Source organism: Lissotriton helveticus, chromosome 1_1, assembly GCF_964261635.1.
Source record: "Lissotriton helveticus chromosome 1_1, aLisHel1.1, whole genome shotgun sequence".
Lineage (NCBI taxonomy): Eukaryota > Metazoa > Chordata > Amphibia > Caudata > Salamandridae > Lissotriton > Lissotriton helveticus.
In genome coordinates this window covers 945,879,323-945,951,411 of record NC_136057.1, presented here as the reverse complement: position 1 = coordinate 945,951,411, position 72,089 = coordinate 945,879,323, and positions in this window count along the sequence as shown.

The window sequence follows — 72,089 nt, the reverse complement described above, 5'->3', positions numbered from 1 at the left end:
CGGTGCCTCCCGGTAGGACCGAAGAACCCTACGCTTGCCCTCCCAGCGGAAGATGATGGCAAAGGGGTGTCCCCACTGGTAGGCAATGTTGAGAGCCCGCAACTTCTCCGTCACCGGCCGAAAAACTCTTCGCCGTCGCAGGGTATTGGGGGCCAGGTCCTGAAAAATCTGTATTTTGTGGCCTCTGTAGGTGAGGTTAGGCTTGTCCCTTCTCTGTAAAGTAGTGCACCCGTGTCAGGATGTCCGGAAGGAGGCCCGCTCGACCCGCCGGTCCATACACTCGATGGGCACGATCCAGCGTCGGAGGGGAGGCGTCTTCGTCCCCCCACACTTCGTGCAAGAGTTGTACGACATAGGTCAGGATGTCCGTCCCTTCTCCATCGAGCGGTATGCCACGGATCCAGAGGTTGTTGCGGCGGCTCCTGTCCTCAAGATCCTCCTGCTTAATCTGTAGTTCAACGTTCTGCTTCTCTAGGGCCGCCACCCTCTGCCACAACTGTTCTTGGTCCTCCGTACGTGCGTCAACCAGCTTCTCCAAACCGTCCACTCTGTCGCCCAGCTCAGTGACCTCCTTGCGCATCTCTTTAACGCATGTTTGGACTTCCGTGCGCAAGGATCCTATCTCCGTCTTGAGATCAGACATAAAGGAGGCCATGAAGGCTTGGGCACCGGAGGCGAGTCCGCAGCCACCAGTGAGGAGTCTTCAGTGGGCGCCGCCGCTCCAGTCTTGCCCCACATGTCCATCACCGACGTGCCTTTGATTGTCGCCGCTGGTTCCTGCTTGCCCCCTTTGGATCTCGTCATCGTCAGGCCAGCCGTTAGGAGCTATGCGCTCGTGGCTCCAGGCGGCAGCCGTCCAGTGAGGAGGGCCTCTGTCCACCACAGGCCCAGGTGGGAAGCCCGCCAGAAACACCCCCGGGCAGTGCGAGCAGAAGATGGGGCCCAGTAGATGGTAAGGCGTCGCACCCAGGGCAGTGAAGCAAGAAATAAGGGGACCAGATGTTAGGGCACTCACAGTACTCGCAGTTCCCAAAGGCAAGGCTCCAAGCGATACAGTGGCCCCTGCGCCAAAACAGGAGGAAGTAGCACGTTCTGGCAGTGAGGGCTCAAGGTCAATGGCGCCAAAAGTTTCTCCAGTTGTCCTTCGCCCACCACTGACCGGGAAAGGCAGGCTGCAGGTTGGGGAGGAGCAACAGAATGGTCCAGCACGCCGCCTCTGCAGTGAGAGTATGGCCCCACGAGGATGTCCACTGCGTCGTACTATCGCCCATCCCACAGGCCCCCTGTCTCAGATCCCCAGCCAAAACAGTGCACTGCAGTCCCCTGGCTCGTGGGCTTCGAGGTGTAGACAGTATGGGCCTGTGGGGGCTCCACGCTGGCCGCCGCCGGGCTGCAGGGCCTCAGCACTCCCCGCCGGGTGCAGCCGCCGAGTCAGGCCCCAGTGCGCAGGGGGGAGTGGGGGTGCCGTAATACAGAGCAAGGCCCACCAAGGGGTGCCGGCCTCGCGTGCAGCCGCACCCCCCCGCAGCCCCCAGCAAATGCGCCTCACCTCCGTCCTCCGCGGCAACACCACCACCGGCCGCTTCTTCACTGGCGACCTGGAGTTCAAAATGGCGACCGCAATGTCGCTCCGGGCCTCTCCGCCACGAAAGTGCCGCAGTCAGGATCTCAGGGCCACCACAGGCACGAGCCACTCCGCCCTTCACCGGGATCGACCGATCCCGGTCTCAGTGCTCGCCGCCAGTGCAGCTCCCCAGCAGGTCGGCACCAGGTCTCTCCGTCCCGCCAGGCCTCACCGCCGCAGCCAGGGGAGCCCGCCTTCAACTCCGGCGCCCGCTCCGGTCGCAGGATCCTGAGGCTCTCGTCGTCCGGAAGTGCTGTCCGCCACGCCAGGCACCGGTACTGCAGTGCGGGAGCGGGACCCACGTCACCGCGCCGAGCCACACAGTGGCACCCCAAAGGGGAGAGAGAGGCTCCGCCGCCGGCTCCGCAGGTAAGATGGCGGGATCGATCGCCCTCTAGGACTCCGCCGCAGAACCACCGCCGCGCCAACAGCTCCCGGGGGCCCGGACACCAGGCATTCAGTGCGTCTCTCGACCAAGAGTCCTCCTCAGACCCGGGAGCGGCCAGGAGCCCAAAAGGTCTGCTTACATTCGCTAGTGGAAGCAGCGGGGCACCGGAGCTCTGCAGATCCGCAGCCTACTCCATTGCCGCAAAAGCCACGCCCCCAGCTAGCAATTTTTTTAGGAAGCCTTTGTCCACCCTCTCCAGCCAAGTGGGGCTGGTGATACCCCATAGTCCAGCCCACATGTGGCACATGGGCAGCACTTACCCTTATATATTGTTATTAGTTCTTTGATTGGTTTGTTTCCCAATCTAGAAGCGAAACCAAAAAACACCTTTGTGCTTCTTGCTAAGGTGACTGCTGTACCAGCTTTCAAAGTTCCCCAGGTAAATCTGTCATCAAAAGGTATGCCTGTATAGGGATACGAACAAACCTTGGTAATTTTTATATTTATCCTCAACGCCTTTTGTTTCCTATCCCTGCATCCAATGACCATTCTATGGGTTTTTGCTTGATTAACCACCACGTCCAGTCTTCTCATAAAAACAGGCAGGTTGCAGTTCTGGCCAATAAAACTGTAACATATGGGTATATCAGAGGGGGGGTGTGGTGAACTGCCGATGGTGGCAGATGCGTGAGAGCTGAGCTCTCTACCGGCCCGGCAATACTTCTTCACAAACAACTGCTGCGGTCTGGCCTGCTACATCGGACGTGGCAGACCAAAAGTGAGGGACCAGGGAACTGTGATCATGATGGAACCGGGGGCGCTCAGACCCCGCCACTAGTGAACAGTGGTCGAGCGCAGCAAGGAGGCCGCAAGCCCTCATCTCGAATCCCAGCATGAGGCGGAAACTGTTCGGGTATTTCTCCCAGTGGAGTGGTATGTCTGCAGAGCCCGGATTGGAGGTACCGGGTCCGCAGTGGAAGGACATAGTGGAGACCTGCCTTGAGACAGAAAACGATTATCATGCCCAGATTGAGAGCAGGGCCAACGGACAAGAGCAGCGGTGTCTGGAGTGCTCACCGCAGACTCTAGACCTGCGGAGCCTGCTGGAGCTGACTGGGAGAGACTGCGGAGCAGAGCAGTCATGCCCCTGATAGAGGACCAAAGCACTGTGATAAGGGAGCTTTTTAGGGTGTGGAGCAGACAACTGCTGGCTGGCTCTTGGGGATGACGGTGCAGTAGCCATTCCTGGAGTTGTGACACAACACTGGAGCAATCAGTGCTGATAAGGCCCCTGAGCTGAGGCAAACCCGAGCCTTAGCTCCGCTGGCCCACTTCGGGGGGGGGGCCCGTGGTGATTGAGGGGCCCTCATGGCGGTCAAACATGGTCCCTGCTACCATTGAGGAGCCCAGTGGAACGCTGTGGGGGTTTGACGACCAGGGATGGGCTTTCACCAGGGGAGTTGGCTCACCTCTCCACAGCGGAGCGAAGTGAGCGGGACCTGCGGAGGCTGCCTACATACTGGGAAGACAGTGGAGGAGCTGGCGCGGACTGCCGGCCACACCGAGGGGCATTGAGGAGCAGCAGTGAGAACAGAGGTACCTTGAGGTGGAGCCCTCTGGCAAAACACTGCACCATTCAAAGACGGCGGCGAGGCTGATGGCCGTTGAGTGACTGGCCCTGGGTAAGACTTGAAATTACCGCTTGGATGGGCAAGGTTCTTGAGGGTCCGGAAGCTCCCCATCTGTTACTCAGATCGTGCAGAGAGCGGCCGCAGTGGCAGGTGAGCCACCGCCCTACTGGGACAGGGCCCCTAGGAGCGACCCCATAATGCTCAAGAAATACCCTGGGAGTTGATGAACTGTCCACTGCTGGTGACTGCAATGGGAAAGCCACAAGGGAAACACGCTGGAACTACACCTGACCATTAGGAGATCCTAACTGATTAGGCACTAAGTAGCCCCGAGCCCCAGACGAGGCCGCCCCCTATCCAGCTACAACTTTCCAAGATTCTGGAAGCTATCGCAGATACAAAGACCACTCTCCACCAGGACATAAGCACGGTGTCAGTGGACCTTGGCCTCCTACATGCTGAACACCAGAAGCTCAATGAGAGGGTGAAGGTGGTGGATTCCGGATTTGAGGAGCTCGCACCTAGCCACAGAACCCTTTCACTGCAGATGGCACAATCGACGGATAGAGTCCGGACCCTGGAATGGCGGGCGGAGGATGATGTGGGTCATAACCGCCACAACAATCAGCGCATTCTTGGCCTTCCATAGGGGATTGAGAAAAAAGACATGGTAGCATTCCTGATCCCGTGGCTTAGAGAGGTGGTGGCCCAGTGGGTGCTGACACAGTTCTTCATGTTGGAAAGAGCGCACTGTGGGCCTGCCTGCCCTGTGGTGCCGGGCCGTCCCCCAAGACCAATGGCTCCGCATTGTGGTGGAGGGCGGGATACACTTCTGCGTCAGTCCTCGGGAGGCTTGAGACTGGTTTGAGGCATACCACACTGAGCAAGCAGGCCAGGTACTGAAACCACAATGGCCAACGAGGGATGGCGGATCAGGGAAAAGGTTCCACAGATGGTCAGATTGTATTGAGGCAAAGAGGCCCACCTCGTCACAGACGGAGTTAGAACAAGCGGCAGCGCTGTAGGCTGTGGTTGAGATAGCCCGGAAGGGAGATTTTCCACTGCACCTTGGTTCGAGGTCTACAAAGGGGTCGGGAGGCTCTAAGATGGACTCTTCGGACAAAGGTAGCCTAGAAATCCCAGTGGTGACCCCACACTAAGCGGATGATATCATGTAACATGGGAGGCCGGACTGCGCATCGCTGAAACTTTACAGCTGGGCCGGTCCTGGAGGTCGTGCACCACTGTTCATATTGACTGGTTTGCTGCAGCATACTATAGTGCTGCGATCGCCCTAGAGGTCTTCACTGCATTAGGTTTGGCCTTCACTGTTTGACTTTTGTAAGGGTGGAGTTTGGGCAGTTGGCCGTTGTCAGAATGCCCTGGCACAGGGGAGTTGTTTTGTGTTTGGGTTTGTTACAGTCCATCAGATATGTTTCTCGCGTGGGTGGGGTGCTTTGCTAATGGATCTTAGTGTCTCGGGGTGGGCCTGCTGGGGGGATGTTGGGACGCACTGAACAGCAATGGCACAACAGGAGGTGAAGTAATTACCTGGAATACCAGATGTATGGGCTCCATGGCTAAGAGCTACAACATTTATAATTATTTGAAGTGCCTGGGAGTGCAGATCCCCTTGTTGCAGGAGACTCATTTGACACGGGAAGAAGTGGGCCGTTTGAGGAGACGATGGATGGGGCAGGTATATGCCACGGGATATTCTGCATTTGCCAGGGGGGTGTTGGTGTGGGTGCGCCTGGGGGCTCCCTTCGAGGTGACCCGTACCCTGGCAGATGATGCCGGTTGATATGTGGTGGTGGCGGGACAACTAATGGGTCGGTATGTGACCATTTGCTGCTGTTACGCCCCAATCATACCCCAACTGACATACCTGACATCCTTTACAGCAATCAAAGCAGACATAGCAGTGGGACAGCTGGTGCTGGGGGGTGATTTTAATTGTGTAGCGGATGTGCATCTGAACCGCTCTTATACCCCTCTGGCGGGTGCACAGTCCCATAGGACAGCAGCGGGCTGCAGGAGTGGATGGCACATTGGGACCTACACGACATATGGCGCTTGCAGCACAGTGGAGACAGGGAGTACTCTTACTACTCACACTTACATCAGCTCCACACTCGGATTGACGCATTTTGGTGCACACAATTAATTGGCTCCGTCTCTCACTCTACCAATTACCTAGACCATATCCTTTCAGACCACAGCTCCCTGCTGTTGACTCTCCACCCCCTGAAGTGTAGGTCCCCCATACCTGCTTTGCGAATTAGGCCTGTGGCCTTGCAGGATGCGCCGTTTGCTGAATCACGGCATATGGTGGTGGACACTTACTTTACTGAGAATGCGGACACCACATCTATGGCTCTTGATGATTAGGTGGCTTTTAAAGTGGTGGTGTATGGGCACTATAAGGGGCAGACTTTAGGGATACAGAGGAAACTCCATCAAGAGCTTGCCGAGATTGAGGGAGAATTGCGAACCCTAGACAATGCGCAGGTGCTGTATCCTGGCTCCCAGGACCAGGGAGTAACTGTTAGCCAAGAGCAAGCAACATGATGAAGCTCTAGACAGGCTCCAAGCACATGATTATAGAGCATATATGGGCAGAGTGCAGGGCGAGATGGCAAACAGTGGTGTTTATTAGTGTGTGGTTTATTAGACCCGAGTCCAGGGGATCACTGATTACCCGGATCAGAGTGGCAGAGGATAGAGTGGAGCATGATCCGGATAAGATTAATGGGGCCTTCAGGTGTACTATGAAATGCTCAACTTGGTGCCGCCAGGTCCGTCACGGGAGGATATTGCCACCTTCTTGGCTTCTTTGGCCCTGGCAGAGGTAGAGGAGGACTCCGTGGACAATCTGGGGGCCCGGTCACCCTTCAGATGGTCAGTGGAGCCATACACCTGCTGGCAGGTGGCAAAAAACCAGGCCCAGATGGCCTACCTGCTGAGTTTTATACAAAATATAGGACGGTACTAGCCCTTCACCTGGTAACCATGTATAATGAAGCTCTTCGGCTGCGTTGATTGCCGCCCACCACACGGTATGCTACTGTGATACCACATCCCAAAACTGAGCGCCTGGAGGCCAGAGTGTGGGATTATAGACCCTTGTCTATGCTTAACACTGACTTTAAGCTACATAGTAAGATACAAGCACTCAGATTGCTCCCCCACATGACACCCAGCTCAGAAAAGGTTTGTCCCCTCCCGCAATACGTCGGATGTATTCGGTTCTGTATCATTCTGAGGTGAACAACCTGCCCCAGGCTATGCTCCTTTCAGTTGATCTGGAGAAGGCGTTTGATACGGTCAACTTGGACTTTCTCTTGGAGGTAATGAGGAAGATGGGGTTGGGCAAGGGCTGGTTGAAGTGGATTTTTTTGCCATTTGCACAAATATGTGACCAAGTGTGTCTATAACTTTGCCACCGCGCCGAAAGGCGCCAAGGTCCCTCAAGTGAGCTGTCCATCATAGTGAGGAAAGGGCACAAAGACGTTGCATACCCTAGTGGGTGTGAGGTGCCTCTTGTTTATAAAGGGGCTGAGACCGATCAGAGCAGCAGATGAGAAGAAAGCAGCCTCCTGGTCACAGGAAGTACACGGGGACAGCGCTCGAGAAACTCGTGGATGCAAAGACCTCCTTCAAGGATTAATTTACATCTAATTGTAGGTGGTAGATACGGGGAGGAAGCACACCTGCCTAGCCTAAACCGTGCTCACTAGTTGTTTGGGCTGATTATAATGCGTGACTGAATTTGAGCTTCAACGCGGGCACCTGCTTTATATCTGTAAGTGCTTCCTGTTGAGGTTTAATTTTTGTGACAGGAGCATCGTGCCAGAATGAATCCTGCCTGCATATTTATCCACGAAGATGCCACTGTGTTGTGCCATACCTCTACTCAACTGGAGTACTTTCTACTGGCTAATCATTAAGTGCTACCTCGTTGGGTAAATGTATAGTGCTTTTGCTACACTACAGCTGCCTAAAGGGCCAGAAGATCTGTCTCCAGTGACCACGTGTGTCTGTAATTTTGCCACCGCGCCGAAAGGCGCCGAGGTCCCTCGAGTGAGCTGTCCATCTTAGTGAGGAAAGGGCGGGAAGACGTTGCATACCCTAGTGTGTGTGGCGGGGCCAAACGGGCAGGGCTTTTATGCGAGTTCACATGCTTCTTGTTTATAAAGGGTCAGAGACCGATCAGAGTAGCAGATTAGAAGAAAGCAGCCTCCTGGTCACAGGAAGTACACAGGATTGCGCTCAAGAAACTCGTGGATGCAAAGACCTCCATCAAGGATTACATCTAATTGTAGAGGGTAGATATGGCGAGGAAGCACACCTGCCTGGCCTAGACCGTGTTCACTAGTTGTTTGGGCTGATTATAATGCGTGACTGAATTTGAGCTTCAACTCGGGCATGCATGACTTAGTTGTAACTATTCTCTGACCCTGCCTCGGGCACCTGGCTGTTTAGGGTCAGGACAGGGTCAGAGAATAGTTGCAAGTGAGCAACTTCAACTCTGGCAGCTTGCCGGCACAATTTGTAACTATTCTCTCACCCTGCCTCGGGCACCCGGCTGTTTAGGGTCAGGACAGGGTCAGAGAATAGTTGCAACAAGTAAGCAACTTAAGTGCTTCCTGTGGAGGTTTAATTTTGGTAACAGGAGCATCCTGCCAGAATGTAAATCCGCCCATGAGCGGATTTGCGGATTTTCCGGCAATTTCGTGAGATTCGCGCATCGCGAAATTGCCGAAAATCCGCAAATTCTGCTAGCTGAATGGATTTTGCGCCCATATTTACAGAGTACCCGATCACTTTCAGCTTACCTCCTACGCTGACGACACACAAATTGTGTTGTCGCTGATTGAGGGAGTGGACAAGGAAGCAGGCGATCGCTTCCATGACTGCATGGGTTCCATATCAGCTTGGATGTCAGCCAATTGTCTAAAGCTTAACTCGGCTAAGACGGAGGTTTTGAAATTTGGGAATAATCCACAGGTATGGACACCAGAGTGGTGGCCGGAGGATCGGGGCCTGTGTTCAGTACCTTCAAGGAAAGCCAAGAATCTTGGTATCATGGTTGATAATAAACTCACCATGGGGGACCAAATGAGCATGGTGACTTCAGCATGCTTCATGGTCCTCAGAATAATCAAGAAAATCAGGTTCTGCCTGTCTGAGAGTAGCCTCAGGACTGTGGTTACGGCACTCATAATGTCGTGTCTGGACTATTGCAACAGCTTACATCTCAATGTTCAAAAGCAACATCTGAACAGGCTGCAGGTGGTCCAGAATTCGGCCGCTAGATTGCTGACGGGAACACCTAGGTCTGCCTCAGTCAGGGGAGTACTTAAGAAATTGCATTGGCTTCCAATACCTCTAAGATCACGCTTCAAAGCACTTTGTATTGCCTTTAAAGCTGTGAATGGGACAGGTCCTGAGTTCCTTAACTCTAAACTTTCATGGTATATTCCTAACAGAACATTAAAGTGAACCTGGTCCAAACTAATGCTAACCCCCCTTTTAAAAAAACTAACTGGGGTGGTAGAAGTTTTGTTCACTGTGCCTCTAAGGCATGGAATGAACTCTCGTTCCAACTTAGAAAAGCCCAAGATCTGTTTTCTTTCCGGAAGGGCTTGAAGACATGGTTTTTTTCTCACCACTAGGCCTTACGCTCCTCAGGTAACCAGTGCTCAGTGCCAGGACACCCCGGGGTAACAGTGCGCTCTATAAGCATAAATAACATAACATAACATCACTCCCGGTACTCGTAAGGGATGGCCCTTGTCACTGCTGCTGTTCGCATTGGCGATGGAACCGCTAGCGTCACTTTTCCGTGCAGGAGGTGAGGGATTATGAACACTGCTGAATTGGAGGACCTATAAAATTTCCCTGTATGCAGATGATTTGTTGATTTATCTTAACGATGCTGCCAGGGGGTCGTACACTGCTTTTGTGCTGCTGGAGGGGTATGACAGTCACTCCAGGTTATGGGTAAATCATCGCAAGACGCATTTGTTTCCAGTGGCTCGACCCTCTCCTTGACCCGGGGTTGTTCCTGCTGAGTATAATTGGAAACTGGCCTCTTTTCGGTATTTGGGAATCCAGATTTTGCATGCCCTGGAGGATATGAGGGAGGGTAACATGGGGAAAGAAATGCGCGCTCTGTGCTCCAGTGTGGCCTTTTGGAGCTCATTGCAATTGCCCTTGATGGTCAGGATATCCCTGACAAAGATGGTAATGTTGCCCCGATTGTTGTACTTTTTTTACCAATCTGACAGTCCTGATGCCCGCGGGCTGGTTTAGGCCACTGGACGGGCTAGTGCGGGATCTTATCTGGGCAGATGAGAGACGCAGAATTGCATTGTGAACACTGTGACATCCTATGGGGGAGGGAGGCTTAGGAGGGCCGGTTTTTGAATTTTACCAGTTGGCTGTGCATTTGCAGTGGCTGGTGCAGTGGTTAGAAGGTGTAAACCGGGAGGGCACCTACTTGGTAGATCCAGGACAGCATCCTAGATTGTTATCCGCTAAATTATTGAACCCTGCCAAAAAGTACCCTATACATCGATTTAGCAAATCATCGCCTCGCGATGCTGGAAGAGGTGCATGGTTCGACTTCCGACTGGTCCGAGATACACTCCGGTGTTGCCATTGATAGGGTTACCTCATGGAGAGCCACAGGTGGTCCTGGGGGCGGACAAATATTCTGTTTGGATGGAGTCAGGGATTTACATGACCGGGGATTGCTTTCAGCATAAATGCCTTTTACCATTTGCGAAGCTAGTGGAGGGCTGTGGACTGCCTCCTGGACAGTTCTTCATGTACTGAACAGTGGTGAGAATGTTTGAATGATTGTGGGGGGCAGGACCAGATGAACCGGCGACACATGGGGTTCTCCACTCTGTGGTCACACTGGGCACGGCCATTCATCAAATTAAGTGGATTTTTGTAACTCTTGTGTAGATATCCCTGTCTCCATTGCTGGACCTGCGAGGGAGATAGGCGAGATGCCTTAATAGAGAACTCACTGATGCAGAATTGGGGTGTGTTTTTGGATCTCCTAAGAATATCTCCCCTAACTCCATTCTCAAATACTTACAGTTTAACTATGTCCATATGACATACATGACCCAAATTGCATACAGGCTGCATTTGGAGGTGAGCCTAGGAAGTGCCCAAGATGTCGACAACTGGATGCAGACTTCCTCCACATGACGTGGGGCTGCACAATTGTGCAGCAGTTCTGGGAGGCATTGTTGATTAAACTCAACGATACACTTGGCTGTGCACTGGCCCACTCAGTGAAGGTCTGCCTTCTGGGACTTTATCCCAGGCCTCTTAAGCGAAAGGTGGGAAGCCGGTTCATTGATCTGTCCCTCCATACTGGAGGTCCAGCGCTTGGGAGCAGCAGAGGGTAGGCACTACATAGCGAAGAAGGTTTTACGTAGGCGTCCTATTGCCGAAGCTTGGAGTGAGGTATTATTTCATTGGAAACACCTAAACTGCCCTAGTAGTGAAGGGGGGGAGTGAGATGGCCTCAGCACAAGAGGACTAGTTAGGGGAGGGCACCGGGAGGAGAGTGGAAGGCAGTCAGGAAAGTGACACAGTGGCTTCTGAACTGAACCCAGATTGATCGCACCCACCCACTATGTTTGTATCGGGAGAGGAATGGTACTGAAGGCAGAGTACGTGAGACTGGTTCAATGTTTTCCTTTTTCTCTTTTTTTCTTGTTTTTTCATGTTATAGCTTAATGGTTTACTATGTAATGGCACGTGAACTTGAATCCCACTGAAAGGGTTTAGTGATTGTTATTTCAGTATTGAAAACTGTCAGCCCTAGGACTGTGAACAGAGTCAGTATTGGCATAACTAACTCCTAGATGGGTGGGCTGAACTTGCCCATTCATTGGAATAGAATACATGAGGTAGCATGCAGTATGGATCACTGTTAAGATTGACTCTCTGATTACCTCTGCATTGTATGGAATGCATCAAGCTATATGCCGACAGCACGAACGGATAGATATTCGATATATTATACTTGTCAAATATTGCATCTTGAAGTTCTCTGCATGAATGTTCTTTTGTATTATTATAAATGCCAATAGAAATATTTTCAAAAAAATATTCTGGGTATATCAGAGCAGGTATGCGGGGGTTGCCTGTCCTTGAAAATCTATCTTAAGATGCAACAAGTGCTTCTCCAGACCATTAACATATATTGAGAATAAGAAGGGGGCCAGAACACAACCTTAACATACTCCCCAATCAAGTCAAAAGGTATCAGTTGTTTCTTCAGCTGGGCTAATCCTCACACTAACATTTACCTCTTCATGGAGTTCCCTCAGGAAGTTTATAATGCTTGGCTCCACCCCTAGATCTAAAATAATTTGCCAGAGTTTAGACCTATAACCAAGGTCAAAGCCTGAGTTCAAGTCCTAGTAGGCATTCCGTGGCCACTGAGTACTTGTTCACTAGGAGATATAGATTTAAACTCTGCTCGACCATCCCAAGACGAGAACAAAAACCAAACTGAAGCTCAGATAGCACTTTGTTGTCCCTCACTCATATTTGTAATCTTTCCATCAAGACACTGCCCATCATTTTAGCAGTGGCATTTATTAGTGAGATAGGGTGATAGCATTGCAGATTCCCCTTCTAGCCTTTTTTCACAATTAGGGAAGATTATGACAATGGACCAGGCCTTGGGGGGCTCAACATTAAGGAGGCCTTAATACCATTTGCTAGAAGGGTAACCCTGAGGGATATGTTTGCCCTAAAGGGATCTGCTGGGATCCCTTCTGGCCCTGGGGCTTTGCTTACAGGACATCTTTTAATGGCCTCAATCACATCATTCAAATTGATCTCTAAACCACACAAGGGTTGGAAAAGAGTCTTAGAGCCCAATTAGAAATCTGGTGGTCCGAGGACTGCCAGACTCATGGATACATGGCAGTGGTGGTACTGCCACTGCCACACCTATGGGCTGACCGTCCCTTTATGACCGACGCGGTCGGATTGCCATGGGACGGCTGATGCCACCAGGGAACTGAAGTTCACTGGAGGTGGAGCAGCGGACCTGAGGCTGCAATATGCTTCGCAGGACCGCCCTGATTCCCGCCAAGCATTTACAAGTTTCTTCTCCACCACGGTTTTCATGGAGAGGAAGCAAATTGGGTACTTCAGCACCCCCTGTGCCTCCTACTCATATGGATGCAGAAAGGAGGCATAATATAACTTTTGAATCCATGCCGTGCAGGAACCTAGTGTGGCTTTCTCCTTGCGGTGTCTTTTTCAAAGGCACCGCCACCTTTGAAAGAGGCACCGCAGCAGGCATGCCACACCACCCTCCTGCCAGGCCACTTTTCAGTTATAATCTGGCAGGCAGGCTGCAGCACTCTTGACAGTGCGGGTGTGGTGGTGGTATGCTGCCCAATCCTGCAGCGCCAAAAGTCATAATCGGACCATTAGTGGCTTCAACTGTTGTGTGTCTCTCAATCAAAGAGAGGCCCTCTCCATGAACTGTGCCTAAATAGTGTTGGGTAAAGTGTCTAACCCAGACATCAAGGGGAATCATTGTAGAAATTGAAGTCTGATGAGGTTTCTCTGAATAGTTACAATTCACTGTTTGCCAGAAAAGGTGTGCTCTACTCGAGGATACTGGCCATAATTAGGCTTTGATAGACTTCTGCTTGCATAACATTTTTCTGGTCCAGAAAAGCATTATTATACATTGCACTGTGGCTGTGCTCCCTCTCTGGATCCCTTGGTACTGCTTTGAGTGTTATCAGTAATTGAATTTGTTGTGGGCCTAAGTACAGTTATGGTCAAACCATCTTTGTTGTTTGTTGGTATGAATTCCCTTTGCAACGGTAAGCATTGTCTTAGCTTTCCCACAGATCCTGTCAAAACTGTTGTTAGCCCCTTCTCTATAGTCTCCTCACAATATGTCAACAGTCAGTATAAGTTGAGACCAACAGGTTTGGTAGGAAAATAATATCCTTCTCAAATTTGGCTCAACTCCTGACAATTGTATGTGATAGAGGTGGTAAAGGGACATCACCTTTACATTTGTGAAGAGGGAATTACTGACCAAAATGGCAATAAGTGTATGATTTCTCACGATAGACTCTAATAACAGATACTCTTTTATCCATTGCCTATGATTTTGTGAATAAAGAATAAAATCAATTGAAGTAAAACAACCATACCTTACAACATTGGGGGTCACATATGGGCTGCTGGTTAAAGAGTTCATTAAGTTCATTGCTGAGTGGGCTATGAGCAATTCAATAAAATTACATATAATAAGCTATGTAAGCAAATGAAATGCAATAGCCAGGAAGAGTGAGGACTAAGGGAGAGCAGAAAGGAGATAAGACATATACAGAAGTTTAAAGAAATGGACAGTAAAGACAGAGATTTAATTGGAAAGATATGTATAAAAAATGCATGATGTAAGAGTGGTAACATCGAATGCAAGAGATAAAACATTGAAATCAATATGTCTCCTGGAGGGTTAGGATCTTCTTCTCTAAATGGTCAATGCGAAGCAATGTTCCTTGCTGAGGTCTCTGTAAAGATAGTAAAAGGTAATCAAATAATGTCTCTTAATAACCAGGGAAATAGGGTTAACAAACACTCTTTCGAGACTATGACTGTAGCATACGCCATGCCACCAACCTTGAAAAGAAATGTTAGAGGAATTTTTCTAGTGTGTAGTAATCTACTGAAAGGCAATCACAATTAATAAATCAATTATATTAACATTAAATGAGCAAGTATAGCATGCATTTGAAAGACTACCCAGAAAATGATTTGTAAACAGAAAGGGAAATTAGTGTGAAACATAGAATTGATTTATTTCCACGCCTTAATACAAAATATATAGGTAGATAGTCAAGAAATAATAATATGGAAAGGCCAGTAGAAGTATGATTACATGACAAATATTTGGCAAGGTATAATGATAAATTTTGTGTAGTGTAAGTGGGGCAATCATAAGTCCATTATAAATAAAGAAAAATGTCATGGATTGTTTGTCAGATTGTCATGTTTTACGAAGTTTTAACCAGTTTCATAACGTAGTTTGGGCCATGAGATTTGGAAATAGTTTTCCCATTGCACTTCAACTTCAAATTTACCTCTATCAAGTGAGAGTCCAGAAAGAAGCTTATAAACATTAGAAGCAATAGAAGATGGTAATATCAACGATTTAATTTTGGATTATATTATAAGATATTAAGGGGAAGAATTTCATATTTATCTGCATTGCGCTTATAACGGAAAGAGCAGTAAAAATAGTAACTTTCAACAAAAATGCTGGGAATGAAGAATGAGGTTGAGAAGGAAATAGTAGAATATCATCAGAATAAACTGATATTTGTACTTGTTTATCACCATAACAAAAACAAAGTATATCAGGGTTTTGTCTTATTTTTTAAAGAAAGCGTTCTAATGCAAGAATACAGACCAAAGGGGAGCAAGGAGAACATTGTGTGACACACCTTTGTAAGGAAAAAGGAAGCAAAATTAAGCCATTAGCAAAAATAAAAGCCTTAGGTAAGGTGAATAGAAAAAAGTGGGCCCAAAACCAAACCAGGAAAGGGTTTGGACAGTGAAAGACCAATCCATAGCAGCTAAACATTGTTTATAACATTTGGATTTACTTCAAACATTTAAAAAATATTCTTGTGTATTCTGAAATGTGCCTACCTTTGATAAAGCCTGAGTGCTCTTTACCGATGAGAAATAGTAGAAGAGGATCAAGGCATAGAACAAGTATTTAAAAAAAACATTTTGTGATACATAACTTAGGATCTTACCCATCTTTAGGGATGAAGCACCTCAATGACTCTTTAAAGGTGCCGCCAGTAGAGTTAGTTAGCAAAGTATGAAAATATTTTAAAAGTTCTAGGAACAACAACTTAGGAAAATGTAATTAGTATTCAATTGGGAAGACGTATGGTCCAGGGGCTTTCCATGTAATTAATTTAATTGCTCTAAGAGGATGTAGATATGTCAAATTCTTTCTGAACAGATGACAAATAATTCTGTATGTCTTCTTGAAAAGGGGTCATCTCTGGAGTATAGAGATGTTTATAATAGGTTGTAAATTCATTTAATATATGAATGAATGAATGAAATGTATCTTGTCCTGCGCATACTTTGCCCGATGGGCGTCAAGGCGCCTACTTCAAATAAAAACAGCTCGCCAAATCAGACAGCATTCTCTCATTGGTAGGCTCTAATAAAGAACCAGGTTTTGAGAGCCTTTTTAAACAGATCAATTGAGGGAAGGGTTTTAATCTCAATTGGAAGGGAGTTCCAGAGCTGAGGAGCGGCTACAGAAAAAGCTCTCATTCCCCATCTGACCAGCCTGGTACGGGGCACTACAAGTTGAAATAGGCCGGCCGATCGAAGGCATCTTGTTGGAACATAGCGGGTAAGCAAAGTACCCAGTGCATCATCGGGGCCAGCCATGAGTGCTCTATATGTCAGACATAGGATCTTAAAGAAATTATATACTGGACAGGAAGCCAGTGAAGGTCTCTCCTAGCAGTCGTGGCCGATGATGCCATAGGAAGGGCCAAAACAAAGCGCGCTGCAGCATTCTGCACAATTTGCAGTCGATGAATAAGGCCCTTGTTGAGCTCCGCATACAAAGAATTGCAGTAATCGATCCTGGAGCCAACAAGAGCTACTGCGATCTGTTTACGCGCCTGAAAGGAGAGATAATTGCGAATTCTATTAAGGATCCTGATAACACCCCAGTACGTGGCCACAGTCCTGTTCACCTGGAGCGTCATGGAAAGTGAGGTGTCGAAGATAACACCCAAATTTCTGGCAGATTGGGAGGGAGTGGGGCAGGTGCCAAGAGATGAAGGCCACCACTCACTCGACCAAACATCTTGGTCTTTCCCAAAGATCACAACCTCTGTCTTATCGCCATTTAGCTTTAGGGAGTTGATGATCAACCAGTCTGCCACATGCTGCATGCATGATCTAAAGCTAACGGCGGATGTACTGACAGAGGAGTGAGCCAGCGATACCATGATTTGGGTGTCGTCTGCGTAAGACACCACCTCCATCCCCTGCGATCTTACTACTCTAGCAAGAGGGGCCAAATAGATTTTAAACAGGGTCGGACTCAAGGCCGACCCCTGTGGCACCCCACATTGCAATGACTTAGCAGGGGAGAGGACATTTCCAAGCATTACTCTCTGTTCTCTACCATGGAGAAAGGAGTTAAGAAGGCTCAGAGCCGGCCCAGTGACCCCTGCCTCCCTAAGCCGAGATGTTAGAATGGCGGGAGACAGGGTATCAAAAGCGGCAGTGAGATCCAATAGGACAAGAACTGTGGTTTGGCCGCTGTCTACTTTGCGGCGAATGTTGTCTACCACAACAGTGAGAGCGGATTCAGTACTATGATGTTTTTGAAACCGTGCTGCGTGTTATCAAGGTACTCACTAGTCTCAAGAAAGGTAGAAAGATGGGTATTGAGGTGAGCTTCTAGTATTTTTGCCGGGGCAGGAAGCAATGAAATGGGCCTAAAATTTTTAAGAAGACCAGGATCCAGAGACGGTTTTTTAAGGAGAGGCTTTACAATAGCCTTCTTCCACACTGGGGGAAAAGAACCCTGGACAATGGCTCTATTCATGACTTCCAGTAAAGGCGGAAGGATGATGTTTCTACATTCTTTAAGTTTTTTAAGCGGTAGGGGATCCATAGGGGAGGAGGATTTGGTCCTGTCAAGTAGGAGGTTCAGTCCTTCCAAAAACAGTAATGGAAACTGCGTGAATAGTTCGGCAGGACCTTCGCCCCAAGTATCCAAACAAGCTATGGCAGGAGGGACATCACTATCCAGAGAGTGACATTGGGCTTCTAGAGCGATATGGATGTCCGAGATTTTACTATGGAAAAAGTCCGAGATATCGTTGCAGAGATCCTGAGAACTAACCACGGGATCAGGGAGTTGAAGAGAGCACAATGAGTCAGCAATTTTAAAAAGTTCCCTCGATGATGTTAGGGAGCCTGTAAGATTGGAGAAATACTCCTGCTTTTCCGTTATAACTCTCTGTTTATAATTCCGCAAAGCGGACTTATGAACTTCCTGTTCCTTTGGATCCCATGATTTCCTCCACCTTCTCTCGCTGCTCCTACACCCCTACCTTAAAAGTCTCAGATGTTCAGAGAACCAGGGTGCAGTAGGCTTCTGCCTAGCTACATAGCAAAGGGAGGCGGGGGCAAGCTTTTCAACAGCATTAGAGATAGAGTTTGTCAGTTCTTGAGCTGCCTTATCCGCCGCTTCCAAGGAGAAAGACTCAGAGGCTCGAACATGGGGAGCAAGGGCCTCATCTGTGATGTTTCTAAAGTTTCTCCTAAGAGCAAATGTAGTGGCGACCTGGTTCACTGAGGACAAGGCAGGGAGAGCAAGTTCCAGAGGCACTGCAAAATGGTCTGTCCAGACCAGCGGCAAAGGGGGGCCAGTAGATAGTCTTAAATCACTAGAAAATACTCCATCCAGGATATGGCCGGCCTTGTGTGTTGGACTGCTCACCAGCTGAACAAGATTACAGGCTGCAAGTGTCTCAATTAATGTCATGGTATCCTTCGAAGTGACTTCGTCAAGATGAAAATTGGTGTCACCCAGGATGGAAAAGTAGGGTTTTCCAAAATAGGGTTCGAGAGTTCTAAGTAAATCCGCAGAGAAGTTGGTCCTATTGCCAGGTGGTCTATAGATAAGTATACCGGTGAAGGAGACAGATGAAGCACATTGAATACAGAAATATAGTGCCTCAAAGTGATCTTGAGGTGTAGATAAGGGTTTGATCGTACAAAAGAGGGAAGATTTCAAAAGAATGGCAATTCCTCCACCTCTACGCAGGAATCTATCCTGCCTATGGAGAGAATATCCATCAGGAATGGCCAAGAGTAAATCATGACCTGAGGAGTCTGAAATCCAGGTCTCCGTAATAAAAACCCAATCCAGCTGTCTCTCTTCCACGAAATCATGGAAGGCAACATTATGCATAATAAGCGAATGCGCATTTAATAGAAAACCAGTTCTAGGCGGCATCGAAGGACTACTTCCAGAGGACAAATGGGATCTAATAGGACCAGGTTTGGAGAAGCGAAAAGAAACTTCACATGCTCTACAAAAATGGGAATGCAAAAGCTCTTCAGGGGAGAGGCGATGAAAACAAGACTGTGTTCGGGGTCTAAAAGCCAGAAGTTCTGACCTACAATATTGCTTAGGTACCTCAGACAATAGAGGGGGAGTGCCAGCCGAGACCAGCCCGTCCTGCAGCCCGTCCTGCAGCCCGTCCTCAGCGCGGACGGGCGCAGACGGGCTGAACTCAGGCGTAACTCTGGCGGAAGTCCGGCGATCTCGCTGCGCGATGACGCTGCGCGTAGGCATGACTGGAATTTATACTGGCCGAGCCTCCTAAATGAGGACTAGACCGCGGAATGGATGACCCCTCACCTAAGATGGCCGCCAACGTGCAAAGGGCGAGGGACCCGCGAAATGCAGTGAAATATTCCAATTACGATGCAAGTTATGAGGACAGCAGTGCAGGTAAGCGTAGCCAACAATCTAAAAGCAGGGGAAAATATAACAACTCAAATTGACCAAGATACAAAAAACGGGGGTTTAAAAACAGCATAAGCTGCACAATGATCGAGCGCTGCACAGAAATGCGCCGAAGCTGGTGTAAGGGCTCACCTTGATTTTACCTGGAATTTATACTGGCCGAGCCTCCTAAATGAGGACTAGACCGCGGAATGGATGACCCCTCACCTAAGATGGCCGCCAACGTGCAAAGGGCGAGGGACCCGCGAAATGCGGTGAAATATTCCAATTACGATGCAAGTTATGAGGACAGCAGTGCAGGTAAGCGTAGCCAACAATCTAAAAGCAGGGGAAAATATAACAACTCAAATTAACCAGGATACAAAAAACGGGGGTTTAAAAACAGCATAAGCTGCACAATGATCGAGCGCTGCACAGAAATGCACCGAAGCTGGTGTATCCATATTTTTAAAAACAGGGGAAGAATCAGCTCATAATATGGAATCAATTTTTACATTTTCTTTTTAATTTGTAATAATTAGCTAGTTGCTCACCTGATTTATTTTGACTGCCATTCTATTTAGCATTTGCTTGAAGTCGATAAGCACTAGATAAGCAGAAGCAGTTTCTAAGGAGAGTTTATTATTTTGAAACTTTTCCTTGATTAAATGAGCTAAATGGGTTTTGTATTTGGAAGTATAATTAAAATTTCCAAAAGGTATAAAGTTCTAAGGAAATTTGGGAGAAAATCTTTTTCTTTTTGAAGTCATAGGAAATAATGAAATCTCTGGCTGTGGCTTTAAAGACTTTCAGGTGAGGAATTAATTAGAAAGAATTCAGTAATGAGTAATTTAAAGTCTGTAATAAAAGACGTATCCAACAAATGGGAAGTGTTAAAGCACCAGCTCTTATTACCATTTGTGGCAGTAAATCTAAATCTAAAGTAACAGGGGCATGATCTGAGATCAATATTGATCACATATCGGCATGTAGAATATGTTGCACAAGAGGCTTAGATATAGAAAAAGATTCAAATCTGGGAGCAAAGAATTGGAGAGAAAAAGATGTACTCTCTTAGTGACTGATTACAAAGCCTCCATGTGTCAACAAGATGGAGATGTGTTACAGCTGTTGTGAATTGTTGTTCCAAGGTGGAAGAAACAAAGGTAATTTTAGAGTTGCGATCTATATATGAATTTAAATCCAGATTACAGTCACCTCAAAAAACAAAGTAATCATCTGGTAGAAACATTAATTTTGCAGGAAGAAAATGGCAAGAAGGTATTATCAATTTTGATGGGAGCGTATATGTTGAATAAAACTGTAGGAGCGTTGTTGATATGTAAGTGCAACTCAAAAGATCTGCCATCTGTGTCAACATATTCTGAAATTAACATGACACCTAATGCTTTGTGACAATATGTAATCACACCATTTTTTTTGGGAACTTGGGGAAGAAAAACCATTGCTCAATCATTGTCTTTTACATGTTTGAACTTCTGAAGCAATAATATGAGTCTCCTGTAGAAAAACAATATACTCTTTTAAGTTGGACATCTGAATGAGAACCTCCCTTTAAAGTTCTAGGAAATAATTTTCAAAGACGTCTATAATGGAGTAACAATGTGAGGAAAAATAATCATATGGAGAAGAAAGTAAAAATTTGAAGAAAAGAATAAACACGCCTAATAGAGAACAATAAATAAACATTGCACTAAGGAAGGAGAGAAAAGACAAACAAAAAGAAGGAAAGGAGAGAGAACAAAAGAAAAACAAACTAAGAAAAGCAGAGAACACAAATATAGAATAACAAAAAAGACATGCCTAAAGGACAAATATAGAATCAGGGATCGTTAAGCTACATGAGAAAGATGACACAATGAGACTCCGGAACACATCAAGGAAGGAGAACAAGCCATCCAGACAGACATAAGTACACATCAGCAAGAGAAGGCACAACACCTAACATGAGGAGAAAAAATATACAACAAAAGATCATTACAGAATCACTAATGAGTTATATCATAATAGATAATGAACAAGTAGGCTATTGTATCAAGTATGTAGTAAAGCAATCAAGTAGTTGTAGAGAGTAAAGTCACATCCATAGATTCCTCTCTGTAATTATCCAAACATTTTTGTTGAAGGGCTGTATCCGCATTGGTTGTAGTCTTGTTGTTATAGGGGATCTAAAAAGGCAGGGATGGAACAAACCAAAACTGGCATTGGGGCTTCAAAGAGCTGGATGTTTATCTAGAAATCTCTTTCTTCTGTCAGCCATAATTTTAACTAATTCTTGGAAAATTAACAATGTGGATCCTAACCAGAAAATACAATGTTTACTTTTAGCTACTTGAAGGACTTTCAGCAAGTTAGTGTAAGCCAGAAAAAAGATGATGACACCTCTAGGTTTTTGAGAAGATGATGCAATGCGAGGACTATGACCAAGTCTATGAGCCTGTTGAATATTTAAGGTGGTTTTTTTTGGCAATCCAAGAACTTTAGAAAGAAAGGTTTGAAAAAGTTGAACGAGTATTTGGACCCTCTAAACCAACCACCAAACTGAAGATTATTCCAATGACGCAATTTTAAAGGTCTTCTTGAAGTGACAAACCTCGTCTTGTAATAAAGTGGTTTGTTGAGTAATAGTCAGCAAATAATCCACTTTTGTTCTATCAGAGTGGCTCTGTTTTCAAAGACAAATCATTTATCATCCAGGTTCTGCATGCGTCTATTTGTTCCCTCAACATAAGGTTTAAGAGTACTTGTTTCCTCAAGAAGAGGTTCCATAGAAAAAGGAGTAGGAGACTGACAAAGGAGGGCCTTTTTTCACTCTTTTATGAGATGCCATATTGGAGTTGCCACTGGTGCAGATTTGATAGTTCCTGCAATGGAAATAGGAATATTTGACAAAGGTGATGTTAGCTGGGAAGATGGAGTAGATTCTCAGTCTTCCAAGGTATCCAGCAAAATAGAGAAGGAGTTAGAATCAGTGAAAGTTAGTGACTTGAATTGTGCCCCCCTTTGAACAGAGTTGGAGTTTAAAAGTTGTTGTTTCCCTATAAAAGAATAACTAAAATTATGTTGTTTTAATGATAATAGATGATTGCTTCTCTAGAGGGGATGCAGACGAATTGTTGAGGAAGACGGTTGTGTAGATTTAGAACGATAGCCTGTATCAAGTATAGTAGTCATTATGCAACAAAATAATGGCCATGTACAGTCAAGCAGAATTAAGAGAATAAATTGAGGTTGCAAAAACAAATGGAAAAGCTGACTGCATTTCTAAGTCATTTCAGGCATTCAAGCAGGGGCACATTATTGTCAGTCAGCACACCTGCAGTATTTTATGAAAAAGTGATCTTTCACCTCTCACCTATATAATAAATGGGGCATATCCTCTGGGGCAGAAAGGCCTCCCAAACTAGAGGAACATCAGGATGGTGCTGAGGAACAGTGGAGTCCGCCAGGAGGCTGGCAATATTTCCCATCCGCCGCGGAGCTTCGTTAACGACCAATCACCTTCCTTGGTGTCAAGCCAAGTCCCCTATGTCTTCATTTCTTACACTGGTTACATCTGTAGAGATCCTGATGGCCCCACTGTTACCACTGTACCATATTAAGGATGAGTCAACTGAAAGCGCCACACAGGTCACAGTGCTTTCTTTCTCTGTGGTCTTGGTTACATTTCCTCAGTTCACAATCAACTATTAGATGCCTGCAAACCCCTCCCCGAATTGGGCAAGGATGAGATGATAACCTGTGTGGGCACATTTCAGAAAATTGCAGTTAGAGCTCGTTCTCCAATAAACTTTGTCTAAATGCATTTCATAGTCTGTAATGTATTGATGAATGACGTGTTTTATATTTGTATAACTATGTAGGTATTTATTTATTGTATGCATTTGCCTCTTCCATGGATATGTATGTGCTTGCCTCTTTTATGTATATGTTTTTATCCGAATAAAAATAATTGAATGTAATTTAATTGAACTATTAGATATGATTGCTCTTGGAGAAATCCAGCATGATTGGAGACAACATCTGCTCCCCTATTGTGAGGAATGCACAATAAGCAGAATGTCCGGTGGTTTGCATTTTTCCATTTGCTTTACGGATGGTGCATTCTTTGCTATGCTTAGGAGTGAGGTAGAGATTGAGACACATTGAAGGGAAGGGATTGTGGAAGAATTACACATCCATCACTGGCAGTAGGACTTGAATCTGCATTCTCTAGGGGATATTGTTAATAGGAGACATCAATGAAGTATTGACGGGTGTGTCAACATTATCCAGCACCATGCTGGGATCAGTGTAGGCAGTAATCTAATTTGCTTGAAACATTATCAGCATAGTTAGTCAGCACTAAGTCATCAAACAAAGTAATTCTTCACTGTTCATCTTAGCTGCCGCTTTTGATATGACTTCTGCACAATATGGTGTTTTATACTATCCATGACAGAGTCCTGGGTCTCAGCAATGGCCCCAAGATAAACCTTCACTATTGAAGAGATTGACATGATTGTCAGGGCTGAGCCCTTTCTGACTGGTCATTTATCGTTAGCTTACATGGTCAATAGACGCAGCATAAACAACAGCAGAATCAGTGGGAAATGGAATGAAGAGGTAAAGTTGGAGATCCACCTCTAATGAAGCCATAACTGCCCGTTAAGCAATCTGTGTGGAATTGTTCACAATAATCCTATGAGACCTAAATCAGGGATATTTCGTAGTTCACCACAAGATTTTCAGGGCAGGTGGGATCTGTCAGACAGTGATCAAGCTATATTGTTAGACCCTCTCCATGGGCAGTGCATATTCCCCTCTGTCTCCATCCTTGCTGAAGGCATGACTGGTGCCGTCTCTGCCAACATTCACCTCATATTACTTAGATGGCATGAAGGAGATCAAGGCTCAATAGCCACAGGAAAAAGGAGTGGAAAGACTTGTTGGTTATGGGTATTCTTTTTTCAGGAAGCCACTACAACAACTGACTAGAGGGCCCTGGATCTTTTAAAAAAAGACATCAACAGCACTTTGAAATATGTTCACAAGCATGACTAGGAGAGAGAGGGTAGCTTTTGATATCTCTGTCTGTTTATCAGACTCATGGAGCATTCTGGTATTCTTCTCCAATCTTCTTGAAGTTGTAGAACCTCTGCCCTTATGTGCTTAAAGCATGTTTCAGTTCCCTGTACCAGAGAAACAGCAAGCTATCTCGGGAGATATATGTACTTGTAGTAGAAGGAATATGCACTGAGTCATCAGATCCTGAACGAAGGCCAAAGAGCAAAAGAAGAAACTCCTTGCATTCACAAACAAACAAACAAGAGCTTACAGATATGATGACACAGTGTATTCATATCTCTTTTACCACAAGTTAATCTGTATACATGTATGCAATAGGAAAACTCAAAGTCATCCTCAGAGCTGTGATGGCTGCTGCTCTCTCAGGGAACATCTTGGTCAATCAGTGTTTATGCATATACTTAAAAGCAGTTTATTTCAAAAGAGATATACATATAGATATATAAAGGTAACACTGACCAGTACCAGTTTTCCTTATAGACATAAAAAGGCCATCAAATTAAATTCAACAGATGTCTTCACAAAGATATATAGACACTACAAGTAAATGCTTCCTCATGATTGTATGATAGAACCCCACAGGCATTTACCCCACATGCCTTTACAAAACAGTCAGTACCCTGTGTGCTATTTTACCTTGCATTACTTTTGTATGCAAATAGTTACAAAGACTTGCTTTAGCGGGCACTGGAGTTGGGAATACTATAAATTACTTTTCCAACTAACTGCAGTTTAAGCAACAGTAGGGAAGGTGTTGGAAAAAAAATCTAAAATTAGCCCATCAACATGTCCCCGACAGCAAGTCACTGTAATGACTTGTGTGATAATGTAACAAATGCTAACATCGCATGGGGGTTACCAACCTCGCTGTAAAGGCTGTTCATTGTAAAGTCCGCATTGTAAATTATGTTTCCCCTTCTTTCTCCATTCTCACCCTCACTTTATTTTGAACTGATGCTGCTGTTCCTTTTGACTCTGTGCACTGGGACTCTGCTAACCAGGCCCCAAAGCCTGTGCTCTGACCCCTAAAACGTGTTAAAATTGGCTAGGCTCCTCATAGACATACTTAGTTTTCCTTTACTTCCCTAGTATATGCTGCAAATTGTACCCAAGGCTTGTGAGTTAAATGTCACTAGCGAATTGCAGCACATATCGAGCCACCACTAAAGTGACAATGCAAAACATGACTGCAATCCTGTTATTAGTGACCTGGCTGTGCAGGTTTAAACAGCAAAGTTAACCTGTCAAAATAACCCTTTTTGTCAGGCTTAGCCCTTATATATTAATAAGTCACCCCTAAGTAGACGTTAAATAGCCAAAGGCTGGGTGTACAATATTTAAAAAGTGGGACACATCTCCTTAGAGTGACAATGTCCTAAAAGCTAATTTCACTGTAGCAGTGTTAGCTGTTCCATAGGAAAGCATTGGGATACATTATTACAATTCATATAGTTATCTCCACCTATGAACTAGATAAAAAGTAAATTCTGTAACTTTTTTAAATGTTTATTACAAATCCAATTCATTCATGAATTCGGATTTGTACTAAATGTTTTACAAAAGATCCATTAAAAAGGTTCTCTTTAACCTGCCCAAAGACACTAGAAGCTCATTTCATAGAGCTTCCAATTATTACCAAGGAGCTGAGTAGCTCCTTGATGAGGTGTGAATTGGCTCCCAGAGCTGAAACAAGAACCTTGGGTGTGGGAAGAAGATGATTTTCCCTTGAGGGGATAGTATGGGTCCTGTGGCAGGCCGCTTGCATATTATCAAAGGATGTCTACCCTGTCAGTGGCAGATGTATCTCACATCTAGTCCTCCCTCTTTTTAGGTCTCGTCTAGGCTGCGCGCATGTGCCGCTCTAGGAGGGGGCCATTAGAAATTGGTCGGTCAGCTCTTTTCAAGCACTTGTGCTTGTGCTGGCATCCACCTTGCGGGAGTGAGCAGCGGCGCGCCAACCATATTTTTTCAATTACCATGGCCGCACGCGCCGCTCCTCGCTCCCGCAAGCACGATTGCTTGAAAACAGCTTACCCTCCCCCACCCCAGCAAACACTGGCTCAGATTAAGAACCGCTTCTCTTGCACTTCCTTTCACACTGTCTTTTGTACATTCCTGCCATCATTTCTTTTATTTCCACCCTCTGATATGCCATTTCACCTCTATATAGTACTCTCTATAGTACTGATGCTGCGCAAGGGTACTCTGCTGTTACAGACAGGTACTATAGTACTGATGCTGCACACAGATACTCCTGTAGTACTGATCCTACCTACGTGTTGCATTGTCAAACAGTTAACAACAATTCATAACCTTGGCGGCATCTTGTGGAACTGCTCCAGGCAGCACTAAAGGACGCGCTATAGACAGGTCACTTGGACTAACCTCTACAGATCAGGAGCACCTGGCAAAGGGTTCCTGAAATCTCAATCGCGCCACAGCTACTTAGGAAGCGCTCCCGTCAAACACTCTTTTAACACTGCATTTTACTGCTTGAAACACCGTTTTTAAAGATTTATTGTGATACTGTGTTTTTTTAAATTGTCCTAGCTCAAAAGCTTGTTGGCGCACTTCCCCGGTCCACCACTGACTAACCTCAGCTTGAGTGGAGGGAAGCCTGGACGCCCCCACCGGAAGTGACTACTACTTCCGGTCAGCAATTTCATACACGGTTTAGCCTCCCAGCTCTTCATTTTCCCCTCGGCATAAAAGACTCCTGCCAGACGCTGCGTGCAGAGGACACGCTACAGACATGTCTCTTGCATTAACCTCTACCGATCAGGAGCACCTGGTAAAGGGTTCCTGAAATCTCAATCGAGCCGCAGCTAGTTAGGAAGTGCTGCCGCCAAACATTCTTTTAACACTGTATTTTACTGCTTGAAACACCGTTTCTAAAGATTTATTGTGATACTGTGTTTTTTAAAACTGTCCTACCTCAAAAGCTTGTTGGCGCACTTCTCCAGTCCACCGCTGACTAACCTCAGCTTGAGTGGAGAGAAGCCTGAACGCCCCCACTGGACGTGACTACTACTTCAGGTCGGCAATTCCATACACATGTTAGCCTGCCAGCTCTTTATTTTCCCCTCTGCATATAAGGCTCATGCCAGGCGCTACGTGCAGCAAACACGAGCAGCGGGTGCACCGCTGGCGTGCCTAAGGCAAGCTCATCTGCGCAAGTCCACGGCCGACCGGGGCCAGGGGCCACAACCCCTGCCCTTTTCCCAGGTAAATTAAAAATTATAGCTCCATCACCCTCCTCAAACTGAGAGGAACAACCCCCAGTATCTGCAATTCGTCCTTGAACTTGGCAGACAACCACTCCACCTGCACACACTGTGGATTACAGCTCCAACCTACTTCACCCACCAAAAAATCCTGCAAAATCTGTACCTTCTGAACTGTAGGTCACTCCCCAAACACTCCACGGAAATATCCATGCTCCTGGTGGAACTTAATCCAGACCGATACCTGGCTCAAAGCTGAGTCGGAAATAGACCTCATCCAATCCCTCCCCTAAGGATATCAAACACAGCATGAGGACCGCAGAGAGGGTAGAGGAGGCGGCCTAGCAGTCATTTTTAAAGACTGTTACAGGTGTCGCAGCTCCCCCAACCTAGTGCCAGACTGTGAAAGTCTCTCCTTTTCCCTTGAGTTCTCCCCCACAAGTACCTTCACGGGTCTACTCATCTACCGTCCACCCAGGCCATGGGGCAATTCCTCAATAGCCTTCTCCCTATTATAGCTGATTTGGCGTATAAACCATCCAACTTTACATTATTAGGGGATCCTAATATCCATTTTGACGACGCCTTAGATCACTCTGTCTTAGATCTAACCACCAACCTCGCAGCACTACAACTTACACAACTAGTACTCAAACCCATCCACACTAAAGGCAACCTGCTTGACCCTGTTGTCAGTAATTGTGCAGATCTTATAGTGGGAACTCCCTCCCCCCTCCCGTGGCCAGACCACTACCTAGTCCCTCTTTCCTGGGCCATCGCCGACCATCACTTTCCCTTCAGCACAATCACTCGCAGGGACCGTCACTGGTCCAAACTTCCCCTCGACTGTTGGTCGGCGGCCCTTGGAGCCTCCAGACCACCCAGCAACCCTTATCCCACCTGAGCCAATGAGGATTACAATAGTTGGATTCACACCTCACTAGACTCTGTACTCCCCGTAAAGCGCTCAAAAACAAAGCGCAGCACCGCCACTGCTCCCTGGTATTCCTCCAGTCTAAGTGACAGGAAACGCTCCTGCAAAAAATTGGAAAGAAAGTGGCTATTGGAATATTCTCCATCCAGCAACACTGCATACAGAGAGGCTATAAAAACGTATAAAAATGAAATTAAAGCAGCACAAGCAATTTCTTTCTAGAAAAAAATCAATGCAGCTGCCTCTAAGCCCAAGGAAATATATTGTATCGGGCAACCCTTCTCAAACTCCCAGAGAAGCCCCTGAGTACCATCGATGCACAAACCCGTTGTAACAACCTTGCAGAGGTTTTTCTCCAAAAATTTAAAACTATTTACACCTCCTTCCCCCCACCCAGATTCACACAATATCCGCTAAACCCTCAAAACCTGCACCCCAGGGGCCATCACGCCAATATATATCCTTAATATAATAATCCTCTGAGGATGGATACATATTTGCGTGGCGGCCCCTGGTAGAGATTTGGCGGCCTCCAGCTCTGTTCCACTTCCAAACACCCTGACCCACCCACCCCTTTACTGGCCTCCACGCTCCGCCCCGCCCGGACCTCCTCTTCCGGGGCCCCCTACCTACGCTCCCTGCCCAGGGCCGCCATGAGCCTAGAGCCACCCCTAGCGGGAGGGTGCCTAGGGGTCAGGCCACTTAACTCCATGGTGGGCTGTCCTGTTCGCTCTGTCCAATTACGCGCATTAGTGTATCGATATGAAGGCTTCGATCGGACATTTCTGCGGAGATGCTTGTTAAGTACAGCGTTACCCGCGTGTCTCAAATGTCAGCTGGATGGCACAAACTACTGCCAATCGGCAATCATTGGATTTGTCTCTAAGGAAGCATGTCGAGGTGCTGGTATAAATTGTTCTTTAACGCATATCAGTCGATTATGTAAACTGCCCAGGTAGGAGTAGGCTGCACCCAGTGCTCCTTTCACTCTGTTACCACTAAACTCGGTTACAATAACACCTGCCATTTACAGCACTTAGAGACGCAGAAGTGTGGTATGAAGCTCTATATAAAACAAGTTCTTATTATACTGTATTATAAGAACTTGTTTTATATAGCGCTTTAAATGGGCCGGTACTGTCTGGTACTGAGTACCACCACTTTTTCATTTTGAGAGAGAGTACCAGTGAAGTGATGGAAGGAAGCAGAATATGTTCAATACCTTTAATTGGTATAAATAAGAAAAATACAGGAAAACAGGCGAGCGCCAGGAAACACAGCTAACAGTCCCAGGGCACAGCTACCAACTGACCCAAGGGACTGCAATACTCAATACCTAGCTTACATTTAATAGCTCATTGAAGTGATGGAAGGAAGCAGAATATGTGCAATACCTTTAATTGGTATAAATATGAAAAATACAGGTAAACAGGCGAGCGCCAGGAAACACAGCTAACAGTTCCAGGGCACAGCTACCAACTGACCCAAGGGGCTGGAATACTCAATACCTAGCTTAGATTCTATAGCTCGTTCAGTCATGAGACTTAAAGGTACAATGTAACATGTAATATTATAAGTAAACAACAAGTTAAACACGATATAAAAAGCAACACTTCTCAAGAGACCGCCAAACTAAACGCAGTTATAGCGCCAAACCCATGATAATCCATGGGAAGTCAGCGCCACAAGCCGAGAACAGCAAAATCACCCCTAGAATTCCTCACAGAACCACATAAACTAAAGTGATGCAGAGAAGCACACAGTATGCTGCTGTAAACAAGCAGAAACAATCACATGAGTTAGGATGAATGACATACATTATTTTTCCATGCATGATATGTGTACCTTTTGATGAAGTTACATTTTTATTTTTGAGCCACCCTATGGCTTTGGCTTATATTCGAGGGTTTTCTTCTTGATGACAGATGTAACACAAGAAAGCACTAGATCACGGCCTGTGCATCCTGGCCTCGTGCTAAATTGGGCTTTTTGTGGTTACATTCTCCTTTCTTTTCCCATACTCTTCATCTATTCCAATCTTCTTCTTCTCTGTGTCCTTACTGCCCTCTTTCCTTTCTTCTTGTCTTCCTTCTTTGCTTCTATTCCTTTCCCCTCTAGTAAATAAACTCTATGGTTTACTGCCTTGTAAATAAATGCCATGGTTGCTACAGTAGTTATTACATTAAATACATAAGAACACATTGCTCTATAACATGCCTTAAAAACATTGCCGATACCCCTCACGAAACACTTAAAAAAGTCCCAAAAGCCGAGACCTATTGGGTATGCCAATGCTACTTTGTTCTTTTAGCTAGCCATGCACTATTCTCAATGGAAGGGGGGCTGCCCTCGGGACCAGTTGTCTAGAGGTTTGCCTTTGAAGAGCACAGATGCCCTGCCTTCCTGGCTAGGACACAGTCTATTCATGTGTAAGAGAGGGAAGAGGAGTTTATGGAGCCCCATCCCCAGAGTCACTTTGGTCCTGGGTACCCCATCCCCCGACCAATGCAACATTGAATGGTTATCCAGGACTCCATCCCCAGGTCCCCAAAAAGAACAACAGATCCCTAGACCCCTTTCGCAGGACCCAGAAATTAGGAGCGAAGAGGCCCAACCACAACGGCCCACGTCCACCTGCACTGTGGGCCATAGAGTGAAAAGTGCCCTCCTGTGTGGGGGAGCCAAGGATTATTGCTGCTCCCACTGGGTGGGGACAGAAGAGGCTGCACCTGGTGCCAATGCCTGAGTTGGAGGGCTTTCAGGGATCAGGCCACATCCTGGAGCCTTGGGACTGCCCCTACAGCCTCTACCATCAAATCTTTATTGAGGGTGTTGGAGGTAGTGTAGTGTAGTTCCTATTATCCCAATAGGCTCTGCGCATTGGAATAATACCTTCAATAGTATAGGCCTAGACCAGACGTTAACTAGGTCTTCTATTGTCGATATTAGACTTAAAGTTTTGGGTTTGCCAGCTAGCTCAGAGTTCACTAGAAACTTTCTCGAATAGGCAAGGAGGAGTTGAACCTCCCTGGATAGACAAGAAGGGATTTAGTTTCTGACAACCATAGAACATGACAACTTTGCTCTCCCCTAATCAAGAGTGTATCTCTAGAGTCGTGTGAAAACAAAAGACGACTTATTTTACTCAGTCAGTACGTGCATTCTTAGTCTCACCAGATTGTAGAGAAAGGGAAGAGACGGGCGTGTTCAATAAAAGATGGTATTTATTGATCAGTCTCTTTTCTCATACAAGAGAAATGGATCGATATTATTGCAATACTTATGGTTAAGTAAAGTGCATACATTAAAAGCAGAAGTATAAAATAATACTGTAAAAACATTGATATGGTTACTAAGCCATATGATGGGTTAAAATGGATAAAATAGATACATACACATATACATTTGACTAATCGTACTCAACTGGTGTTTCTAACTACGCCTACCCCAGATGTACCTGACCTAAGCCTAATACGTGGGCGGGAATAGAAAGTAGCAGTTTAAGTTAAGTTTGTTTTGCCAAGTGACTGACTCAAGAATTCTCTGCAAGGGGTTATTCAGTTCTGTACCTGGAGTCTAGGATGAATGAGGGATGGTATCTCTCGTCTCTGGTCTCGATATTCCAGGCTGCCTGCGAGGGCTACCCGGAAGCGCCGGAGCTGGATTTCTCGGCAGGAGAAAGCAGCGTCTCGTTCTCAGCGCGTCAGGAAGGCGGGGCTGCGCCAGCGGGGTCTGCTCTGCTCTGGGCTTCGGCAAGTCTGGCTGCTCCGATCTCGTCACCACCGCGTGTGTTTGCATAGGGCAATATCGGTAATATTTATACCTTTAAGGTGCCGAGATTGACGTAAGGATGGACATAGATACGTCAATAAGGATGTCATACGACCTGGTCGTTAGCACATTCTTTTGCTGAAGTTCTCGGTGAAATCAAAACAATGGCCGCAGGGTTTTTCCCAGGTTGTCATAGGTTTGATTTGTTTTGAGAACTCCGTATGCCTTATCAGGGGCTGGAGGAATATCGCTTGTCTAATTAGATGGCAAGCGTTATGACCTAATCAGATAACACGTTCCTGTGCCGTAGTGTGGCTTAATCAGATAACGGTTCCTGCATCATGGGGGTTTTCTGCCTCAAGGGATGGCTGCTAGTTAACTTGTTAACCAGAATAGGGTCAGGAATAGGGGGATCGATACAGAACCTATAGGAATACATCACACCCACTCCACGCTAACTATGGACATATTTACGAATCTATGCATAGTAAAACATACTGTAGAGTATTGTGTATACCTTACCACCCCAAAATACATAAATGCATTTTGAATTTATCAAATATACGGAAAAAACAGTCACATGTAATATATGCACTCAAGCCGTACAATAACGCTAAAGTAATCACGCATATCTATACATTATCACTAATTTGTATATGAGAATTTACACATGAAATGGCTCTTAATACAGAAAAAAGTTTCAAGACCATTCCATCACAGAATAAAATAATTATGAACATACCAGCGGGCAGCTAATGTCTATAAACTATCTAAAATCAGAAGTTTTAGTTCTCTAAGAATAGTTCTTACTTTAAGCAGAAGATAAATGTCCCGAAAAATATGTAAAAATATTTTGGGGCTGCTGAAAAAATCGCTGTCCGTGAACTGGAAGGAAAATTGTTTATGGTATTTTGCTATTCTAGTTGAAGGCCAAATTCAGGGAACGCCGTGTGCGAGCTTGCTCAAAAGTCTCTATTTCTGCTCTGGTGAGAACATCATATCATTTAGACTGTCGAAAAAGCTGTCAACAGCTTCCTGGGAGAGTTCCACTAACTCGGAAAAGGATGTAACCATGCATTCCTGCGCATGATTGTCTCCATTGACATTTTGATTAGTATTGCTGACAGAAGGTCGTACCTGATCAATGCTGCTTTCATCTTGAACTTCATTACCCCTCAATCGTAGTGGTGAAGCTTCCACGAATGCCGTCATCAGGATTGGTAGCCGTTGAGGGCAGCACAAAGCATGAGCCTTTATTGGACTCAACAATGTTTCTGCATCCATTGGCGCTTCTGATTGTAGCGTCAGACAGGTGTCTAACACGCATTCTTCTCCGCATAGCAAGCACCTTAATACAGGTAAAACACATCGTTGCCACATTGGTCGAAATGAAAGAAACCAAGTCATGTTCAGATCTCTAAGCCGGGATAGTCCCAGGATTTTTGATATCCGGTCCCGGTATCCAATGGCTAGGATTGTTTCTTCCCTTGTCGCAGGTGTTTTGTCTGTGACATGGTTTGCCATAACGAAATATAAGGACTAAGAATAGTATTCCTGCAATTAGTCCCAAAATGAGGGGAAGTCCGCCAAAAATCGAATGGACGAAATCTGGAAAAATACCCAGTATGGCTTTGAATGGTGTTAATGCCATCGAAAATACTGTCTTAAATACTTTTGAGACTCCACTGGTATCAGAAATATTTAAGATTTCATTCAGGATTTCTGCGAAATGTATGGGGGAATTAGTTGATAACAATGAGTGAATCTCTGCAGTCGTCCTTGCGACTAGGAGATCATACGTTTCTTTTGATGACGTGAGCCTGGTCGGCGTCTGAAGAAGCACTGTTTTCATTCTGCTTAAAGTATCTATTCGAATAGAAGTAATTTTCAAGTTGGGCCATGCCCTTGCCTCCCTGTCTGGAAGGGAGCTGGGGAACAATAAGCGTCCACAGCACTTGACCTTCGCAGTCGTAGTTACGAGATAAGGAGTCCCGGGCATAAGACTACAGCATCTGCGGTCCATAATTAGAACGTAACTCCCATTATAGAGTCTTTGAAAGAATGGTTCTATCTCTGTTGCAGGTGCGCCTAGCTGGTGACATGAAAGGTTATTTGAGTTCCCTTCACAGGCTCCATGCAAACTAATTCCATTACACAGAAGTGTACCGCTCAGTGACATCGCACAATTATTGCCACTAAGAAACACTTTCTGTCCTTTATTACTGACACATGCATGTGAATAGGGCAAGTTCCATGTTGTTTTAATGTACCCTTTTCCCAATTTTTCGTACATGCCAGCCTGTATATATTTTTGGCAGTATTGAAACCTGAAGGTTGATATTGGAATATTAATTATCCCATGTATTATCCATTCACTGACAGGTCGTTCTGACATTGTCACTGGTAATCTCTCGAGTTTCTCAATGCTCAGGATTGTATAATCAGCACCCTTTTGTGCCATACTGATTTGTTTATCAGTGAGGTTAAAGATATTGAATAGTGACGTTGTATTGATTAAACGCCAAGGCACATAGCCTGAACGCAGATTTTGTAACGTTCAGCCAAGCTGTACAATAGAACGCAATTGGGACTGACCGTGTTGTAACAACAGTAAGTCTTGCGATAATATGTCGATTGCTGAAGACACAATGCTGTCCAGAGAAAAAATTCTGGAGGACAGAGTCATTAACCCATTGTCCACTACAGAAAGTGATTTTTCCAAATTAATACGGTCAATTTCCCGTATACTTTCTGCTGTCTCAATTTGAGTCACCTTCCAGGCCTCGTTGTATGCTGCATATACAGAGGCTGCTATGAAACGTTTCTGACGCTGTTTGCGCGGTCCCATAATGAAATCACGCAAGTCAGCACCATCAGTAAGTAAAGTTAGGTGTTGCTTAATTTCTGCCAGTGTGGAAGTTTGTAGCCACTGAAGGCATAATTTGCCCACACTGTAGGTGGTTATTATCCCTGGGTGTTGTCTTTGGGAATATCTAGGGTCTGGCCTGGTCATTTTGAACCCCTGTGTTTTGTTCAGGAATCTGTCTTGACAGTTATTAGTATCTGTGGGCCAGATCAACCATTTTTTCCAATCAGGATGTGTTCTGTTTTGGTTTAATACATAATTTACGTCTATCTCTTCATCTGTAGAGCTATTGCTGTTCATTGTTGGTTTTGGAATAGACGGTTTATTTAAGTCTTTGATTTTGGCTAGGCCAAGACAGGTAGTTTGTTGAACAGTGTCATTTAAAAATATAATTTGTTCTGGGATCATGCAGGCTCTAAACAAAGATTCTATACCCTGTACTTGCCATTCTTTTGTACCCCAAACACTCTTTACTTCAACATTTTTGTCCCAATAATCAAAACCAAAAGTATTCATTTGTTCAAAGAATGAGTCTGAATATATCAATTTCGTGTTTGTTATCATGGTCTTTGTCCCTGTCTTATTTGACAATTTGAAATAAAATGTTTCAGCATTACTTGTGTTAAAACCTGAAAAGTATGAATATTTGTCATAAACGGTTCTTGAGCTTCCTTTTGGAGGGGTTGCACAATGTTCCCATTGATTATAATTTAAAACATTTCTAGGTTGTGCAGATCTATGTAGAAAATGGTTACCATAGTGGTTATAACAGTACATACTATCATAATTTGTCGAACCCTGCAAATAATCATGTTTGGTAAATTTAGCAGACATCACTAAGTCAGACATCATATTATTTATACTTTCAAAGTCCCAATCATCAGCAAATGAGCTTGGTTTTACAAAGTCACTCAACGAGATCTTAATTTGGTGTGGATATTTCAGGATTTCAACCGGACCATAAATTTCGTAGTCAGTGTTGTCCCATGCTACCCCACCCGGTATAGGATTGGCTGTGAAGTTGACTGAAGAAAGTTCTCTTTTCTCGACGTGTGAAGATGTGTGTGGTTTGAGGATCAAGTTGATTTTCTGACTTGCTGTGTCCATTTTAGCATATTTTCCCTCAATGAAGCGTCCCAAAGTTAGTACCATGATGAGCCAAAGTATGAGGATAAATGCACCAAAACCCACCCAAAATTCAATCCATGGAGAAATCAGATATGTTTCTTTCAGTTGTTTCAAAAGTGCTTTAACTTTATCTTTAAAGGTTTTTGTTGATGGCTGTGTTTTTGATTCAGTGAAGCCTTCAGAGGAATCATCGAAGTTTATGAAGTAGCCGGATGCAGTTCTGTCAATTGTTCCAATTGCTTCAGGATTACTGTTTCTTGCATAGTCGTTTGTTACTTCATTATAGATTGGTGTGTCTCTGCTAAATGTTTTTATTTGGGTTTTCAGAGGTCTAAGTTCCATTGCGTTGTTGCATAGTCCTTGTTGTAGTTCTGTAGGCATTTCGAATGTGATTAGCCTTTTAGATTGAACCTCTGTGTTTGTAGCAAATCTTGGTGTTCTACTACTTATCGGGAGTCCACTTGGCCTAATATTTGTTATCGGCCACATGATTGTGGTTTTACCAGGTCGATGGATACAACTCGGTTCTCCTTTTTACCAGCAAGCGGCGGTAGTACAACTGATCTTGTCCCGTTGATGGACAAGACAGGAACTGCTTTTCTGTAAGAAGGCCCAAATTCCTTCTTTACCGCGATCTTTTCTCTGACTAGATCCCCGACTTTTGGAATCCAGACAGGTCTTGCTGGGACAGGTGGTGGTTCTTCAGTGGTTGTTGGCTGCTGTTTCAACTTTATGTTGCTCAGGTCTTTTCTTGTTTCGTTTAAGTCCTGCAAAATAGCCAAACGATCTTTGATATCAAAGCTTTTTTCCTTCACCACTGAAGTCTGACTGTCGTGGTCTAAGACTAACATCCTAGTTCCAAACAATAATTCGTACGGACTGAATCCCTTCAGAGAATTTCTTGGCAGGTTATTTAGACTACGTTGGACACTTATTAGATGTTTGACCCACCCAGCTCCCGAACCTAATATCCTTTCTGTTATAGATAGCTTTATGCCTTGGTTTTTTCTTTACACCATCCCGTATCCCTCAGGAAGGAAGTGAGAAGAGTCCCGCTGTGCTATGCTCATTTGGCCATGTTTCCCCTCAGGCTGGAGGGCTAGAGTGAAAACAATGGTCAAACGTAGCATGCTTCTAGCGTATATGCCATTTAGACTCGCAAATCTTTGTATAACAGTCCAGACGTCAGCCGAGTGCTGGTGATCTACATTATAAGTGGAAACTAGCCTGTATATGTTAATCGGACGCTTTTCTTTTTACTGTTGATCTTTTCTGGAGTGAAACGACACGGTATTACACCGTTTCTCTCACCACTGCGATTTCTGTTACAGTTTGGGCAGTTCTTTACAAACATGGTATGATGCAGGCTCATGCCTGGCCACCAGTACCTTGATTGAAATTCTTCCAGAGAATCTTTTAGTTTGAGGTGTCTGAGACCCTCGCCCATATGTGCGTCTGCTATTAACAAGGTTCTCCTGTCCATGTTTGGAATCACTCTATCCCCCACTCCAGGGATTCGAGCAAAAGGGACGGAGTTTGCATCGATTATGTATGTATAATTGAGTGGATAGTTGATCGGTAGCGCTGAGCAGTCGCCTTTTGATGATGTTTTCACTGCCAGCACTGTTTCACCGTCAATATACTTCACTGTACGCTTTTTTCGAGCTACGGAAGCCGATTTAGTTGCTACCGCTGTGGCTGTTTCAGCCAATGAATTCCCTGCAACGTGAACGCCATCACGCTGATGACTCAGTGAGTGTGTCATGTGAGTCTTTGGTAGTTCTTTTTTTAAAAGAACTATTTGTTCCCAAAGCAATTTTTGCTTTGTTGTTGCACCTGTGTCATCTTTGTAACCGTTTTGAATCCATGTCTGCAAATCGTTGTTATATGATTTGACGCAGTAATATGAATCGGACACTATAAGTGTCGGGAATTCGAGATCCGCATTATCTAGCGCCATTTTCAATGCTATTATATCAGTCTGTTGTTATGAATTAGTTTCTACTGAGTGTGTTTTTGTTAATAGAGGTCTTAGATTACCTCCGCGCCACACTTCTTTTGTAATCTCACATGTGGGGTTGTATGCTTGTTCTCCCCAAATGGAGGGTTGAGCATGTCCGTCTGTATAGTTTACACTAGCGTATTGTCGTAAGGGCAGAATGTCGATAGGCAGAGGGAATGTTCCTTTAAATTCTAGATTTTCCAATTCCTTTAGTTCTGGATCAAAGTAGTAGTATACTTTGTCCGTTGTAATTGAATTCACCCATTGTATCCATTCCGGATTCAATGTTGTTGTTGGTAAATTACACGGTGTTGGTAATGCTTCAAAGATTGATTCTGCTGTTCTGACTGTGATATGTCTACCGTCCGCTTGATCTTTTTCTCTAGCTATTGCGGTTTGAACTGCATGAACAATGTTTTCTTTAATGCTGAATTTCTTTTCAGCTTCTGTGTACAAGTGTGATTTGAATGCAATTGGTACCTTTCATCCCTCATTAGAGGTCAGGTATGTGAATCCGCATCTTCCTGGGATGACTCGAATCACTAGATTGCGTGTGTTATCACGTGTTTCTAATTTTGTTTTAATTAACATGTCTGTTTGTAAGGATCTCAAAATTTCTGTGTGTATTTGAGTCCAATTGGTTCTTTTAAAATCTGGTTTTATTAGATCGTAAAGGGGTTTGACCCTTTCTGCGTAATTTGCAATGTATGTTCTTCCGAAATTTAGGAAGCCTAGAATTGACTGTAGGTTTTTTAGTGTTCTAGGTGCTTGGAGTACGGCACATTTCTCTAGGAAATTGTCAGCCAGGCTTTTGCCTTCACTTGATAATTCGTATCCTAAGAACAGGACTGTTAGATGGGCAATTCTAGATTTTTTAAAGTTGAATTTGTAACCCTCTGCTGCGAACCCAAGTATTATGGTGTTCACTCTCTTCAAGTGAGTATCCAAGTCATCATCTGTTAGGTATATGTCGTCGACATAAGATAATGCCTCGTCATCATATGTTTGTAGTAATTCTGTTACTCTCGCTGAGAATACCCCTGGGCTATTCTTGTACCCCTGGGCTAACCGACAGAATTGTTTTTGAGTGCCATTTATTGAGAACGCAGACAAATATCTGCTCTCTGGTGCTATGTTTTGACAAAAGAATCCATTAGAGATGTCTAATGTTGTTTTGTATTTTTTGCGCACTATGTTATTCATTAGTGCAGCACTATGCGAGTTTTGTACTGCAAATGTTTTGGAACATGAGTTAAGGTGTCGGTAATCCAAAACTAGACGATATGAATTGTCTGGTTTGGAGACCGGAAACAAAGGGTTGTTCATTTGTGAGGTGCAAGTTTCAATCACCCCCTGGTATTCTAGTTGATCTAGGATTTCTTTTACCTGTTTTTTAGCTTCTTGCTTAATTGGGTACTGTCTTTGTGCAGTAGGTTGTGATTTTAACTGGATTTTGTGAGGAGGAGAGTCCTCATCCCATCCTACATGATTTCTATATAAAGCAGGAGCTTGAGCTACTGCCCACTTTCTGGCAAGTGTGTATTTTTTATGAATTGGGATATGATTTGAGAAGGCAGGCATAATTATTTCTTCGCCATGAGGGCACTCCCTGACAAACTCTGGTGGCCAGTCTTTTTCAGCTAGAAGGATGTCATAGCCCTTGGAGAGATTATCCCAAAATAGTCCCCTTATTTTTCTAGTCTTATCCCCTTCTATACGTAAAGTTATTTCATATATTATGTGAGGTTTGCTAATTCTGGTGTCTGCAGTTTCCACTTGTAGATATTTATTCGTGTCCACTGTCTCCAGAAGATTCATAAGGACTTTGCGAGCTATGCTCACTTCTGCTGCGCTGTCTAGCATTGTCTGAGCCCATTCTCCGTTTTTCAGTTGTGTCCTCAGTATTCTCGGCATTGTTAACTACCTTGATACTGGCTACCTTCTTTTTTGGAAATTGTAGTTTCTTTTTTAGATGAGCAGATTCCTTGTCTTTGGACTTGGCGTGCTCTTCTCTTTGTTCTGATCGTCCTCTTCTTTCCGATTTCTGCGAGGAAGTCTGAAAAGATTGAGAGGGACGTGTATCAATGTCTTGATATCTATCAGGCTTCTTTATATTATCCCTATTTCTAAGGTTATATCTTTTCCCAGAGGGGTCACTTTGGGGTGACCTGTGTCTTTGGTTCGGAGATTTTTCTCTCCGCCGAGGAGACCTTCCTCTGGACTGGAATTTCTTTTCTTTAGGATTGGATTGTTTGTTTCCATCCCAGCTCTTTTTTTGTGATGTTGAATTATTATTAAAAAATATTTTTCCAGGACTTTCAATCAGTTGTGGTTTTACTGGTATTCCACCTAAACTATCTCTACCTAGTTCCTCATAGGATTTTTCTATAATTCTGGCAATTTCAGCTGGTTGGTCTGCTATATCTGTCTCCTTTAACCTCTGGCGGATCGCCACGTTTGCTGCTTCTCCCTTTATGTTGGCTAATAATATAGCCGAGACCTGCTTGAAGTCTTTTAGTAATTTCATACCAAGAGTTAAAGCGGGTTCTGGACCGTATTCGTCTTGAATTTGTTTTAGCACATCTGGTATTACCGAAATGGATGGAACACCGTGCGTTTTTGTGTAGATGGAAGCAAAGACTGTACCCCAAGTGTCACAGTCCTCCACGTGTGGTGCGATTCCCATTGGAAGACAGATAGTCAGAATCCTGTGTTTATCCACAGGGGTGGTGTCTGGAAACACCGCCTCTATTTGGGTGATTTTTTGTGCTAACCAGAATGGTATTTGTTCCCTTTTAGCTGGTACTTTACCTAGGCAGGACTGTATGTTCTGTGGTGTAATTTTATTTGTGTTCCCCTGATGAGGGGTCAGCTGTGGAATTTTAATTGCTGGTTGAATTGTTGAAGTCCGCATCACATATTGGACTAATTGTCTATGTAATTTTATTGATTGTTTTAGCTGTGTTAAAAGCTCTGCTGCAGACATCCCATCGATGTCTGGATGTGGTGTGTATCCGGCTAGGAGCGGCCACGTTGCTCCTGGTCTACCTAATGGACCGAGCCTGGTGATGTGATTATTATGTTTTAGGGCGCCATTAAATAAGAGCAGATGCTCTTGAAATTTAAGTGGTACTTCCACCTCCTCGAAAGGAGTGTACTCATTAGGAGGTTCCTCTGTTTTGTAATAGTGGAAGACCTTTGTTACAGCATTTGCTGCTGGAAAGTGTATCCATGAATAGAATACCTCTGTCTGCCGATATTCGTGTGCCTCAATTACGAATATGACTGTGTCAGTCCATTTTCTATAAGTTTTAAAGTTATAGATTTTCTTATGTTGACCGCGATGAGTATTTTATCCGGGTCAGCGTCTTGCAGTGCATTATCAGCTGCTGCGAGTTCAGTTATTATTCTAACTGCCTCTCTTTCTCCTTCAGTGTCTGACATTGTACTGTCCAGAAGGTTATTTAGTTTGTTTTGCAGATCAGGTTCTTATGGAAACAAAGATTAGATGCACAATATTTTGGAACAGTGTATCCTTCAACGTTGAATAAACCAAGGACCATACATAGGAGTTTCCTCCTGCGAGGTCTGGCGGATATTCACCCACTCCAGACGTCTTTGGAGTATTATGGGAAAAAGGGGGTCTGAGTGAAAAAGCACGACTGAGTTACTCTAAATGTCTTACGTTAGTTTTATCGCCTATCCAAACACGTTGGGCGCCATGTAGTGTAGTTCCTATTATCCCAATAGGCTCTGCGCATTGGAATAATACCTTCAATAGTATAGGCCTAGACCAGACGTTAACTATGTCTTCTATTGTCGATATTAGACTTAAAGTTTTGGGTTTGCCAGCTAGCTCAGACTTCACTAGAAACTTTCTCGAATAGGCAAGGAGGAGTTGAACCTCCCTGGATAGACAAGAAGGGATTTAGTTTCTGACAACCATAGAACATGACAACTTTGCTCTCCCCTAATCAAGAGTGTATCTCTAGAGTCGTGTGAAAACAAAAGACGACTTATTTTACTCAGTCAGTACGTGCATTCTTAGTCTCACCAGATTGTAGAGAAAGGGAAGAGACGGGCGTGTTCAATAAAAGATGGTATTTATTGATCAGTCTCTTTTCTCATACAAGAGAAATGGATCGATATTATTGCAATACTTATGGTTAAGTAAAGTGCATACATTAAAAGCAGAAGTATAAAATAATACTGTAAAAACATTGATATGGTTTCTAAGCCATATGATGGGTTAAAATGGATAAAATAGATACATACACATATACATTTGACTAATCGTACTCAACTGGTGTTTCTAACTACGCCTACCCCAGATGTACCTGACCTAAGCCTAATACGTGGGCGGGAATAGAAAGTAGCAGTTTAAGTTAAGTTTGTTTTGCCAAGTGACTGACTCAAGAATTCTCTGCAAGGGGTTATTCAGTTCTGTACCTGGAGTCTAGGATGAATGAGGGATGGTATCTCTCGTCTCTGGTCTCGATATTCCAGGCTGCCTGCGAGGGCTACCCGGAAGCGCCGGAGCTGGGTTTCTCGGCAGGAGAAAGCAGCGTCTCGTTCTCAGCGCGTCAGGAAGGCGGGGCTGCACCAGCGGGGTCTGCTCTGCTCTGGGCTTCGGCAAGTCTGGCTGCTCCGATCTCGTCACCACCGCGTGTGTTTGCATAGGGCAATATCGGTAATATTTATACCTTTAAGGTGCCGAGATTGACGTAAGGATGGACATAGATACGTCAATAAGGATGTCATACGACCTGGTCGTTAGCACATTCCTTTGCTGAAGTTCTCGGTGAAATCAAAACAATGGCCGCAGGGTTTTTCCCAGGTTGTCATAGGTTTGATTTGTTTTGAGAACTCCGTATGCCTTATCAGGGGCTGGAGGAATATCGCTTGTCTAATTAGATGGCAAGCGTTATGACCTAATCAGATAACACGTTCCTGTGCCGTAGTGTGGCTTAATCAGATAACGGTTCCTGCATCATGGGGGTTTTCTGCCTCATGGGATGGCTGCTAGTTAACTTGTTAACCAGAATAGGGTCAGGAATAGGGGGATCGATACAGAACCTATAGGAATACATCACAGTAGGACAGGGTACCCCTTGAAAAAGAAAAAAGAAACATTACATAAACAGAGCACAAAGACACTTACCTGGGCAGCGTTGCTCTCCCAGAAGCAGTGGGAGACCCACTAAATAAAATATTCACTGCTCCTGTGCAATGATCACTGCATAGTGACTCAGGCAAGGCGTATTTCCATACTTCCCTGCCTTTTGGGGCACCGAAAGCAAGGTAGGTGCACCACCACCATGTTTATGGAAAGGGATTGGAGGCCTCAGCAGACCTCCTTTAGCTTAGCTTTTTTAAAGTGACTCTAGTTTCTGGGTATTACCCCTCATCAGTCAGGCTAGCTTGAATCCAGTGGCACAGTGAGCAAGAGACCCACGACTGGGCATACACCTCCCACAGAGGGTGAAAAGTGCTGCAGCAACAAATGATGGATGGGATGCTGAATGAGTCAAACATTCATCCCCAGTCAAGAGATCTGGGTTAAATTCATTGTTGTTTTGCTTACTAAGCCATCCCAGTTTGGACCCAGCCATATGAAAATCAGTCTTGACCCTGCTCCTAATGATAACAATCCCACCGAACTGCCAAGCTGGATCCTCCCTGGACTTGAAACAAGCATGCTGAGTCCGGTTTCAGGGTATTACCCTGCATCCAATATCATGGAGGAATAATAAGACCTGTGCCCATTAATCTGCTCCATCAGTTCCAGTAGTTACTGCTCTTCTTGGATGTCTGAAAGCAGCTACAGATATTTGTTTTGCAATAGAACAGAGTGAAGGGATTGGTAGGGGTCATACACTTATTGTTTTTTTGTCCCTTATTCAGTTTAAATTGTATTGAGGTGTACCAGAACTCAACATATGATAAACAGCCAAGTCACAAGATATGAACAGACAATATTGGCAGCTTAAAACATTTCAATTAGTAGGGTCATTCTTTAAAAACTGCAGTGCTGCTGCAGATTCTAGACAATGATGAAGATGAATGTGATGACCCTAACCACGATTTTGTTAATATAACAAAATTGAGTACCAAGTTAAGACCAGATTTGAACGATATTCTCTTTGATTTGGCTGCTCTCATTTTGTTTGTGGTTGGTTCTTGTCTGAAAGACCATCAAGGAGCATTAAAAGCTGGTAATGCAGTCTGTCCCATTTCTAAAATAATTGAAATATCATACTTGTTTGACATAACTTCAGCAAAAGAGGCATGGTTGATTGCTATGGCAAGGGCTTCCTACGTAGATGTGTCTGTAGGCATAGTGGCTGCAACAGGAAATGGCCCAAATCATACTGCAGAGACTTCAAAAATACCCATAACAATACTACCAGGTTTTTTTTTGGGGGGGGGGGCTCCTGGGGTTTTGGCCCTGAGCTCGGCAGCCATCTTGGGAAAGTACCAAACCCAAACATTTCTGAAAACTATACAACCAGGGGGAGTCCAATGAGGTATGGCTTGTGTGGATCCCCCAATGTTTTCCTACCCAGAATGCCATGCAAACCTCAGATTTAGCGGAAAAAAGCACATTTTCCACATATTTCTGTGTGAAATCACCATGTCAGCACAAATGTCCTATCCCAGAGCATTCCCCTGAGTCTCCCAAGTAAAATGATACCTCACTTGCGTAGGTGGGGCAAGGGGCCTATGACTGGGAAGAGCCCAAAACGTAGGGATGAAGGGTATAGGAAAGTGGTAGGAAATTGCGATTCTCTTGTTAACATGCCTAGAGAATCTAGATTTCATTAAAGACACGGAGGCTCACATTATCCCACCCATCCCATTCCCTGTTTGGTTTTGGGTATCACTTATCCTGATTTTATGTAATATATATTCGCATTGAAACGTTATTCACATTCGAGAGTGTATCATATTTCGGCTTTGGGGTTCTTTTAAGACGAATACTCTTCATGACTCTGCAAACGATCATGTTTTTACCGACCGTTTTACCATTAACGAGAACATGACCCGCAGAGATCGCGGATCTGTAACAATTGATCGATCTATAACTCAGACCTCTGTCAAAAAGCTCAGCCAGAAAATTAACCACATCAACGATAGGTGCTTGTATGGGATCCAAATCCCTCTCCATGCACCAACGAAACCAAGATTTCCAGATATTATTGTATCTGTAGTGAGTTGCGGGAACCCAAGACTCTCTGAGGAGAGTAGAAGCCGATGTCGAAAGTCCTGAGACTTCGTTAGATCTCCTGACACTCTCCAAGCAAGAAGGTTCAAACTCCCTGATAGGGTCAGGAGGTGAGGATCTCCGTTTACGTCTGTAAGGAGGTCCTCCAGAGAAGGTATCAGAAAGGGAAGATCGTAAGTTAGCTCCGAACCGTGGGGAACCACGCTTGTGACGGCCAGAATGGAGTTATCAGGACTAGGGAGGATCGCTCCTCTCTCATTTTCTGCAAAACTTTCTGGATCATTTCAAATGGGGGAAGGCATATGCACTGATCCCTGACCAGGGTTGGAGAAATACGTTCACTGCTAGAGCACCGGGATCGGGCATCCAGCTGAAGTAATGCTCTAGTTGAGAGGTGAGACGGCTCACAAAGAGGTCTATTTCGAATGGACCCAGCAAGAATTTAGTGAGTCGAAGACAGCGACGTTGAGTTTCCAGTCGCTGAAGTCCGAAAGGAATCTGGAATTCCAATCGGCAGAAACGTTCGATTTCCCTGGGTAGTATTCCGCTTTGAGGGCAATTTTGTGTTCTAAGCAGAACATCCAGAGTCTCCTTGCTAGGTTGGAGAGGTCGGCAGATTCCGTACCTCCCAACCGATTGATGTAGGCCACTGCAGAAACATTGTCCATTTTCAGGACAACCGACCGAATGAGACAGGAGCGATCCTCCCTAGTCCTGATAAATCCATTCTGGCCGTCACAAGCATGGTTCCCCACAGTTCTGGAGCTAACTTACGATCTTCCCTTTCTGATACCTTCTCTGGAGGACCTCCTTACAGACGTAAACGGAGATCCTCACCTCCTGACCCTATCAGGGAGTTTGAACCTTCTTTCTTGGAGAGTGTCAGGAGATCTAACGAAGTCTCAGGACTTTTGACATCAGCTTCTACTCTCCTCAGAGAGTCTTGGGCTCCCGGAACAAATTTGTGTCAGCCCGCTGACCCTACAATATTCCCAAACAGAAATTTGAGAAAAAGTTGAGGTTTGCAGGGTAGTCTGGGTAGGGAAATGTTGGGGGACCCCTGCAAGTAATACCTCAATGAGTAATGTGTGGGTTTGGTAAGTTTCCCTAGATGGCAGCCAAGCCCGGGAACAAAAACTTATGTGACCGCCCTTGCAAAACCAAGTTGGTTTGTGATAGGTAATTTTGTTGTCGCCTCAATAGGTTTTGGGCCCTTGCCTGTCACGGGTCCTTGACCCTCCCACGGAAGTGAGGTACCTTTTTTATCGGGAGACCTTGGGGAACCTTGGGTGGGAGGAAATGTGTGTATCCTTGAAACTTGAGAACAAAGTGGAGTTTTCATTGAAATTTGAGGTTTGCAGGGGATTCTGGATAGGAGAATGTTGGGGGACCCAGGCAAGCCATACCTCGCTGGACTCCCTCGGGTGTCTAGTTTCTAAAAATGTAGGGGTTTGGTAGGTTTCCCTAGATGGCCGCTGAACCCCAGGCCAAAAACTCATGGGACCCCCCCCTTGCAAAACCACGTTGGTTTGTGATAGGTAATTTTGATGTCACCTTGTAGTGTAGTTGCTATATTCCCAATAGGCTCTGCGCATTGGAATAATATAAACAGCAGTGTAGACGTAGGACTGAGGTCGACTAGGTCTCTACTGACTATATTAGACTTAATTAGTTTTGCCAGCTAGCTCAGAGGTCACTAGAAACTTTCTCGAATGTTCAGGAAAGAGTTAACTCTCCTGATTTAGACAAGAAGGGATTAGCTTCTGACAACCGCATAAACATGACAACTTTGCTCCCTCAGAATAAAGAGTATATCTCTAGAGTTGAGTGAAGACAATAGACAGTTATTTCAATCAGTCAATCGTGCATACTTAGTTTCACCAGAGTGCAGAGAAACAGAGAGACAGGCGTTTTCAATAAAAGGTGTTATTTATTGAGAAGTCTTCTTTCTCATGCAAGGGAAATGAGTTGCCACAATTGCAATACTTATCATAAAGTAAAGTACGTACAGTAAAAGGAGTATTATGAAAAAATACTGTAAAAGCATTGATATGGTTTCTTAGCCATATGATACTTTAAAATGGATAAAATATATACATACATAAAAACATTGACTAATGTACTCAACTGGTGCTTCTAATCTACGCCTACCCCAGTGTACCTGACCTAAGCCTAATACGTGGGAAGGAGTAAGTAAGTTGCAGTTTAAGTTAAGTTGGTTTTTGCCAAGGAATCTGAATCAAGAATTCTCTTAAGGGTTTAGTCAGCTCTGTACCTTGTGGAAGAGGTGTGGCGCCGCGGCCAGGGCGACTGATGCTGGAATCTGGGGACCACGGTTCGATCCCCGGCTCCAGCGGCAGGTTAGCCCAGCACCATGTGACTCTGGGCAATAGCTCGCTTAATCTTCCCGACGGCCCCCAGCGCCGAGAGACCCTTACGGGTGATTGTGCGCGTTACAAATGTGGACTTTACCTTGATAATAGAATGTAGGAGGTCTTGTATCTCTCTCTCAGGACTCGATCTCCCAGCAACCCGCAAGGGTGACTGGAAACACCGGAACTAGATTTTCTTGGCTGGAGGAAAAGACAGCGTCTCTCTCAGTGCGTCAAGGGAGGGTCGGCTTCCTTCGGCTCTCGCATCAGCTGGGCGTCGTGCAAGTAGATAGCCGCTCTGCTCCAAACCACCGTGTGTTTGCTTAAGGCAACGTTGGTATATTTATACCTGAAAGGTGCCGGGTTTGACGTAAGGTTGGACATAAGACGTCACTAAGAACTAACAGTTCTTTCTGATTCTAGGAGTTCTTGTGCAAATCAAAACAAGAGCAGGGGGATTTCCCGGGCTGCTGGAGGCTTGGTTTGTTTAGAGAACGCGTTGTACTTTCTAGGAGTCTAGGGGAGTAGCCTTGCCGTATTTGGACTGCATGGGCTATTACTAAATATGGATATGATTCTTATGCCTTTATAAGGATATTTTTTGTTATAACCATGTAAGGGCATAAATTGGGAATATTGAATTAGGGTCCTAGATAGAAACACAACACCCACTCCACGTATTATGTCAATCATTACTAAAAATACTAAGCAATAGTAAACATATAACGATGCATGTGTGTTTTACAACCCAACCCAAAATACATAATTCGCATTTGAAATGGTATGTGGTAAATACACGAAAATGAGTATTGGTACTGTACGCTTTTCAAGCAGTGTTATCATTCAGTTAAAAAATGCATATATGTATCAGCTGAATGAATTGCGAAAATTACACATGAAATGGCTCTGAATACAGAAAAGAAGGTTGAGACCATTTCATCACATATTTATACAATACTGTACATGTGGTAGAGGCTGAGGTAAAATATTGTCTCTAGTATCTCTAAAAATAGAAGCTCTGTTCTTTAAGAATAGTTCTACTTTAAGCAGATTACTGTGTGCCCAAAAAATATTTTGGAAATGGAAAAAAAAGAATTTCTCTTTCAGGGGAAAATAGTTCCAAATGTTTTCAGTAGTTTTGTTTATCAAAATTGAAGGCCGAATTCAGAGTTCAGGGAACGCTGTGTACTCGTTGTTCAAAAAGTTATTCATATTTGTTCAGGGGAGAACATCATTTCAGACAGGCTTGCAAAAAATTGGTCTTCAACATCAGGTGAAAGTTCGACCAAGTTAGAAAATGCTGAAATTGTGCATATGTGAGAATGATTGCTATCATCGATATTTGGATCAGCAATGCTCACAGAAGGTTGTACCTGTTTGGTACTGCTTTCCTCTCGTACTTCACCGACACCTACTCGTAATGGTGAAGTCTCAATGAATGCCGTCATCAGAATAGGTAACTGCTGGGGACAACACGATGCATGAGTCGTTACCGGACCTAGCAAGGTATCTATATCCATTGGTACTGCTGATGGTAGTGTAAGACAGACGTCCATCCAACACGCATTCTTCTCCGCATAGCAGACATCGAAGCACAGGTGAGATGCAATTTTGCCAGATAGGTCTGAATGAAAGAAACCAGGTTGCACTTAGATCTCTTAGCCGGGCTAATCCGAGGACTCTAGTGATTTGGTCTCGGTAGCGTATTGCTAGGATCGTTTCTTCTATTGTAGCTGGAGTTCTGTCTGTGGCTTGGCTTGCCATATCGGAGCAGAAGGATCAAAAATAAAATTCCTGCTACGAGTCCCAAAAGTAGAGGCAGGCCGCCAAATAACAAATGGCCAAAATTCGGAAAAATGCCCAGAACTGTTTCAAAGGGTGTTAACAGTCCCTAAAAAATTGTCTTAAATACATGTGCGATGCCACTGGTAACAGACATGTTTAAGATTTCACTTAACATTTCTATGAAATGCACGGGGCAATTTGTTGATAATAGGGACTGTATCTCTGCCGCTGTCCTTGCAACTTGCAGATCATACTTCTCCTTGGACGAGGTTAAAGGCACAGTTGTCTGTAAAAGAATGGATTTCATTCTGCTAAAGTATCAATTCGAATAGAAGAGATATTCAAAGAAGGCCATACACAGCCTCCATATCTGGATTGCTGTGTGGATACAATACTTGCATACAGCAAATGACCCTGGAAGTGACGGTTACGAGATAAGCTTTTCCTGGCACCATGCCACAACAGCTGTGGTCACTTATTAGAACATAACTGCCGTTGGAAAGCTGTCTGAAAAATGGCTCTATCTGTTTTGCAGGAGTGCCGTGCAGGTGACATGAAAGGTTATTTGAAGAGCCTTCGCAGGCTCCATGCAAGTTAATACCTTGACACAGCAGTGTAAAACTTAGTGATTTTTTACAATTGTTCCCACTAAGGAAAACTTCCTTTTTTCCTTCACTATAGCATTTGTGTGTGTAAGGTAAATTCCAGGTTGATTTGATGTATCCTTTACCCAACCTTTCATACTGGCCCGCTGGTATATACTCTTGGCAATATTTAAACGGGAAAGTTGTTATCGGAGTTGTAATTATTCCATGTATTATCCATTCAATGACAGGTCTCTCTGACATTGTCAATGGTAATCTCTCAAGTTTTTCAATGCTCAGAATCGTATAGTCTGCTAATTTTTGTGCCAAACTGATTTGTTTATCAGTAAGGTTAAAGATAGAGAATAATGACGTTGTGTTGATTAAACGCCATGGCACGGAGCCTGAACGCAGATTTTGCAACGTCCAGCCAAGCTGTACAATAGAACGTAATTGGGACTGACCATGTTGTAACATTAGTAAGTCCTGCTCTATTATATCAATAGCAGATGATACAATACTGTCCAGTGAATATATTCTGGAGGACAGAGTCGTTAACCCATTGTCCACAACAGAAAGTGATTTTTCCAAATTAATACGATCAATTTCTCGGTTTTTTTCTGCTGTTTCAATTTGTGTTTCTTTCCAAGCTTCGTTGTATGCAGCGTATATACCGGCCGCTATGAAACATTTTTGACGCTGTTTGTGAGGTCCCATTATGAAATCTCGCAAGTCAGCACCGTCTTTAAGTAAAGTCAAGTGTTGCTTAATTTCAGCCAGTGTGGATTTTTGTAGCCATTCGAGGCATAGTTTCCCTACACTGTATGTTGTAACTATCCCTGGATGTTGCCTCTGGGAGTATCTAGGGTCCTTTGCCGAAATACTAGATGCCGCCGGGAACTTATCGCAGCCGGTCCGTTCAAATCTGCTATAATACAGATAAAGGATCGCCAAATCTTTGACGTTTAGGCGGACAAATGCTACACGGCGTCCCTGAGTAATTACAACTACAGATAAGTCTAAACAGGACTAGATAATAAACTGCTCAGTCTACGGAAGATATCCGGACCAACACTACACGGCGCCTTTGAATATAAACCATTAGAAAACAGACGCTCAACAGGATAAAAGACTGCGTAATTTAACAAGTACAACCAGGCATACGCTACTTGACACCGTTGATTAACATTAATAGAGCATATTTTTTAAACAAGAGAAACAAAATTTCCTGCCTCTATTGTTATATCTACGTGCCTCAATTCACGCGGCCAATTGATGTCAGCAACTCATTTTCACTATCACATCAATGAAAAATATTGAAGACTCATACGAGGTTCACATACCCTGTCTGGGTGCTTGTTAAAAATTAGATTACTTTCTTTTGATACGAATATTATCTTTTTGGCATCCTGATGTTTGTCTAGTCGACCCTCAAAATAGCACTACGATGGTACAGTCCTGAGGAAGACACACCTTAGTGTCGAAACGCGTAGACAGGAAACCATCCAATAGTTTTTTATATAAATGTTGTGTGTATGAAATTATGCATATGCTATAATGCTGAAATATTTTATCATTTGTCTATAATCATGTATCGATTTTATCAAATATCATGTTTTGTATAAGGAATTAAAGTGTATTTCATGTGTAAAAACAGTAGTCTATTATTATTAATTGTTGTGTGGCATATGCCACCTTTCATGTGCTAGTAGGTATTGGAAATTTGCCTGGGTGTTTTATTTACATATAGTATCTAGGGTCTGGCCTGTTCTGTTTAAACCCCTGTCTTTTGTTCAGGAATCTATCTTGACAGTTATTTGTGTCTGTGGGCCAGATCAACCATTTTTTACAATCAGGATTTGTTCTGTTTTGGTGTAAAATATGGGATACGTCTATCTCCACATCTGTAGTGCTATTACTATCAGGTATGGGCTTCGGAATAGACGGTTTATTTAAGTCCTTAATCTTGGCTAGGCCAAGACAGGTTGTCTGTTTAATGGTGTCATTCAAGAATATTAATTGTTCTGGGATCATGCAGGCTCTAAATAATGCCTCTAAACCTTGGACCTGCCAGTCTTTTGAACCCCAGATGGTTTTTGTTTCAATAGTGTTTTTCCAAAATTCAAAACCAAATGTAGTCATTTTTTCATAAAATGTTTCAGAATAAATCAATTTAGTATTTGCCAACATTGTTTTCATTCCTGTCTTATTTAACATTTTAAAATAAAACGTTTCTGCATCACTTTTGTTAAAACCTGAGAAGTATGGGAATATCTCATAAAATGTTTTCGAGCTGTCTTTAGGCGGTGTTGCACAATGTTCCCATTGGTTATAATTAAAAACATTTCTAGGTTGAGCAGTTTTATGCAAATAGTGATGACCAAAATGATTATAACAATATAACTCTTCATAATTTGATGAACCCTGTAAATAATCATGTTCTGTAAATTTTGCTGACATTACTAAATCTGACATCATATTATTAATATTTTCAAAGTCCCAATCATCAGTGTGGTGTGGATATTTCAAGAGCTCAATCGGGCCATAGATTTCATAATCCGTTTTGTCCCATGCTACCCCACCGGGTATAGGATTGGCTGTGATGTTCACTGATGACAGTTCTCTTTTCTCGATGTGAGAGGATGTGTGAGGCTTTAGGACCAAGTTGATGTTCTGACTTGCTGTGTCCATTGTATTATATTTTCCATCAATAAATCTACCAAAACATAAAACCATGATGAGCCAAAGCAGGAGGAAAAGTACACCTAACACAATCCAAAATTCAATCCATGGAGAGATCAGATATGTTTTTTTGAGTTGATGAAGGAGTTCAGTTACTTTGTCTTTGAAAGTTTTTGCTGCTGGCATTTCTTCATGCTCGCTTGGATCTTCAGAAAAGTCATCGAAATTGATACCCAGATACAGTTCTGTCAATTGTTGGAATTGCTTCCGGATTTTCATTTGCTTTTGGATTTTTCTTTGTTTCACTAGCATAGTCTGAGGCTACATCATTGTAGACTGGTGTTTCTTGACGAACTGTTGCAATTTGGGTTTCAAGAGGCACAAGTTCCATGACTTTGTTGCATAGTCCTTTATTATTCACTGCAGGTTTATCAAATGTGATTAGTCTCTCAGTTTGAACTTCTTGGATTGTAGCAACATTTGGTCTTCTGCTATTTCTTGGGAGTTCACTAGGCCTACTACTTACTATTGGCCACATGATTGTGGTTTTACCAGGTCGATGGATACAACTCGGTTCTCCTTTTTACCAGCAAGTGGCGCTAGTACTACTGATCTTGTTCCGCTGACAGCTAAGACAGGTACTGCTTTTCTGTAAGAAGGCCCAAATTCCTTCCTTACCGCAATCTTCTCTCTGACTAGATCCCCAATCTTTGGAATCCAGACAGGTCTTGCTGGGACAGGTGGTTTTTCTTCAGTGGCTGTTGGCTTTAACTTTATATCACTCAGACTTCTTCCTGTATCATTTAAGTCCTGTAAAACAGCCAAACGATCTTTGATATCAAAGGCTTTTTCTTCTACCACTGAAATCTGACAATCAAGATCCTGGATCGCATTCTAGTACCAAACAATAGTTCGTAGGGAGTGAGACCTTTTAGAGAATTTCTTGGCAGATTGTTAAGACTACGTTGGACACTTGTTAAATGTTTGACCCACCCATCACCCGAACCTAATACCCTTGCCGTTATAGATTGCTTTATGTCCCGGTTTTTTCTTTCCACTACCGCATTTCCCTCAGGATGGAATGGAGAAGAGTACAGCAATGCAATGCCCATGCTGGCCATGGCCTCCTTGTAAGCCCTAGAGCTAAATGCAGGACCCTGGTCAGAATGTAGCAAGCCAATTGCGTATGTGCCGATAAAGACTCGCAAATCTTTTATAACAGTTCTGGCGTCAGCCGAGCGCTGGTGTCTGCATTTTAAGTGAATCTAGTCTTAATATTTATGGGATCGCATTTTTCCTGCTGGATTTTTGCATATAGATAGCCTTATGCTTTCTAATAGAGGTATCCTGGCAGTAGTCTGGTCCGGTTCACGACTGCGATCTCGGTTGCAGTCTGGACAATCCTTTGCAAATTTGTAATGTTGCAAGCTCATCCCTGGCCACCAGTATTCTGATTGTAATTCTTTTAGAGATTTCACGATCTCTTGGTGCCTTAGACCCTCTCCCATGTGTGTGTCTGCTATTAACAAGACTCTCCGGTTCGTGTTTGGAATTACTCTATCCCCCACCCCACTCCAGGGACTTGAGCAAAAGGAACGGAGTTTGCATCTATTATGTATGTATAATTGAGTGGATAGCCGAGAGGTAATGCTGCATAGTCGCCTTTTACCGCTAGCATGGTTTCTCTGTCTATGTATTTTTTAGAACTCTTTTTTGTGGCTACGGAAGCCGGTTGAACCGCTACCGCTGTGGCTCTGTTAGCCAATGAATTCCCTGCAACGTGAACGCCATCACGTTGATGACTCAGTGTATGTATCATGTGAGTCTTTTGTAGTTCTTTCTGCAAAAGAACTACTTGTTCCCAGAGCTTTTTATGCTTTATTGTGGCACCTGTGTCATCTTTGTAACCGTTTTTGATCCATGTCTGGATGTCATTATTGTAAGACTTGACGCAGTAATGCGAATCGCACACTATTAGTGTGGGGAATTCGCGATTGGCATTTTCAAGCGCCATCTTTAAAGAGCTTATTTCAGCTCGCTGAGTTGTACAGTTTCTGAGTGATTCAGTTTTTGTAATTATCGGTCTGAATTTACCAAAGCGCCAGCGACCTTTAACAATCGCGCACGCTGCGTTGTAGGATTTGTCCTCTACATCGTAGTGTTGTGCAAATCTGTCCATGTAGATTACACATGTGTACTGTTCGAGAGGCAGAATTTCGATTGGCAGAGGATATTCTTCTTCATATTCTAGATCTTCTAGCTTTTTCATTTTCCGGTCAAAATAGTATTTCACGTCTTCTGCAGCAAGAGAATTTTCCCATAGTATCCATTTTGGATCTAATGCCACAGCATTTAAATTGCGTGGGCTTGTTAATGCCTCAAGGGCTGATTCTGCTGTTAAAATAGTTATCTTCCTGCCTTGGGCTTGGGCTCTTTCTTTTGCTACAGCAGTTTGAACCACTATTAGAAGGTTTTCAGTAGAACTGAATTTCATTTCAGCTTGTGTGTACAAATGTGATTTGTAAGCTATTGGTACCGTTTCTCCCTCATTGGAGGTCATGTATGTGAATCCGCATCTTCCTGGGATGACTCGGATTACAAGGTTGCCTATGTTTTCGCGAGTTTGCAGTTTTGTTTTAGTTAACATGTCTGTTTGTAATGATCTTAAAATTTCTGTGTGTTTCTGAGTCCAATTAATTGGCTTGAAATCAGGTTTTATTAATTCATAGAGAGGTTTAACCCTCTCTGCATAATTTAGAATGTATGTTCTTCCGAAATTCAGGAAGCCTAGTATTGATTGTAAGTTCTTCAGCGTTTTTGGTGCTTGGAGTACTGCACACTTCTCTAAGAAGTTGTCTGCTAGGCTTTTGCCTTCACATGATCATTCATATCCTAAAAATAGGACAGTTAGATGGGCAATTCTTGACTTTTTAAAGTTGAATTTGTAACCCTCAGCTGCGAACCCAAGTATTATGGTGTTCACTCTTTTCAAGTGAGTCTCCAGGTCATCATCTGTGAGATAGATGTCATCGACATAAGATAATGCTTCATCATCATATATTTCGAGTAACTCTGGTACTCTTGCTGAGAATAATCCTGGGCTATTCTTGAACCCCTGTGGGAGTTGACAGAAGTGTTTTTGCGACCCCATTATTAAGAAAGCGGTCAAATACCTGCTTTCAGGTGCAATGTTTTGACAAAAGAAACCATTTGAGATATCTAATGTTGTTTTATATTTTTTGCGCACGATGTTATTCATTAGTGCTGCACTGTGTGAGTTTTGTACTGCAAATGTTTTGCAGCAAGAGTTTAGGTGTCTGTAGTCCAAAACTAGACAATATGAATCGTCTGGCTTGGAGACAGGAAGCAAAGGATTGTTCAATTGTGAGGTGCATGTTTCAATCACCCCCTGATATTCAAGTTGATCTAAGATCTCCCTGACTTGCTTTTTAGCTTCTTGCTTAACTGGGTACTGCCTTTGTGCAGTGGGTTAATTTTTTTACTGGATTTTGTGAGGAGGAGAATCCTCATCCCATCCTACATGATTTTTGTATAATGGAGGAGCTAGGGCAACTGCCCATTTTCTTGCAAATGTATATTTTTTATGAATTGGAATATGATTTGAGAAGGCAGGCATAATCATTTCTTCACCATGTGGGCACTCCCTGACAAACTCTGGTGGCCAGTCTTTCTCAGCTAAAAGGATGTCACAGCCTTTCGAAAGGTTATCCCAAAAGAGACCCCTTACTTTCCTAGTCTTGTCCCCCTCTATAAGTAATGTTATTTCGTATAATTTATGGGGTTTGCTAACGATGGTGTCTGCGGTTTCCACTTGAATGTATTCATTCGTGTCCACTGTCTCCAGAAGATTCATCAAGATCTTGCGAGCTATGGTTACTTCTGCTGCGCTGTCTAGCATTGTCTGGGCCCACTCTCCGTTTTTCAGTTGCGTCCTCAGTATCCTCGGCATGTTTTATTATTTTAATACTAGCTACCTTCTTCTTTGGATATTGTAATTTTTTACTTTGATGGGCAGGTTCCTTGTCTTTGGACTTGACGTGCTCTTCCTTGTATTCTGACCGTCCTCTTCTTTCCGATTTCTGTGAGGAAGTCTAAAAAGATCGAGAGGGACGTGTATCAATATCTTGATATCTATCAGGTTTTCTCAATTTATCCCTATCTCTAAGTTTGTATCTTTTCTCAGAGGGCTCCCTCTGGGGAGACTTGCCACCTCGTTCTGGAGATCTATCTCTCCGTTGAGGAGACCTTCCTCTGGACTGGAATCGTTTTTTCTGGGAGTGGATTGTTTATTACCATCCCAACTCTTTTTTGGAGTGTTTTTTTAATAAATGTTTTTTCAGGATTTTCAAGTAGTTGGGGTTTTACTGGTTTCCCACCCAAACTATCTCTACCTAGTTCTTCATAGGATTTTTCTATGATTCTGGCAAGTTCAAAAGGTTGTTCTGCTATATCTATTTCTTTCAATTTCTGGCGGATCGCCACAGATGCTGCTTCTCCTTTTATGTTGGCTAGTAATATAGCCGAAACCTGCTTGAAGTCTTTCAGTAATTTCATACACAGAGTTAAAGCAAGTTCTGGACCGTATTCATTTTGAATCTGTCTTAGCACATCTGGTATAACCGCCTTGGACGGAACACCATGTGTTTTGGAGTATATCAAAGCAAAGACTGTGCCCCAAGTGTCACAGTCCTCCACATGTGGTGCGACCCCCATTGGAAGACAGATAGTCAGAATTCTGTGTTTCTCAGTAGGCGTAGTATCAGGAAATACTGCCTCTATTTGAGTGATTTTTTTGGGCTAGCCAGAATGGAATTTGTTCCCGTTTTGCGGGTATTTTGCCAATGGCTGATTGTATATTCTGTGGTGTGATTTTATTTGTGTTCCCCTGGTGAGGGGTGGTCTGTGGAATTATTATTGCTGGCTGGACTGTTGAAGTCCGCATTACATATTGGACCAATTGTCTATGTTTTTTGATTAGTTGTTTTAGCTGAATTTAGCTGAGCAAAAAATTCCTGGTTTGACATTTTTTCAATGTCTGGATGTGGTGTGTAGATGGCTAGAACCGGCCACGTTGCTCCTGGTCTACCTAGTGGACCGAGCCTGGTGATGTGATTTTGATGTTTTAGGGCACCTTTAAACCAGAGCAGATGCTCTTGGTAAGTTAGTGGGATTTCAACGTCCTCGAAAGGAGTGTATTCATCCGGAGGTTCCTCTATTTTATTATAGTGGAAGTCCTGTGTTACAGCGTTTGCTGCTGGAAAGTGTATCCATGAATAGAATACCTCTGTCTGCAGATATTCATGGGCCTCTACCACGAATATTACTGTACCATCTCGTGATGATAGCCCATTTGCTATAAGTTTAAGAGTTATAGTTCTTCTTACATTGATCGGGATGAGTGTAACATTCGGGTCATTTTGCTGGATAGTTGTGTCATTCGCTAGGAGCTGAGCTGCTATTCTAGCTCTGTCTGTTTCATCGTCACTTTCCACCATTTTACTGACAGAAAGTTTTGTTACAGATCAAGTTTCAAGGGAAACAAAGATTAGGTGCACAATATTTTGGAACACTGTATCCTTCAACGTTGACTAAACCAAAAACTAATACATAGGAATCTCTTCCTACTAAGTTCCGGCGGATATTAACCTTTTACCCACTCCTGACGTCTTTTGGAGTTTTTACGGGAAAAGGGTCTGTGTGAAAAAGCACGACTGAGTTACTCTAGTGTCTTGCGTTAGATTATCGCCTTACCAAACGTTGGGCGCCATGTAGTGTAGTTCCTATATTCCCAATAGGCTCTGCGCATTGGAATAATATAAACAGCAGTGTAGACAAAGGACTGAGGTCGACTAGGTCTCTACTGACTATATTAGACCTAATTAGTTTTGCCAGCTAGCTCAGAGGTCACTAGAAACGTTCTCGAATGTTCAGGAAAGAGTTAACTCTCCTGATTTAGACAAGAAGGGATTAGCTTCTGACAGCCGCATAAACATGACAACTTTGCTCCCTCAGAATAAAGAGTATATCTCTAGAGTCGTGTGAAAACAATAGACAGTTATTTCACTCAGTCAATCGTGCATACTTAGTTTCACCAGAGTGCAGAGAAATAGAGAGACGGGCGTTTTCAATAAAAGGTGTTATTTATTGAGCAGTCTTCTTTCTCATGCAAGAGAAATGAGTTGCCAATATTGCAATACTTATCATAAAGTAAAGTGCGTACAGTAAAACGAGTATTATGAAATAATACTGTAAAAGCATTGATATGGTTACTTAGCCATATGATACTTTAAAATGGATAAAATATATACATACATAAAAACATTGACTAACGTACTCAACTGGTGCTTCTAATCTACGCCTATCCCGGTGTACCTGACCTAAGCCTAATACGTGGGAAGGAGTAAGTAAGTTGCAGTTTAAGTTAAGTTGGTTTTTGCTAAGGAATCTGAATCAAGAATTCTCTTAAGGGTTTAGTCAGCTCCGTACCTTGATAATAGATTGTAGGAGGTCTTGTATCTCTCTCTCAGGACTCGATCTCCCACCAGCCCCCAAGGGTGACTTGAAACACCGGAGCTGGATTTTCTCGGCTGGAGAAAAAGACAGCGTCTCTCTCAGTGCGTCAAGGGAGGGTCGGCTTCCTTCGGTTCTCACATCAGCTGGGCGTCGGGCAAGTAGATAGCCGCTCTGCTCCAAACCACCGTGTGTTTGCTTAGGGCAACGTTGGTATATTTATACCTGAAAGGTGCCGGGTTTGACGTAAGGTTGGACATAAGAAGTCACTAAGAAGTAACAGTTCTTTCTGACTCTAGGAGTACTTGTGCAAATCAAAACAAGAGCAGGGGGATTTCCCGGGCTGCTGGAGGCTTGGTTTGTTTAAAGAACGCGTTTCTAGGAGTCTAGGGGAGTAGCCTTGCCGTATTTGGACTGCATGGGCTATTACTAAATATGGATATGATTCTTATGCCTTTATAAGGATATTTTTTGTTATAACCATATAAGGGCATCAATTGGGAATATCGAATTAGGGTCCTAGATAGAAACACAACAACCTCCATAGGTTTTGGGCCCTTCCCTGCCATGGGTACTTGGCCCACCCACACAAGTGAGGTACCATTTCTATTGGGATACTTAGAGAAATGCTGGGGGGTTGGACATTTGTTGTTACTTTTTGAAGCATGAACATTTGGGCACAGTAATGCGAGAAAATGTGACACTCACATTTTGAGGTTTGCAGAAAATTGTGGGTAAGATAATTTGTTGGGATTCACAAGGGAGACATCACCATGTACTCCCATGGGTGTTTAGTTTACAACAATATCAACAGTTGGTAGGTTTTTCTTAGATGAAATGTACACCTTGGCAGAGACACAAAAAAGACAAAGATTACTGAACAGCCATCTATTCCTCAAGCACACACACATATTGGTTGGATTTGGCACGAGGGCGAGTGTTGGTTCAGTATATAAAATGTTATTAACAAGAGATTTCACAAAAATGAAATGCACTGTCAATAATTGAAAGGACAAAAAACTGAACCAGTGACTCGCAACTCTTGAACAGTAAAGCCATGTCAAGGCCCCAACCTCTTTATAGGCCATTCACACACCTTTCATATGTGATACACACAAGACCAGGCACGAAACCAACACATTACAACATCAACAAAAATGGACAAGGTACACGCTGCTTGAGAAAGACCGAAAATACAAATATTTCTGCACAACCACCTATTCCTCAAGCACACATACACACTGATTGGATTTGGCACAAGGGTGAGTGAGTGATGATTCAGTATATACAGTTGTATAAACCAGAGATTTCACAAAAATGTAAGGCACTGTTAATAATTGAAAGGAAGAGACATTGAATCATTGACTCACAGCTTGTGAGCTGTAAAGCCACGACAAGGCGCCAACTTCTTTACAGTCCATTCCTACACCTTTCATATGTGTGACAAATACAAAACCATTCACAGTGCCAGCCGCGGGTCCAGCACATTAAAAAAATCACACCAGCAGGCAGCCCCACTCAAGGTCCCATCACTTTCACACTCCTGCATTCCTGACTCAGAAACCACACCAGCTCACCTATTTTGTGGAGTGGCGTTTGCACAGCAGTGTGTGTAGTGATCAGCAGCAAGTCAATACTCACACACCGCCAGCCAAGCGCCAATCCACACACACTGCCAGCTGAGTGCCAGTCCACGCACACCGGCAGCCAAGCACCAATACACGCATACCGTCAGCCAAGCGCCAGTCTACACACACCGCCAACCAAACGCCAGTCCACACACTCCACCAGCCAAGAAGCAGTCCACGCACACCGCCAGCCAAGCACCAGTCTATGCACACCACTAGCCAAGCGCCAGTACAGGCACACCACCAGCGAAGGGCCAGTCCATGCACACTGCCAGCCAAGTGCCAGTCCACTCACCCCGCCAGCCAAGCGCCAGTCCAGGCACACCGCCAGCCAAGCTCCAGTCTAGGCACACCGCCAGCCAAACGCCAGTCCATGCACCCCGCCAGCCAAGCTCCAGCCGACGCACGCTGCCAGCCAAGCGCCAGTCCACGCACACTACCAGCCAAGCGCCAGTCCACTCACACCACCAGCCAAGTGCCAGCCTACACACAGCGCCATCACATTTAGGATTTATTTATCCAAAAATGATAACGCAAACACATTGCAAATAGATACAAATCTACTAACACAAAATCTGAAACTAAATACATTGCACAAATGCCAACATTGAAACTGAACAAAAAATGTTAAAAAATAGAGACCAGGCAGTTCACTTTACCACTCATGGATGCTCCCAAAAATTATTTTGCGTGTGGTACATTCTAAAACAAGCAGGCACCCACAGCGCAGGGTTAGAATACCTCTTCTCCAACAGACTCTACATCTCCTATTGGGAAAGTCTTTTTAGGGTGTGGGAGGAATGTGATCAGGAAAGTGGCAATCTTTCAATCTAGCCACATCCTCCACCACTCAAACTCTAGGAACACTTGCCCGTTTCACAACAACAAGGCTACCTATTGCAGACTCCTGAAACCTAGCATAAGTCATCTTTGACTCAGGACAAGAATCCTTGAATACAACAAAAGCATTAAAGTGGAAAAGATGGATAGCCAACTTCTTACACTAAATGTATGCCTTACAAAGAGCCCGTGTGGCTATTATAGTCCAAAATGCACAGGTGTGCGCGCTTCATCAACCTGACCCTAAACAGTCACAGGTGAAGTTCTTTCATCATAGATGGTAGTCAACATGTAGAAATCTCTTCTGTCGGAAAACTTCACAGCTAGAATTCCCTCACAACTAGGGGTGGGTGCCAAACTCCGTTCCGCTCGCGGAAATTGCGATATTTTGGCATTTTTGCGTTCCGCGGAGAGCGGGAAAATGTCAAAATTTCTGTGATACGCAGCGTAGCGGAGATTTTTTTCATGGTCACGCTTTGAAAATACAATCTCGTGCGCGCAATCGCCTTACCAGGATCCTTGCGTTCGCCGACGAGTTTTCCAATCCGTTCGCGTGCTCCACGAGATCTTGGTAGCTGTTTGCGCTATCTCGCGAGAGTTCGCGCCCGGGATCACGTCATTTATCTCGCAATCAGGCACAGCCAGAGTATGAGATCTCGAACACATCATTCTCTACCGCAAGCGAGAGCATGAGGACGTGAACACGTCATATCCAACGCGACAAGGAGCGTGAGAACACGAACACGTCATTTTGGACGCTCCATCGGCATCCGGCGGAAGTGTGGTGAAGCTCGAGAACTCAAACAGGTACATTTTCAATCTGGAGAAGAATATCATCTCCAGCAGCATAACAACTTCTGTAAATGATGATTTGGATGGAAAAAACTCCTCAGATTGACATTTGGCTGTCCTTTTTTGTGCAAGGAGGCCTTTTTTAAAATGGGGGGAGAGGGAGGAACTGCCACAGAATCTCCAACTTACTGTTCCTGTCCAGCAGGCTCCTCCCAGTGCTTTGTCCATCTCCTGTTCATTCTGCCTTTGGATTTTGAGCTGGAAGGATCACTCTTTGTGTCTGAGGCATCATTGCCATTGGATTTGAGGACTTTTGAATTTGATATTTTACAAGTAAATTGGTGTTGTGTCTGTTTGATTGGGGGCATTGCAGTTGCTGCAACTACAATTTAATTTTGGTACTTATCATTCCTTTTTTTTAAAAGTGTTGTGGGTAGTAGTAGTCAGTAGGCCCAGAGCTAGTCATGGGTGGGTGCATGATGAAGCAACTGGTCCTTTGGTTTGTTTTGAATGTATTTCATTTTCAAGCATCATTTAGGGCATGGATGGCATAGGATTAAGTTGGGAAATGTGTTTTCTTTTGGGGGGGTTCTGTTGTTGGGAGTCTTAAAGGAATGCCTTTGTTGTGTGTCTGGTGTGTTGGTGTGCAATGCATGCACCCTGCAGACCTTTTTTTGGCCTGTGTATTTTCGTTTTTGAATTTTATTGCATTAAAAAGGCAAAGCAGTGAGCTTTAGCATGCATCCTTTGCCTGCCTTTCATAGGCCTTTTGTCAGTTCACGGTGTTTCCCAGGCCTCCTGCTTGTTGCTTGTGATTTGTGAGTGTCCATGTGGCTGGTGACCTTTTGTGGTCAGAGTTATTAGTGTGCTGCTTTTGCCATATAGGCCTGCATGCTATTCCTTTGTGACGGAGGCTTCTTGTTGTGGGTAGGCCTGGCCATGAGGCTGGTGGCCATTTTGAAGGCTGACAGTGTGCTTTTTGCAATATGCCTGCATTGTCTGCCTTCTGTTTCTTGTAGTTGGGTGGGCCTGGCCATGTGGCTGGTGGCCATTTTGAAGCCTAGGCCTGCAAGCTTGTCTGGCCTTGTCTGCCAGCAGGCCTGCTTTCATCCAGTAGGCTCTGAGCAGGTAGCCACAGGTGCATTAAACAAGTGTTTCTGTGTGGTCTGTTGAATTTAAACATCATTTAGGGCATGGATGGCATTGGATTGAGTTGGGAAATGTGTTATTTCGGGGGGGGGTGTTCTGTTGTTGGGTGTCTTAAAAAAATGCCTTTGTTGTGTGTGTCTGGTGTGTTGGTGTGCAATGCATGCACCCTGCAGACCATTTTTTTTGGCCTGTGTATTTTCATTTTTGCATTTTATTGCATAAATAAGGCAAAGCAGTGTGCTTTATCATGTATCCTTTGCCTGGCTTTTATAGGCCTTTTGCTAGTTCATGGTGTTTCCCAGGCCTCCTGCTTGTTGCTTGTGATTTGTGAGTGTCCATGTGGCTGGTGGCCTTTTGTGGTGGGAGTTATTAGTGTGCTGCTTTTGCCACATAGGCCTGCATGCTATTCCTTTGTGGCCTAGGCTTCTTGTTGTGGGTAGGCCTGGCCATGAGGCTGGCGACCATTTTGAAGGCTGGCAGTGTGCTTTTTGTAATAGGCCGGAATTGTCTGTCTTCTGTTACATGAGATTGGGTGGGCCTGGCCATGTGGCTGGTGGCCATTTTGAAGCCTAGGCCTGCAAGCTTGTGTGGCCTTGTCTGCCAACAGGCCTGCTTTCATCCAGTAGGCTCAGAGCAGGTAGCCACAGGTGCATTAACACGTGTTTCTGTGTGGTCTGTTTAATGTAAACATCATTTAGGGCATGGATGGCATTGGATTGAGTTGAGAAACGTGTTTTTTGGGGGGGTTCTGTTGTTGGGTGTCTTAAATAAATGCCTTTGTTGTGTGTGTCTGGTGTGTTGGTGTGCAATGTATGCACCCTGCAGACCTTTATTTTGGCCTGTGTATTTTGGTTTTTGCATTTTATTGCATTAAAAAGGCAAAACAGTGTGCTTAAGCATGCATCCTTTGCCTGGCTTTTATAGGCCTTTTGTCAGTTCATTGTGTTTCCCAGGCCTCCTGCTTGTTGCTTGTGATTTGTGAGTGTCCTGTGGCTAGTGAACTTTTGTGGTGGGAGTTATTAGTGTGCTGCGTTTGCCATATAGGCCTGCATGCTATTCCTTTGTGGCCTAGGCTTCTTGTTGTGGGTAGGCCTGGCCATGAGGCTGGTGGTCATTTTGAGGGTTGGCAGTGGGCTTTTTGCAATAGGCCTGCATTGTCTGTCTTCTGTTTCTTGTAGTTGGGTGTGCCTGGCCATGTGGCTGGGGGCCATTTGGAAGCCTAGGCCTGCAAGCTTGTCTGGCCCTGTCTGCCAACAGGCCTGCTTTCATCCAGTAGGCTCAGAAAAGGTAGCCACAGGTGCATTAAACAAGTGTGTATGTGTGGTCTGTTGAATTTAAACATAATTTAGGGCATGGATGGCATTGGATTGAGTTGGTAAATGTGTGTTTTTGGGAGGGGGGAGTTTCAGTTCTTGGGTGTTTTAAAGAATGCACCCTGCACACCTTTTTTTGGCCTGTGTATTTTCATTTTTGCATTTTATTGCATTAAAAAGGCAAAGCAGTGTGCTTTAGCATGCATCCTTTGCCTGGCTTTTATAGTCCTTTTGTCAGTTCATGGTGTTTCCCAGGCCTCCTGCTTGTTGCTTGTGATTTGTGAGTGTCCATGTGGCTGGTTACTTTTTGTGGTGGGAGCTATTAGTGTGCTGCTTTTGCCATATAGGCCTGCTTGGTTTTCCTATTGGTTTACTGCTTCCATCCATCCATCCCCTTTGCCAGCAGCAGCTCCATGAATGATGTGATGCTCAAATAATTTAATGCCAAACAGGGTCCACCCCACTTCCATTACATTTGTATTTTGGTCTTTCTTATTCTCTTTCCTATTCTTCCTGAGAGTGTAGTGTGTACACAGTAGTATACCATTGCCCTTGTTGACAAAGTCTCAGAAATGGCTAGACTATATCTTTTGTTTGTTTGTTTGTTTCTACTAGTACAGTAGTAATTAAACCACAACAACAAATGCAACATTTCACTGATGTTCTTCTCCTGGCTTATTTGCTTTTAGGTGCACAAAAAGCCAGAGGAGGAGGTGTCATCATCATCATCATCATCACTAGTTGTACTGTCAGACAGAAAGTACTGCTGTGCATCACGTTCACGTGTGACCACAATTTGTGCACCTGCGTCCTGCCTGACATCTGGAGAAGATGGCCCCAAAGAAAGGTACCAGGTCCAGTACCAAGAAAGTTGCTGGTGAGAAGAAGGAACAGAAAAAGGAAGTGCCAGTAACCACGACTGGTGTGCCGGCAATTTTTTTGGGGGACCAAAAAAATTACGCATGCAACAGTGTTGTCCGGGAACCAAGCTGGGAGCAGCACCTCCGCACCAGCGGTCCAACCCCATCAACCTAGGCCAAGCCCTTGAGTGTTGCAGAGGTAGCCAGTCTACAAATGAGCAGCGATGTTGAAATGTCCTTATCGCAAAGTAGTACACAATCAACGCAAGCGGAAATTGAGTGGATAAGTGTGCAGCAGCCGCAGCAAGAACAGCAGCAGCCGTAACAACAACAGCAGCAGCCGCAAGAACAGCAGCAGCCACAAGAACAGCAGCGGCCGCAAGAACAGCAGCAGCCGCAAGAACAGCCCACAATAGTAGTTGTTGCTCCTGAAGTAGGGGCATTTCAGGAAATCAAGCTTCCTGCAGACAAAGTGGAGCAAACCACTGTTTTGGAAGATCTATTGTCTTCCAGACCACCAGAAAGGAAAAGAATGCTTAGTCCATCATCTTCTTCCTAAAGCCCTGCTTCTGATGATTGTGATGCCACTTCCAAACCACCAGCTCAGTCTGAGAGTGATGCACGCCACAAGACAATGCTAGTGAAAAGGAAGGTTCCAGAAAGACTTAGAGTTATGGAGGTATATGTACAAGAGGGGGATGATGTTGATGATGACGAGCCAGTCATCACGCACATCACTCCCGCCCCAAAGGGGATGGAGACCAACATTATCACCCTATCCAAAAAGGCTGCTGCTGAGCGGGATGTAGCACGGATACCACCAACACAGGTTACACCACCACGACCTCCAGCTGCCATATTTTCAAAGGCCCGGCAGGGACCTGCATCCAGCTCAACCATCTCAGTAGGTAGTGGTAGAAGTCGCAGTGTAGCTGCACAGAGTCACATTCCAAGCACACCCTCCAGTTTATCTGGTATTGAAAGTGGCACACCCAGCAGCGCCAGAAAGTTCTCCTTCCCAGTTTGGGACTTCTTTTCTGTTAGCACTAAGGAGGAGAACGTTGCTATATGCTCAATTTGTCGACAAGGTGTTTGGCGGGGTAAACTTGGTACAAACTATGGTACCGGAGGCCAAACAAGTCATCTCAAAATGCACCACACTATTGTGTGGGTGGATCACCTACTTCACTTACAACAAATTAAAAAAACTCAACCCATTGATGTTGGGCATGAAGAATCAGGGGACGATATTATTGCGGTGGAAGGTGAAGAAGAGGGAGGTATTTCAAGCCCTGCCCCCAGTAGTGTAGTGGTACCGCCCACATCCTCCTCAGCAACATCTCAGTGGCACCGCAGTAAGAGCCACACTCAGAGTCAGGCTGAGACACCAAGGCAACCGAGTAATGCAATGAAACAAAGTGCGTTGTTGACCCTAAGTGGGTTAATGAAAACAACAGCACCATAAAGGAAAATAATCCAGCCTACCATTGGGAGCATGCTTAGGCTGGAGGGGCAGTTCAAACGCAACCACCTAATGGCATAGTTGTACAATGCAAAGCTGGCTAAAATGTTAGTGCTGGACCTTCTCCCTTTTTCATTTGTGGAAGGGGTGAGTTTCCTTGAATTTGTGTCAGCCATCTGCCCTAAATGGAAGGTTCCCAACCGGTACTATTTCGCAAGAATTGCTGTTCCGGCACTACATCATGATGTGCTGGAATTGGGTGGACAAGCTTTGCAGCAGAGTGTTTTTCACAATATCCACCTGACAACAGAGATGTGGGCCAGTTGCCAAGCCACAGATTACATGTGCATCACTGCACACTGGGTCTCTTTTGTGTTGGTTTGAGATAAACTATCCGAAGGAGGTGCTGTTGACACAGCTGAGATTTTTAAAGCTACTCGGAAACATGCAACTGTACCCATGTTCGCCATGGAGAAATCTCATACTGCTGTAAACATTTTGGAAGAGTTTTGCAGCAAGGTTTTTGAATGGCTGCACCCAAGAGGGCTTAGTATTGGTTTTATTTCCACAGATAATGGCAGTAATGTACTTAAGGCCATGGAGCTTGGTTCCTATTTCAGGGTTCCGTGTTTGGCGCACTGCATAAACATTATAGTTCAAGACTTTCTGAAAAAAGAACCCATAGTCAGCAGCTTACTGACCACCTGCTGAAGAATATGCACTCATTTCAGCCATTCTTTTAAAGTTCAGAAGCAGCCGAGGATCATTCAATGTGACCATAGAATGCCAGTCAAAGCACTAATCTAGGAGGTGGCAACACGTTGGAACTAAACTTATTACATGCTTGATCGTCCGTTTGAGCAGTACAGGCCACTCAATGAATATGTCATGCAAAGAATGGATGCTACTGTGAAAGGCATGACCCTTCAGATGGACCAATGGTGCCTAGCTAAATACCTGACTGAGATGCTTCGTCCTTTTGAGGTCTTCACACGTGAAGTCAGCAAGGAGGACTGTACTATGGCCCAAGCTATCCCATTATTGCAATTGCTAGAGCATCAGCTGAAGGCGGTGTCTGAATCATACAAAGGTGTAGAGTAAAAAAAAGAAGACTATGAGTTGTTGGAGAGCTTAGCCTGTCGCCTAGCGGACAATACAAGGATGCAAAATAACTTTTGTCACAAGAACATTACATTTCTGCCACAATTCTAGATCACGGGCAAAATTGGCACTGAAGACATTAATTCCTTTTTCAGAGATGGATGTTGCCCGCTACAAAACTTGGATAGCTGAAGCAGCGAGCAAGTTGGAAAATGAACGGCTGCTAATTAAAAGCCCACTAGATCAACCCACAACAAGTACTGGAGCAGGGCATCCAGCATCAAGTGCAACTTCGGAGGCTGAGGGCAGTGCGTTTGGCTCAGAACACTCATCATCACTATCGACAACTGCAATAACTGGATCATTAGGGCCAGTAGCATCGTTACAGGATTGGTATTTACATTTAGGCATTGGTAAACGTAGTGCTGATGCACAGAGAAAAGAGCCCAAAAAAAGTTTAGCACCCCTGAACATTGAGCGAATGGTCCAGGCCTATCTGGACGGCACAACAGAGGTGTACATTGATCAAAACCCATTGCGGTATTGGTATGGGAAAAGGGCCCAATGGCCACTGCTCAGCAGGCTGGCAATAAGCTATCTGGCTTGCCCTGTTACAAGTGTCTCTTCCGAATGTGTTTTCAGTGCTGCTTGTTCCATTGTAACAGCGAGAAAGACCAGTCTCTCACCCAAAAATGTGGAGAGGTTAACAATGATCAAAACGAATCAGCACTTCCTACCACCGAATTACACAATGCATGAATCAAGGGAGCAAGATGAGGTCAGTGGCTCAGGTGACAGAAGTAGTGTGTTTCATGATGATAACCTACTTCTGGTTGAACCCCCAGAGTTTGAGGATGAGCTACACTTCCCTGATAATTAGGCTTGCAATTACTGTCTTCCTCCCTTATTTTCCTTTATTTGTGTGTCTGTCTTTCCGGTTACAAACTTTGAATCACAACAAATCCATCACCACCGTCTTCTACTCTTTTTATTTCAAAAAACGAGTTTCAATTGTCTGCATTTCACAGTACAGTCCTCCGAATCCTGCTCCTCCGTTCCACCCTCCTGAATCTCCCTAAATCCATTGCCCTCAAGACAGATGATGATTGGATGATGCAAAATAGAAGAAAAAATAAACTCAATTCCTAGTCCCTCCAAAAGAAGTGGAACAAGATGATGACTACTATAGCTATCCTCCTTTCTGAGCCGAGAGAGACTGCCCATTAACTGCAAATGAGATGGAACAGGTAATGAATGATGCCATGCATTGGAACCAGACTGATTTTGTCAAGCAGAAGAAGATCCTCACTATGCCTTGAATTTAAAGTACTGTTGCTTTTGCCACATCCGCCCCACCAAGCGTGTGATAAATTATCGGTGTACATTTAATTTAGTCACACCTCAATAAGTCACACAGCCTGGGGGAAGAGGGTTAGGGTTTGTTGAATGGATGGGAAGGGAGGTTTGGGGAAAGGTTTGAGAATGAAAAAATTTACGCATGGACAAACAACAAACGACAAACTCTGTAGACTACCATATCCATATCAATATGTTAAGGGAGAAAAAGGAAATGCATGCATGATGATGATTGATAAGGAGACCCGGATTACATACAGTTTGTGTTCAGTTGTTCCGGGCTTACTTTTACAGATAGCATAGAATTTTTTTAAATATCTGTAGGGATGAATCATAAACAGAGAGCAAACCTAATGATAATAATAACAAGAAGAAGAACACACTGTTGTAAAGATTGTAGACAAACAAATGAATCTAATTTTTTAAAAGATGATGAAAGTTGATACTGTTACTGTGTTATCCTGGTCAAAAATGTGGATTTGCATCTTCGCATTCCTCTTGGCCCTCTCATCCATCAATCTTGGGTGTCACCTCTGCCTGCCTGGCAGATGTAGATTTATTGGTAAGGTAAGTGTGCATTATTTTCCCAAGTATAGCACAGGGTAAGGCCCGGCCTGTAATTGTAGATGGAAAAACAAAAGGGATATTGAGAAACAAAGTTGAAAAAAATGCACACGTTATGGTGTAGTGCAACAAGAACACTTTCCGAGGCGGCATGTATGCATCATCTCTACTCTAGACTGTTTCAAGCATTGATCTAAAGCAACAACAGGACAGAGCAGGCCCACAGTGATGGTTAGCACATCCTCTGTTTAGTGTCCTTTTTTTTAAAGAGTTGGACAAAGCTCATATCCAGCAACATAGCATTTTACGATTTAAGTGACTAAATCAATGCACCACAGTCATACCACCGTTACACTCGACTCCATTTCTACACAGACATTTAGGTCTGCTGTGGTTGTTGTTGACTTGCTTACCTTTTATGTCACTCATGGAACGTACTGACTTATTATTCCATCAATCATCTCTGATACTTGTACTGAGTGACTGTGAAGTTCGGCCTGCAGTAGAAGTACATTTGTGCTATTAAACAACAAGAGTAGAAATATTATTGACTTGAGACACTCTTTAGTGTGTACAGTAGGTGTAGTACACTTTGACTTCACTTCATGCACAACAAACAACAAAAACACAAACACCAATCATTCAGAGTCAGGTGTCCAATGCATGCCATTTTCATTACCTGTTCCTTCTCATCTTAAGTTAAGGGGCCGTCTCTCTCTCCATCATCATCATGGTGCTGTTGTCCTACTCAGTGTGCAGTGTACAGATTGAGTCCCCTTCCTGTATTCAAAAGCAATGTATCAGGCTGCAGTAGAAGTACACATGTCTTATTAAAAATAGTTGCAAGAAGGGGAGAATTGCCTTGAGTTACTTTTAGTGTGTAGAATGATTATTATTACAAATAGTGGACAATGAAACAACTTCATGCACAACAAAGAACAACATAATCCAGACTCAGACAAATTGGCGACAGTGATTCAAGCACCAGTGGCTCTAGTAATGATGGTCAAAACAATAGAGAACGAGGTAGAGGGAGATTTAGGAGAACACAAGCACCACAATCATGGTACCCTTTTCCACCACAAGGGGGTTACCATCAGTCCTTTCAACAACCCCCTTTTCCCCAAATGATGGGGTGGAATCCTTCACATATGCCTTTTCCCCCTTTCCAACAAAATATGTATCAACAGCTTTTATAGAACGGGTCAGACGAACCAGGGGCAGGAGAAAAGGCACCAACACGGTACACTGGGCCACACAAGAAAGAGTGGGAGACAATAGGCGCAGCAAGACGCAGGAGCAGAGGGCCGGCCCAAGCAACATGAAAGCTTAATAACTAACCTTTCCACAGTGGAACTAAATTCTGAAGAAATTATGGTACTGGAGAAAGGATTGGGCTTCATAACCACGGCCAAGTTAGATCGCTTCAAACTACACTGTGAGCTGTCTGAATTTTTCCGCAAATTGCGGCAAAATATTTTTGGGGAGAATAGGACTGTAGAGGAATCTCAGCCTATTATCAATGACACAGGGTTTAGAGTTAAATCTTCCTTTACTCCAACCACTCACACAGTCCCGCCAGCACTCATTGTCTTCGAGC